At 37.9% G+C, this 60,948-nt stretch overlaps 6 protein-coding genes across 6 annotated transcripts in view; 1 reads left to right on the top strand and 5 right to left on the bottom strand.

Moving 5' to 3' along the window:
* Nucleotides 1-518: 518 nt before the first annotated feature.
* Nucleotides 519-1,151, bottom strand: LOC138880275 (uncharacterized). The gene has a single exon (XM_070159954.1). The coding sequence runs from the start codon at nt 1,149-1,151 to the stop codon at nt 519-521; it is 633 nt and encodes a 210-aa protein (XP_070016055.1).
* An 8,570-nt stretch (nt 1,152-9,721) lies between these two features.
* Nucleotides 9,722-10,480, bottom strand: LOC138880274 (uncharacterized). The gene has a single exon (XM_070159953.1). It carries the CDS (start codon nt 10,478-10,480, stop codon nt 9,722-9,724), a length of 759 nt encoding a protein of 252 aa, XP_070016054.1.
* A 12,555-nt stretch (nt 10,481-23,035) lies between these two features.
* On the top strand, nt 23,036-24,061 carry LOC104247889 (F-box protein SKIP23-like). The gene has a single exon (XM_009804038.1). The coding sequence runs from the start codon at nt 23,036-23,038 to the stop codon at nt 24,059-24,061; it is 1,026 nt and encodes a 341-aa protein (XP_009802340.1).
* Nucleotides 24,062-51,571: 27,510 nt separating this feature from the next.
* On the bottom strand, nt 51,572-52,147 carry LOC138880273 (uncharacterized). Its single transcript, XM_070159952.1, has one exon. The coding sequence runs from the start codon at nt 52,145-52,147 to the stop codon at nt 51,572-51,574; it is 576 nt and encodes a 191-aa protein (XP_070016053.1).
* A 13-nt stretch (nt 52,148-52,160) lies between these two features.
* Nucleotides 52,161-52,637, bottom strand: LOC104219740 (uncharacterized). Its single transcript, XM_009770462.2, has one exon. It carries the CDS (start codon nt 52,635-52,637, stop codon nt 52,161-52,163), a length of 477 nt encoding a protein of 158 aa, XP_009768764.2.
* An 8,224-nt stretch (nt 52,638-60,861) lies between these two features.
* The window catches only part of LOC104219739 (F-box/FBD/LRR-repeat protein At1g13570-like), a 3,360-nt gene continuing 3,273 nt past the window's right edge, over nt 60,862-60,948 (bottom strand). Inside the window, exon 4 of the mRNA XM_009770461.2 lies at nt 60,862-60,948. This exon is cut by the window's right edge and continues 530 nt beyond it. The gene's annotated coding sequence lies outside the window, so the exon portion shown is untranslated.

Raw genomic sequence — 60,948 nt, 5'->3', positions numbered from 1 at the left:
GCCTTTGTGAATCGTGTACTTGGTTCTCCTATCTCAACTGGAATTAAAGCCTCAGTTCCATAAACCAATGAAAACGGTGTTTCTCCCGTACTTGTTTTCGCCATTGTATGATATGCCCATAAAACACCACGTAGCACTTTTGGCCAATTCCCTTTTGACTCTTCTAATCGTTTCTTTAAATTGTTGATAATGACTTTATTTGTTGATTTTGCTTGTCCATTACGTACCGGATGATAAGGCGTAGACGTAATCCTTTTAATTTGCCAACTTTGAAGGAATTCCATGATTTGAGCTCCTATAAACTGAGGGCCATTATCACATACGATCTCCTTTGGTACACCGAATCGGCATATGATATTCCGCCAAATAAAATCTCTGACTTCTTTTTCTCGTACCTGTTTGAATGCTCCTGCCTCTATCCATTTAGTAAAATAATCAGTGAGAACGAGCAGAAACTTTACCTGTCCTTTTGCTTGTGGTAACGGGCCCACAATATCCATTCCCTATTTTATAAATGGTCATGTCGCAATGACCGGATGTAATAATTCCGCAGGTCTATGCATATTGTTACCGTACCTTTGACATTTATGATATTTGGCCACGAAACGTTCTGCTTCTTCTTCCATTTTAGGCCAGTAATAACCTGCCCTAATTAAGGTTCTTACCAGTGAACTTCCACTTGCATGATTCCCACAATGTCCCTCGTGTATTTCTCTCATTACATATTCCATTTGCGAGGGTCCAAGGCATATCGCTAACGGACCACCGAACATTTTACGATATAGATTGCCTTGTTTTAAGCAGTACCGAGCAACCTTTTTTCGAAGCGCATAAACTTTTTTCTTGTTATCAGGGACGATTCCATACTGCCAAAAAGCAACAATTTCGTTCCTCCAATCCCAGGTTAAATTGTTAAAATTTACCTCATTTACATCAGGATCAAGAACTGAATGAGATAAATGTATAACTGAGGCATTTGCATCACTCGCCACGTCAGTCGTAGATGCGAGATTAGCTAGGGCGTTTACTTCAAAATTTTCGTCCCTTGTTATTTGTCTAACTTTCCAATTTTGAAATTGTTTTATCAATTCCCGTACCTTTTCCAAGTACTGCTGCATCCTTGCTTCCTTGGCTGTATAAGTCCCCAGCATTTGATTAACTACGAGTTGTGAATCACTCTTTATTATAATCTAATTTATGCCGAGTTCTCGTGCCAGATCTAAACCTGCAATCATAGCCTCATATTCTGCCTCATTGTTAGTTATCGAATGACATTTGATAGCTTGCCGAATGGTTTCACCCGTAGATGGTACCAATACGATCCCTAAACCTACTCCTTTTATGTTAGATGAGCCATCAATGAATAAAGTCTAAGTTCCTGGGTTAGCTCCATTGAACACCTATAATTCTTTTTCTACTTCTAATTACACCCCTTGGCTAAAATCAGCTACAAAATCTGCTAACACTTGTGATTTTATAGCAGTTCTAGGTTGGTATGTGATTTCGTATTCACTTACCTCTATATCCCACTTAGCCAACCTACCTGATAACTCATGTTTATGTAATATATTACGTAAAGGGTAAGCAGTTACTACAACAATAGGATGACACTGAAAGTAAAGTCTTAACTTCCTAGATGCCATAATTAATGCGAGTGCAAGTTTTTCTAATTGAGGATATCGTGTCTCCGCATCTAATAAAGATTTACTAACATAATAATAGGGGATTGTTTACCTTGTTCTTCTCGGATCAAAACAGCGCTTACCACAACTTCCGAAATAGCAAGGTAAATGAGTAGTCTTTCCCCAACCTTTGGTTTTGCCAGCAAAGGTGGATTTGATAAGTACGTTTTCAAATTCCTGAGTGCCTGTTGATATTCCTCATTCCATTCAAAATGATCCTGCTTCTTAAGGGCTGAGAAGAATTTAAAACACTTCTCTGATGATTTAGAAATGAATCTTCCCAAGGCTGCAATTCTCCTTGTTAATCTTTTAACTTCTTTCTTGTTTGAAAGTATATCAGGGATTTCCTCAATGGCCTTAATCTGTGTAGGATTCACTTCAACCCACGGTTAGAAACAAGAAAACCCAAAAACTTACCTAATGCAACGCCAAATGCACATTTTTCGGGATTTAACTTCATATTAAATTTGCGCAAAATTGAAAATGTGACAGATAAGTGTGATATGTGATCTTTTGAATACTAAGTTTTAACAAGCATATCATCTATATATACCTCCATAGTCTTTCCTAAATGCTCCTGAAACATTTTGGTAACTAACCTCTGATATGTTGCACCTGCATTCTTTAGACCAAAGGGCATTACTTTATAATAGTAAGTTCCCTTGTCTGTTATGAATGAAGTTTTTTCTTCATCTCCCTAATCCATTTTAATCTGATTATAACCTGAATATGCGTCTAAAAGGCTTAATAGTTCGTGACCTGCAGTTGCATCAATCAATTGATCTATGTGTGGTAGTGGAAAAGAATCTTTAGGGCAAGCTTTATTAAGATCTGTGTAATCTACACAAACCCACCACTTACCGTTCTTCTTTGGAACTATAACGGTGTTAGCTAACCAGTTAGGATACTTTACCTCTTGAATGGAACCAATTTTTAGCAACTTTTGGACTTCTTATTGAATCACCTGATTCTTGAAAGTTCCCCGCTTTGTTTTCTTTTGCTTAACAAGAGGGTATGATGGATCTTTATTTAGTTTATGAGTCATCACCTCCGGTGGTATTCCTGTCATATCAGAGTGGGACCAAGTAAAGCAGTCCACGTTAGTTTTCAAAAATTCAATTAACTTACCTCTCGTACCTTAGCTAAGATTGGCCCCAACGTAGACTTTCTTATCAGGCCATTGAGCAAATAATACGGCAGGCTTTAATTCCTCTATCGTTGTTTTGATATTTTCATTCTCTTCTGGTTCTTGAATGGTATCATGCCTTGAATCTACATCTGTTTGACCTTGTTCAGTTGAGGTTTGTGTTGTGGTGTCCTCAACTGCCTTCTGTGATTGCTATTTACCTTCATTTCTTGTGCTTGTATCTGCAACAGAGTTGATAGCCCTGATTGTATGTTGATCTCCACGAATTTGATATATTCCCCATGGCGATGGAAATTTAATAACTTGATGCAAGGTTGAAGGAACAACATCCATTTCGTGGATCCATGGTCTCCCAAGAATCATGTTGTAAGCCATCTCCATATCTACCACCTGGAACTTTGTATCTGTAACGACTCCTTCAGCGAATGTGGTGAGTGTTACCTCTCCTTTCGTGAGGACACTAGAATTATCAAATCCAGATAGAGTATGCACCTTTGGTATCACTTTATCTTCAGCTTGCATCTCTCGCAATACTCTTAGCAAAATAATGTTCACGGAACTACCTGGATCAATCAAAACTCGTTTCACATTAGTATCATGTACAATTAAAGATATTACCAGTGCATCATTATGAGGGGTTAATATGTCATTTGTATCTGCATCACTGAATGTAATATTGTCTTTCTCTAAAACATGCCGCACCCGTTTTCCTTGGGTAATTATTACTTTGGAAATTTTGTTAGCTGCAGTATATGATATACCATTGACGTCTTCACCCCCACTTATAACGTTGACAGTTCTTTTGGGAGAAGGTGGTTTTGGAGGCTCCTGCCTGTTCTTCATGTAAGCTTGCTTGCCTTTCTCACCGAACAACTCAGTAAGATATCCTTATTTTAATAAATGATCAACTTCACTTTGTAAAAATCTGCAATCTGCTGTTTTATGCCCGTGGTCATTATGAAACTCACACCAATGGTCAGGGTTGCGCATGTTTGGATTCGATCTCATTTCCTTTGGCCATCAAACCTTATCTCTCATGCTTCTCAAAACAGCTACGAGCTCGGAGGTACTGACGTTGAAGTTGTAACCACCGAATCTCGCTTTTAAATTTCTATCATCATCTCGTGACTCATAGTTGTTTTGCTCATTCCTAAATCTTGATGAAGAACCAGATTCTCTGTTTCTTGATCTGGGATCATTCCTTTAATTATCCTGCTTTGACTGTGAGTCCTTTCCCGCAGGTCCCATGTAAGGCTCGTACCTGTTTTTACCGGATCTTTTTTCGGTCTCCGCACGTCTTGAACTTACCTTTTCTTCTTTTTGAAATCATGGAACAATATCTTCCTCAATCCTCAACTTCGTGCTATACCTGTTATAAACATCATTCCACGTTGTAGCTAGGAATTCTCGAAGGCTTTCCTTGAGTCTCCTTGTAGCTTCCGAGCTTTTTTCATTCAAATTACTTGTGAAAGCTATAGCTGCCCAGTTGTTAGGTATACGTGGCAATGTCATTCTTTCACGTTGAAATCTGTCCACGAATTCTCTAAGCAGTTCTAAGTCCCCTTGTTTGATTTTGAAAATATCCTCCATTTTTTTCTCTACTTTTTGAGCTCCCGACAAAAGCTAGTGTCATCTTGAGTCTAGTAACTATTGTCATCAAACCCATATATTACAAGATAGTAGTTAGTGCATTAATACTTCTCTAACTCTTAAAATCTTCCATAAGCTAAATCTTTAAATATCACAACATGTGACCTGGAAAGATAAAACAAAATAAATGTCAAATATAGTTCATTAATTGATTTGTGTAAGATGTATGAACATAATAAAATATCTAATTTCAAAGCATTTTTTCAGCTCCTCTACTAACAAGTTACTTCACATATTGCTAATAAATATTGTCTGGCATGTCCACAAACATTATCAAATGCAGAATCACCTATGAAGAACTAAATTTCCATAAAAGTAAATGGGATGACAAAAGAATATATTACTATTTGTTTGGATTGGAGGCCACCATATATCACTTGATCAGTAAAGACACTCATCAACTAAAAGAAGAAAAAAGAAACGAGCATTTCACTTGATAAATGCAAGTATAATGAAACAAGAGCTCCTACGATATGGAGGTTACTATTTCGTTAAAAATAATTAACTTTTTTAGTAGAGACAATAAAATATTAAGGCCTATAATATATTATATTAGAGATATAGTCCATAGACTTATAGTGAGGCATGAAGCACAATATTACAACAAAGTATTTCATTTTCAATAATAATTACTTAACTATAGAAACGAGAAGAACATTAGTAACAAGAAATACCTTCTCTTTGAACTGTCAAATATTAAATCTTTCGGGCATATGTTTTACCGCCTACAAAGTAATTAGAAGCAAATGGAGCATAACTTACATAACAAGGCACTCAAATCTTAACAGAAAAAAGAAAGCATATAGAAAAACATTAGCAAGTCAAAAGTATTTGTCACAAGAATCTGGCAACTTATAACTTCCATTTCAGATTTTCACTCAACACAATTCAAGTTATAAAGATTTATTATTATTGTCCTTCTCTACTCGTAGTTCTCAATTCCTTACACACATTGAAGCATAACTCTCTCTATAGGCTATTTCTAGTTGAGAGTTGAGACAAAGATTGTTATCCTAAGGAAACAAATGTTACTTTACCAACCAGGGGAGGAAGGAATAAAGGAAGTACCAAAATAAACTCAATCACTGTGTACTACAAGCTCGTATAACTTAGCCCCCGTTTGGCCATACATTTTGGCAAGTTTTTTTCAAATTTTTTTTGAAAACATTGTTTGTCCATAGATTAGTGATTTGTTTTTGAAAAATTTCTGAAAATATTTTTCAAGTTTCCAAAATCTAGTTTATGGTAGATTTTGGGTGAAAATCAAGTTCCTACTCACAAAACTTACAAATATTTTTCAAATAAAATGCATGTCCAAACATAATTTCAACTTCCAAAAATTATTTTTCAAAACTACTTTAAAAATTATTTTTTCAAGTTTCAACTCAATCTATGTCCAAACGCTAGCTTAGTGTACCAGTATCATCCCAAGAAGGCCTATTAACCATTGGAGACAACATTCACTTTTTATCACTGCACCAATTCTTCAAAGAAAGCAAAGTTTTAATCAGAATTATGAAGTATAGCATCTTTCTTTGGGTAAATAGCAGTGTTCCAACACTCAATTCACTAAATTAAATAGAGAAATTTGATAATACCTAATAATCCATCACAACCACACAACAAACAACTAAGTACACAATAGCTAGGTTGGTACATATATTATGAGAAATTAGTAACGAAATTGAGTATATCTAAGTTAACAACTAGGGAAAAAACTAAATACTAAAACAAAAAATTAGTCAAAATACAAAGAACAAAAATAGAAGGAAAAAAAGATAAAACCCAAACCTAGGGCTCGGTATTTGCGAAAATGCTGAAAATTGGCGGAGGCTGATGAGAGATGAGGTTCCTGAACCAGATACAAAAAAAAAAGCCAACCATGAGCCCGTTTGGCTTAGCTGATTTAAGTAGCTGATAAGCATTAAGTACTGAAAAGCACTTTTAAGTGCTGAAACTGATTTAAAAAATAAGCAGTTACATGTTTGGATAAAAGTGCTTTAAAAAATAATAAGCAGAAGAATTGGGTATACGAAGAGTTTTGTTTAAAAAAAATTATTTTAGGGATAGAATAGTAAATATTTTGGTCAAACCTAAAGTGCTTATAAGCTGAAATTAGGAAAAACATTAGACGGAATATAAAATACTAAAAGTTGTCTTTTCATCAAATTTTTAATGGCTATTTCTTTCAATTGCCACCAAAAGAGTATCTATTCCTGCCAATTAATTTATTGCCAGTAACATTTGAGTGTCGGAAATCAATTAGCGGCAAATCACTTGTTGCCACTAAATAATAGCCGCAATTAGTTATTTTTGTAGTAGTGGCAGTTATCAGGGGATCGAGGCGAACGACCGATCGGGTCGTTATATTCTCCCCCTCTTAAGAAAATCGTTCGTCCTCGAACGAGTATAGAAACGTAACTGAAGCTGTGAAAAGATGAGGGTACTGACTCCATATGTCTTGCTTGGTCTCCCAAGTCGCCTCCTCGACCGGATGACCCCTCCACTGCACTTTGACTGAGGCAATATTCTTCGACCTGAGCTTCCTAACCTGCCTGTCCAAAATGGCCACGGGCTCCTCAACATATGATAGATCCTTGTCCAACTGGACTGAACTAAAATCCAGAACATGAGTCAGATCATCGTGATACTTCGGAGCATGGAGACGTGGAATACCGGATGAACACCTGCTAGGCTGGGAGGCAAGGCCAACTCATAAGCAACCTCCCCAACCCACTGCAACACCTCAAAAGAGCCAATGAACCTCGGACTCAACTTACCCTTCTTCCCAAATCTCATAACACCCTTCATAGGCGATACCCGAAGCAAAACCCGGTTACCAACCATAAATGCCAAGTCACGAACCCTCCGGTCTGCAAAACTCTTTTGCCTGGACTGAACTGTGCGAAGTCTATCCTGAATCACATTCACCTTGTCCAAGGCATCCTGAACCAAGTCTATCCAACAATCGGGCCTCGCCGGCTCAAACCATCCTACTAGAGACCTGCACCGCCTACCATATAAAGCCTCAAACGGTGCCATCTAAATACTGCACTGGTAGCTGTTATTATAAGCAAACTCTGCAAGAGGCAAGTACTGATCCCATGATCCTCCAAAATTCATCACACAAGCACAAAACATATCCTCAAGAATCTAAATCGTGCGCTCGGACTGTCCGTCCGTCTGAGGGTGAAATGCCGTGCTGAGATCTATCTGAGTACCCAACTCACTATGCAAGGCTCTCCAGAAGTGCGAGGTGAACTGAGGACCTCGATCTGAAATAATAGATACTGGGGCATCGTGCAACCGGACTATCTCCCGAATGTAGATCTGGGCCAATCTCTCAGAAGAATATGTAGCCAATACCGGAATGAAATAGGCTGATTTGGTCAACCGGTCCACGATCACCCAAATAGCATCATATTTCCTCAAAGTACGAGGAAGTCCAACCACAAAGTCCATGGTGATCCTCTCCCACTTCCACTCTGGAAGCCTAATCTGCTGTAGTAATCCTCCTTGTCTCTGATGCTCACATTTGACTTGCTGACAATTGAGGCACCTGGCTACGAATGGTGGTGTCTCAGATCCTGGTACATCTTCGCGGTACCGAGATGGATGGAATACTACGAGCTATGGTCCTCCTCAAGAATCAACTCCCGAAGTTTATCTACATTGGGCACACAGATTACGGCCCTGCATCCTCATCACACCATCATCACCTATGGTCATATCCCTGACGCTGCTCTGTTGAACTCGAACCTGAAGAGCCCGAAGGTCAGGATCATCATACTGGCGCTCCCGAATGCGGTCATAAAGAGAAGATCGAGCAACAACACACGCCAACACCCGGTGAGGCTCAGAAAGATCCAGTCTCACAAACTGACTGGCTAAGGACTGAACATCCAAGGCTAAGGGCCTCTCAGTTGCACGTAGATATGCCAAATTACCCAAACTCTCCGCCCGGTGACTCAGGGCGTCGGCCACCTCATTGGCCTTCCCCGGGTGGTATAAAATAGTGATGTCATAATCCTTGAGTAACTCCAACCACCTACGCTGGCGCAAATTGAGATCTTTCTGCTTGAAAATGTGCTGCAAACTCCGATGATCCGTGAAGATCTTACAAGGAACTCCGTATAAATAATGACGCTATATCTTCAGGGCGTGAACAATCGCCGCCAACTCGAGATCATGCACAGGGTACTTTCTCTCATGTACCTTCAATTGTCTGGATGCGTAGGCAATCACCCAACCATCCTGCATCAACACCGCTCCAAATCCAATCCTCAAAGCATCATAATAGACCGTATAGGACCCTGATCCGGTGGGTAATACTAACACTGGAGCTGTAGTCAGGGCTATCTTGAGCTTCTTAAAGCTCTCCTCACACTCCTCAGTCCAAATAAAAGGTGCACCCTTCTGGGTCAATCTAGTCATGGGTGATGAAATGGATGAGAATCCCTCTACGAAACGGCGGTAATACCCAGCCAAATCGAGGAAACTGCGGATCTCAGTAGTTGAAGACGGTCTGGGCCAACTCTGCACTGCCTCCACCTTCTTTGGATCTACCTTGATCCCATCCGAAGACACTACATGTCCTAGGAATGCCACAGAATCAAGCCAAAATTCACACTTAGAGAATTTGGCATACAACTTCTCTCTCAAGGTTTGAAGCACAGTCCTCAAGTGCTGCTCATGGTCCTCCTAGAACCGAGAATATACCATAATGTCATCAATGAACACAATGACGAAAGTATCAAGATAAGGCCGAAATACTCTGTGCATCAAGTGCATAAACGTTGCTGGGGCATTGGTCAGCCCGAATGACATAACAAGAAACTCATAGTGGCCATATCTAGTCCTGAAGGCAGTCTTCGGGATATCCGACTCCCGAATCTTCAACTGATCGCTCGAACGAAGATTAATCTTGGAGAACACCCTGTAACCTTGTAACTGGTCAAACAAATCATCAATGCGGGGCAATGGGTACCTATTCTTCACTGTCACCCTATTCAACTGCTGGTAGTCAATACACATACGCATCGACCCATCCTTCTTCTTCACAAACAATACCAGAGCACCCCAAGGCGATACACTGGACCTGATGAAACCCTTGTCAAGCAACTCCTGCAACTGCTCCTTCAACTCCTTCAACTCAGGAGGAGCCATGCGATATGGAGGAATGGAAATGGGCTGAGTGTTTGGAAACAAGTCAATGTCTCTGTCGGGCGGCATACCCGGAAGATCAGCTGGAAAAAACATCAGGATAGTCCGTCACAACTGGGACTAACTCAACTATAAGGGTCTCAGCACTAACATCTCTCACATAAGCCAAATATGCATCACACCCCTTCTCAACCATCTGCTGAGCCTTAATGAAAGAAATGACTCGGCGAGGAGTATACTCTAATGAACCCCTCCACTCTAACCTCGGTAATCCTGGCATAGCCAGCGTCACGGTCTTGGCGTGACAATCAAGAATAGCATAGTTGGGCAACAACCAGTCCATACCCAAGATACCATCGAAATCTACCATACTGAGTAATAATAAATCAGCCCTGGTCTCAAAACCACTGATAACAATCAAACACGACTGATATACACGGTCCACAACAAGAGAATCTCCCACATGAGTAGAAACATATACGGAAGAACTCAAAGAATCCCGAGATATCCCCAAATGTGAGGCAAAATAAGAAAACACATATGAATATATAGAGCCTGGGTCAAATAATACTGATGCATCCCTATAACAAACGGGGACAATACCTGTGATGACTGAATCTGAATCAATGGCCTCGGATCTGGCCGGAAGGGCATAATATCTGGCCTGGCCTCCCTCTCTAGGGCGACCTCGACCTCCCCGGCCTCCACCTCGAGCTACTTGAGATGGTGGGGTAGCAGCTGAGGCTGGAAGTATAGCTGGGGGACCTGGTGGGAGACGTGGAACTTGATACGTCTCCGGTGGTGCACCCCTCCTAGCTCTGGGGCAATCTCTAATCATGTGATGAGGGTCACCACACCCAAACACAACCCCTCTGAGGACGTGGTTGCTGTTGCTGACTCTGAACTAGCATGCTGGACTATCCGGTGATAACACCTCGAGCAGGAGGCACCTAAGGTACTGGTGGTGCATAATAAGGCTCTCGAGGTCTAGGAGGAGCTGGAATACCACTAGCTGCTGGAAGAGCTAAATGAACAGGTCGACTCACAAAACCTTTACCATAGCGTGCCGCGGGTGCACGAGCTCCTGAAAAGTGACCAGTCTCTCAAGACCTCTTGGCCTCTCTCTCATCTCTATCCCGGGTCAACATACTCTCAATCCTCCGGGCAATACTCACGTCCTACTGGTAAGTGATATCTATCTCCAGCTCTCTGGCCATGCTGGTCCGAATGCTAGGGTGGAGCCCCTTAATAAAACGTCGAACTTTCTCTCTCTGACAGTAGAAACCAAAGCTAGTGCATGGAGTGCCAAGTCACTGAAATAGACTGCATACTCCAACACAGTCATAGTACCCTAGCGTAGCTGCTCAAACTCTGCACGCCAGGCATCTCTGAGACTCTGAGGGACAAACTCAAGTAGAAACATCTCTGAAAACTGAGCCCAAGTAAGTGCGGTTGCCTCGTCCGGAGTGCTAAGCTCAAAGGCACGCCACCACTGATAGGCTACTCCCCTCAGCTGGAAAGTAGTGAATGAGACTCCACTCGTATCCACAATACCCATGGTTCGAAGGATGCGATGATACTCCTCAAGAAATCCCAGAGCGTCATCTGAAGCTAATTCGCTGAAATCTGGGGTGGGTGGTACTTCTTGTACCTCTCAAGACAGAGCTGCTCTGACTTAGATACAGCTACCCTGGCCTCATGCTGAACCGGAGCTGCTGGAGGCATAGGGATATACTCTGGAACCTATCCCATGTGAACCCTCTGCTTAGGAGCATGGGCTGCGGGAGTCTTTGTCCCTCCCCCGGCCTGGGATGTAGCTGGGGCTAGCGGAAGTAGTCCCGCCTGAGACAGAGTACTGAAAGCACTCATGAACTGGGCCAAAGTCTCCTGGAGGGCTGGAGTAATAGTAGGAACCTCTGGTGCCTCTCCGACTGTGGCTGCTGGGGGATCCTCTACCTCCGCTCTAGCCGGTGCACGGGCTGCACCGCGTGCTCGTCCTCTGTCCCGGCCCCTGCCTCTTGTGGCTCTGGATGGGGGCTCGGGTGCCTGGTCATCAGTATGTCCTATACGAGTATGAGCCATCTATAAGCAAGAATAGAACAGAGTTTAAGAATTTTGATGACAATAATTAGCACGATAAGGATTCCAAGAAGTATGACTTTTCTTAACAGTTACATAACCTCTCGAAGATAGATACGGACGTCTCCGCATCGATCCGCGAGACTCTAATAAATCGGCTTGTGACATTGTGACTCCTATGAACCTAGATGCTCTGATACCAACTTGTCACGACCCAATTTTTCCTCCACGGGGTTTCGTGACGGCACCTAGTCTAGACGACTAGGTAAGCCTAAATTTTTGCGAAATTTAAATGTAAAAGCAAGTCAATAATAGAAAAATAAAGTAAAAGCAATACTATTAAACCATGCCGCTCGGCATTTACGGTTTTACCTTGCCCAAAACTCGAAATATCTACAATATCACAAGCTGTACACTATGGCTCAATATAACGAAACAGGAAAGTATTTTTGTCTAAGCACTAAGCCTATACTAGAATAAAGAAGGGGACTCAGAAGGCTCTGCGGACGCTGCAGAAATACCTCACAGTCTCCAAATGCTGATGTTGCTCTTAACCCCGGTACTGCGTACTGTTACCTGGATATACACATGGGGAAAACATGCGCAAAAGGGCGTGAGTACTCCACATTCGGTACTCAGCAAGTGTCAAGACTAACCCCTGTCAAGTAGTGACGAGGTCAGGTTGAGGCTCTAATGAGTTTGCAATTAAACAGTTATAGTTTTAACAGTTGAAATAAATAGCAATAATTAACAGAAATATAAAGTAAAACTAGAAGGATTGATGTAAAATAACTCTCAGCTCAGCACAACATATAACTCAACAGCTCAGTACAACATATAACTCAACAGATAATCGTGCAATGCAATACATGGGAAAGCTCCCGGGTCTTGACCCGTAGTCCCAATTTAAATATGCAATGCAGTACAGGGGGAAAACTACCGGATCTCGATCCATAGTCCCAATTTAAATATGCAATGCAAGATGTATACCAGATATAGCGTAATTCAATAGTTTAGGAAAAACCGTTGGCAAATATAGAGTAAAATACTTCAACAGGGTTCAAATAGTAATAATGAGTGGAAAATCAAGTAAAATCGATTGACATGTTTAAATCTTAAGTTATTACTCAGTCTAAACCAATAATAGTAATAATAGGATGGAAAATGAGGTATGCCATAGAAAGAACGAAGGAAATTCAGTAAAAATAACCCATGCACGCACTCATCACCTCATGTACACGGGGTCTTTATAGTAAAAATCAGTTAAAATGCCTAAGGGAAATTCCCCAACACAGAGTTAGGCAAGCCACTTACCTCGACTGCGCTACTCAACCAAATATCACGCTCTTGCCACGAGTATCTGACTCCGGGTGGCCCAAATTTATTCAATTCGATTACATAATGTAAATATCATTTCAAGAAATCAAAATAACTAATTAATTCGGAACTAATACGCAAAATTAGGAATTTTGACCTAAACGCCCCTCGGTCCCACGTTTCGGAATCAGGTAAAATTTATATTTTCCGAACCCTCATTCACTCCTGAGTCTAACCATATGAAAAACTTTCAAATCGGAAGTCAAATACCCAATCAAAACCCTACAATTCGGTCTATGAAGTTTCTTCCCATTTTCCCATTTTTTACTCAAGAATTTCGAAATTAGAGGTTGAAATTAAGATTAGATTCATGGAAATTGATCTATATAAGTTAGGAATCGCTTACCCAAATTACCTAGGTGCAAAAGTCTCCAAGAATCGTCCTTCCCAAGCTCCTAAATTCAAAAATGGTGAAAAATAACTCAAACCCTCGGAATTGGGTTTTAATAGTCTGCCCAAGTAATTGTTCTATGCGTTTGCGGAGGGGCCACCGCGAAGAGTAAAAATCTATGGCCCAAAAAATGGCCTACGCGAACGCAGAGTAAGGCCTGCGAACGTGAAGCCCAAACACCTAACCCTATGCGAACACGTTCCAGCCCTGCGAACGCGAAGGGCAAAAGCCCAAGCTCCTAGGACCCCAACTCAAAGCTATGCGAACGCGACGGGGTCCCTGCGTTCGCAAAGAAACACCTGACCAAGCTATGTGGACGCGATCCACTACCCGCGAACGCGAAGTACAAATTCCCTGGAGCCCAATTATATGCCTATGTGAACGCGGTCACCTCCACGTGAACACATAGGAGGAAACTAGTTGCAGAAAATCCGATGCCCCTTTTTGATCAAAATTAACCCGTTGAGCATTCGAAATACACCCGAGGCCCCCGGGACCTTAACCAAATCTACCCGTTGACCCAAATATATTATTCAAACTTGGTCCAGCCTTAAAAACACTTCTCATAACATCAAAATCATCAATTATGCATAGATTCAAGCCTATGAACTTATGAAATTTTCAAGAATTCACACTCGATGCCGAAACACGTCTAAACTCGTCCGAATGATCTCAAATTTTGCACACAGGTCATAAATGACATTCCGGACCTGTTGTCGCTTTCGGAATTTCATTCCGAGTCCGATATCAAAATCTCACCTATCGACCGAAATCGCCGAAATTCTAACTTTCGCCAATTCAAGCCTAAACCTACACCCGACCTCGATAACACATTCTGAGCACGCTCATAACCTCGAAATCGCTCAACGGAGCTAACGGAGTCGACGGAATTCCATTCCGAATCCGTCTTCACACAGCTCTAGCTACGGTCCAATTCCTAAAGTTAAAATTCACCTTAAAGGACTATGTGTCTAAAATCACTCCAAATTTCATCACTCAACGCTCTGACACGTTCATTTAACCTAATAAGACATGGGAGAAGCAGTTATCAGGGGATCGGGACGCTAGCTCTCAAAACGATCGATCGGGTCGTTGCAGGGCCTTTGTGCTTTTAATATAGTATATATATAGTTCACATCCAAGATAATATTAAATGAATTACAATTATATTCAATGATAACTTTAAGCAATTCTAGAAAATATTATTTGAAAAAGATCTTTAAAGCCTAAATCTAATGATAGCACAAATTAGGATAGTATTACTTATCGTTTCAATGTAACTCAATTACATAGAAAAATCTCTAAACAATTACGTCATATTTTGTTAACGCAATATATTTCTTGGATTTATGTATTAGGACTCTTATATATATATATATATATATATATATATATATATATATATATATATATATATATATATATATTTAGTTCACATCCAAGATAATATTAAAAGAATTACAATTATATTCAATGATAACTTTAAGCAATCCTAGAAAATATTATTTGAAAAAGATCTTTAAAGCCTAAATCTAATGACAGCACAAATTAGGATAGTGTTACTTATCGTTTCAATGTAACTCAATTACATAGAAAAATCTCTAAACAATTACGTCATATTTTGTTAACGCAATATATTTCTTGAATTTATGTATTAAGACTTCCCACATAGTACCTAGTTTAAAAAGGAAAAATTTAATCATCAAAATTTCAGTTGATTTCAAAGTCATAATATTTAGATTCCTACTTTTTGAAAAATGAATGTTTAGAAAAAGAACAAATGTAATACACAAAATATAATTGGTTTAAAACTCCTAAATATAAATATTAGAAAAGAAAGCATAAATGACTATTTTGTCTAACGTGAAAACATATTTTAAAGGGTAGAAAAAGCAAACGATATTTCACGAAGGGCCTTTGTGCTATTAATATAATACAGATAAATATAAATAGATAGATATAGATTAGTAAAAGTTTTAACTGAAATTTTATTATTTTAACCAATAAAATAGATATTTTAATGACCAAGTTTTTAAATGCATACTGATTGATTAAAAGTTTAAAAAATATCAAATAATTTCTTTTGAAAGGAAAATAAAGAGGCAAAATTAGTAAGAAGACAAAAATGACAAAACGTCTGTGGTAGGTTGTGGGAAAAGAAACTTACTTTCTATGTAAGTATTTTTTAAAAATATTTGGTTCTTGTTAGGAAAAGATATATTAGGAAAATAACTAAATTATAATTTTGTCCATTGTAAATTTATTTTTAAAAGGCAAAAAAGGCGAATAATATTTCACTAAAAGCCTTCATACTTTTAATATTTAATTGCCTTAGCTTCTATCCATAAGTTTTTTATCCATCAAATGGACGTCAAAACAGCTTTTTTAAATGGTGATTTAGAAGAAGAAATTTATATGGTTCAACCTGAAGGCTGTGTCATTCCTGGACAAGAAAACAAAGTTTGCAAATTAATTAAATCTCTTTATGGCCTTAAACAAGCTCCTAAGCAGTGGTATGAGAAATTTGAACAAGTCTTACTGAGACACGATTTTTCTTCAGTTGAGGTGAATAAATGTGTTTCTACTAAAGTGGTAGACAATGATTATGTGATAATATGACTGTATGTTGATGACATGCTTATATTTGGTACAAGTTTAAATATTGTGCAAAGTACTAAATCATTTCTGTCTGCTAATTTTGATATGAAAGATCTCGGTGAAGTAAATATGATATCGGGAGTTAAAGTTATAAGGAGTGAAGATGACATAATGTTGTCACAAGAACATTATGTTGAGAGACTTCATAAGAAGTTTGAATATTTTAATGTCACATCTGTGAGCACTCTTTTTGATGCTAACTCTAACTCGAAAAAGAATAATGGTGACCCAGTTGCTCAGTCTAAATATGCTTAGATTATCGGGAGTCTGATGCATCTAATGAATTTTACAAGGCCTGATATAGCTTATGTTGTGTGTAGACTGAGTAGATATACTCATAATTCCAATATAGAGCATTGGTCTGCATTAGATAGACTAATGAAATATTTGAGAGGAACCATGAAATATGGTATCCTATATAGTGGATTTCCTTATACTTTAGAAGGGTACAGTGATGCAAACTGGATCTCTGATTCAGATGAGACAAAATCCACTAGTGATTATGTATTCACCCTTGGTGGAGGTGCAATATCGTGGAAATCAGCTAAACAGACGATCATTGCTAGATCGACTATGGAATCAAAGTTTGTAGCTCTGGAGTTAGCTGGTTCTGAGGCTGAGTGGCTGAGAAACTTCTTAGCTAATATCCCTTTAATAAAGGACGTATTTGCCTCCTGTGTCTATACACTGTGATTGCCAAGCGACAATAGCTATATCAAAGAATAAATCTTATAATTGTAAAAGTAGACACATGAAATTGAGATATGATGTCATAAAACAGTTGTTGAGAGATGGAATAATTTCCATTGACTATGTGAAGTCAGAGATAAATTTGGCCGATCCTCTGACTAAACCCGTGGGGAGAAAATTAATTCTTCAAACCTCAAAAAAGATGGGGTTAAGGACGACATGTTGTCAATAGAGATGGTAACCCAACCTATGTGATTGGAGATCCCATAAAGTAGGTTCATATGGGTAATAACAAGTTGATATTGGCACTAAAGCACTAAAAGAGAGTGCTTGACTGCTAATAATTGAGAGGACAAGTTATAACTCTTAATGTAATACATATTCCTTAGGGATGGTGTATTTAAAAGGCAGTATATACTTGATGAATTCACCTATATGAGAGTGGAGTGGGGCCGCTCCTATGAGATTTTGGCCTAGTCTCTAGAGCTCTCATGAATAACCAGGCACACGCATGGCCTATTGGGCGCAAAACTGCGTTGAACATCAAAATTATCGGGGGTCAAAATGTGATTGATAAAATCTCTGACTTACAATAAGAATTATTGGTTCATATAAATATTACATTTCACCGGTAATTCTGTAAGTTAGATTTTATTGGTCTAAGTTTGGTTCATAGTCTAGAAGACACCAAACCTATTACATTTGGACAAGTGTATAGCCATTCTAGAAGGTTATGTCAAATGGCAAAAGACGTGCAAAAGGTGTCAAATTTGAGCTGCCACTTGTGAGCCATGCACAACAAAGTTACATGCAATTTCAACTATAAATAGCCATCTTTTGGCTGCACAATTATCAACCATCAAAAGTGCTTTTCTACTTAGTCTTCTTTTTCTTTCTCTTAGCTTCTTTTATTTCCAATTTCTCTTATAAACTTTTCTTGTCTTATTCTATTTTCAATCTTGTTGGATTATTGTAATATACATATTTTGCTAATTTCTGTATCCTTTAATAAAATAGAGGTAATCTTGTTTAATCCTGGAGAAATATTTCACTCTATTGAAATAGTTTCTTAGGACAGTGCCCAGCACGACTCAAGCTAATTTGTGTATCCGCTTACAAAAAATATTATTGCAGTGTTATTATTAAAATTCTAGCTCTCAATTACTACAAGTGGTAGAATTTATGTAATAAGATTTGTACATATTTTTATTTGAACTAATTTTTAAGGATGTTGTTCAAGCCATCTTTAACACATCTCTATCATTCACAAAAACTTATATATTGTTTTATGAAATTTCAAAAGCTACGTAATATTTCCTTAAATTACCATCATATAGTAATTTTAAATTTTACCACTAAACTGCCATAGTTCGGGCTGAATAAGTATTTTTGTGATTACTATTCATGTTGAATAAGTTTTTTTTTTTATGATTGCTCTTTGCAATAATTTGCAATGGAGATCAATAAGAGTAAGTAAAAGCATCGAAAGAAATACAAGAAATTAACTAGTTGGGACGTTTTAGAAATACTAAATAATTATAGGGCTACATCGTAGAAAGAAATATAGAAAAAGAATATAGTCTTCCTGCATGAAATACTTAAATATTAGGATTTCCTGTAACATTCAAATAAGTAAAAATTTAATATCAAAATTTTAATTTGAAAGAGTTCGATTTGAGTTCTAATGAATTTGGACCTCAGGACCGAGTTATTAAAATTACAAAATATAGTAGATTTTGATCCCACAATTTTAAAAATATAATGATTCCATTGAGTTTAATTATACATATGCCTTTGTCTCCAATGGTCGCACAACATTATGTCCGTAATTTGTATACTTCATTGTTACGCGTGTGTTTCTCAATTCTTTACACATATGAGGTTACTAGTTTTAGGATACGCGCGTACACCTATTTCAATGAATATAATTTTAAAAGATTATATAAATAATCTATTAATACTTGTGTTAGGATTATAAAATTAAAATTAACAAAAGTGTAAGTTTCTAAATATTATTGATCCTAATTAGCTACTAACTTTCAAAGAAAGAAGAAACTCTTAGGACAAAAATACAATTATTCTATTTCTATGACCAAAGAAATGTCATGAGAATTATTCCAACATATTAGAAATGACTAAATTATTATTGCAAAAGATATTATTCAATCGCTATATTTTGATTAATCTACCCTTTCTTCGTTTTGGGGTGAGTTTTCTTTCTTCGTTCAAGCACGTAGACATATGCATCTGAAGATTTTCATTTATAAAAGTAGAAGTAAAATTATAATGGAATTTCTTACTATTAAAGGATTCATATTAATCTATGAGCGAATTTAAAAAAATTCCTATGCTTCGCACGAAATTATTAGTTACGCCCCCTAAACAAATTATATCTTAATTACCGCTGAAGTTGGGTATTTGATAGTTGTTACTCCTGGACATTGACATTGTAAAGTACATGGATATATACACTCCTTTAGGCATGTGAAGAAAAATTTAAAAATCAATGATGTTATATTTTTCAATCTTTATTATGATTGTTTATCTATTAGAATATAATTGTGTTTTTCTTCTTTCTTCATCTTAATACACAATGCACACTTTATACTTAGTATCTTAATTTCTATTTTAAATACAATGGCTATTTGATCCAATTGCATATTTTATTTTTTGGGTGATAAATTTGCAAAAACTTAGCTGGACAACAACAACACACCAACATACCTAGTAAAATCTCATTAGTGGAGTCTGGGAAGAGTGGAGTGTACGCAGACCTTGCCCCTACCCTAAAAGGATAGAGAGATTGTTTCCAGGAGACTCCCAGCTCAACAAGAGAGACAATAATATCATAAAAGAAACAAGAGGAAATGCATGTAACAACAAAAGATGCCAGAAAGAGAATAACAATAAATGCCAGAAAGGAAATAATAATAACAAATGAGCGAAAGGACAATAGCCCAGAACTCTGCAAAACAACAATGTGAACACAATATAGACCTCTAACAAACCTAAACAAAACTCTATCAGACTAACCGGAACAAAGAGGGAAGAACACTCGACTATCCCCTAGTCTACCACCCTAATGCTCGACCTCTACCTGTTCCTTTTGTAGACATCGAAATTTTAAAGGATCAAGTTAAATCCTAAATTCAAGATACTATAGAACTCTTGAAATCCTAGGAGTCTATAAGAGTTCCTTGAAGGTTACTCTACCCTAAACCCCAACTCACACCTATATAAAGGGATATATATTCCCTTGAAGAAGCATCTCAAAAAATGGAGATCATCTCGAAAATCCCATAAACTCAAGGGGTATTCATAAAGAGATTAAGAAGTGGCCGGATATTTCTTAATAATCAAATAATTCAAGAAGATCGACAACATACTTCATGGATATCAAATAAATCCATGAAAGCCCACATCATCCTACATTCGAGAAATACATTGCTTCAACCCTCGAATCACGGAGATAACTAGGAGAGAAGAATCAAGGGAACAAACAGAATTGTACCCGCATCATTTTATCAATAAAATTATGTTTCTTCATATTTATATTGTGGTTGCAATTTATTTTTGTATCACATATAATTTGTTGCAAACAAATTGGCACGCCCAGTGGGACCAGTTCTGCCCTTCACCTCTTCCTCCTATACATCGAAACTCTAAGTTTCGAAATTGTTTGTTGCGATTGTCGAGTACTTCAAATCTCGTCTTTAAGTTTCGGCAAGCCTACACTCCGACAAACCTTGAGGTAGAGGGCATTTGTAGACATCGAAATTTTAAAGGATTAAGTTAAATCCTAAATTCAAGATACTATAGAACTCTTGAAATCCTAGGAGTCTATAAGAGTTTCTTGAAGGTTACTCTACCCTAAACCCTAACTCACACCTATATAAAGGGATACATATTCCCTTGAAGAAGCATCTAAAAAAATGGAGATCATCTCGAAAATCCCATAAACTCAAGGGATATTCACAAAGAGATCAAGAAGTGGCCGGATATTTCTTGATAATCAGATAATTCAAGAAGATCCACAACATACTTCATGGATATCAAATAAATCCATGAAAGCCCGCATCATCCTACATTCGAGAAATACGTTGCTTCAACCCTCGAATTACGGAGATAATCAGGATAGAAGAATCATGGGAACAAACAGAATTGTACCGACATCATTTTATCAATAAAATTATGTTTCTTCATATTTATATTGTGGTTGCAATTTATTTTTGTATCACATATAATTTGTTGCAAACACCTATAAAAATAGTTTTAGCTAAAATAATAAAGTACTAAAGGTGTATTATTTTTTGTTAGATGAAAATAATTATTTATTTTAATTGTATATTTTATTTTCGGATCAAATCCATAAAAGAAAAATTGGCTGGAGCTTTATTATTGTCTAGCTTAATTAAAAAGATATAGCCAAAATAACGAAGTTGCCGTTATTTTAAAAAATTCATAACATCTTTGAAATGCTTAAAGCCCCCTACTATATTGTTAAGTAAATAGAACAATTATTGTAGTATATTTTCTTTAACAGGCACACACATTTTTCCTTTTAAAAAAAAAAAATCAAAACATGGATGACAGTTCGTATTCTACGGACTACGGCGAAAGACTTCTAGAGTCATTGAATGACTATTGTTGTGGAAGTTTCGAAAAACTTAAGTAATATTACAAAAAAAAAAAGATAATTAAAACAAGAAAAGAATTTATATTTATTTGAAGTAAAATCTTACTCGATATTAGATTTCTAAGTATTAGGTGTTTTACCTAACTCAAATAAGAAAAATTTAATAGTCAAAATTAAATTAATTTAAAAGGCATAAATATTAGAAAAATAATCAAATGAAGATTTTGTCTAGTATGAACTCTATACTAAAAGGGTAAAAAGGGCGAGCAATATATATATATATGTGTGTGTGTGTGTGTGTGTGTGTGTGTGATTTAAGTGATTAGATATGATTTTAATTGTACATGAACTATTAATTTTGTACGATAAAAATAGAAGTCTTTAAAATGCATAGATAATTGTTCATTGTTGAGACAATTTTAAGTGCTTAGTGTTTTGAATGAATTTTATATCTTCTCTATAGTGCTTCGTGAAGAATTGAGGAGTTTATATAAATTACTATTTGTTAATCACGTTAAACATCCTACATGTTATATTTATGGATTTATTTTCAAATAGCACACTTTATATAAGGTAAGATATTAATAGATTTTAAACTCTTAAATAACAGGAGGACTTCGTATCTAGTTTAATAAGGAAAGATATTATAACGAAAATTTTAGGTGATTTCAAAGTCCTATATATTTGGAAAATTGGCTTAAATTTTAATTTTATCGTTAAAATAGCACGATATAGCCAGTTTTCGGACTGATCATTTAAAAATAGTCACTTTTTACGAAGTCAATGAAAATAGTCACTATTTTGCTGCAACAGAGACCGGTCCCGCATAATATACGGGAGTTCGGTGCATCTGTGTACGAACTCCAGCATATTATGTTGAACCAGTATACTTTGCTGACTCCTGTATAATATACGGGAGACTGGAGCACCGATGCTCCAAACTCCAGTATATTATACTGGACATTTATACTTGCTGGAACTCCAGTATATTATACTGAAGTTCTAGTGTACTTATGCTGGAACTCTAACATATTATGCAGGAGTTCCAGCATAGTTATCCTGGAACTCCCATATAATATGCTGGAGTTCCAGCATAATAATATACGAGCGTATTTTCCGGGTTTTGAATGTTTTCGCTCAGATTTATCTTTATATGAAAAATGGTTAAATTTTGATTACTTTTGAAACTGGGCTATTTTTGAATGACCAGTTGTAAATCTGGTTATTTTTAAATTTCTCCCAATAGAGGATATAAATATAGATAGATAAATTAGGATCCTTCTTTTCGATCAAATTTGGGATTCCTTTTTTTTTTTTTTTTTTTTCCGAAGCAAATTGGGATTTTTTTTTTCTTTTCTTTTTTTCCGAAGCAAATTTGGGATTCTTTTTTCTTTTCTTTTTTTCCGAAGCAAATTGGGATTTTTTTTTTTCTTTGTTAGGATCGAACTAGGATTCTCCACCTGAGGCCTATAAAAAGGGACCATAGGTGTACTTGCAAATTCATCACACACAGACACACTTGTAAATTTTGATTTTTGCGGTTTATATCGTCAAAAAGAATCATGGTGGCAGCGGCGGCGGCGGCGGCGGTGGCGGCGGTGGCAGTTCCATTGTTGATGCTAGCAGAGGAGGAAGAAAAGAAAGGAATTCGTGAGTTTTGGGACTTGTCAAAGGGTGTCACCTATAGCATGAATTTTCCAGAACTGGTGGGGAAGTGCTGCTTTGGTGTGGGATTTCCAGGTTGGCTTTTCACGGCGGACGAACAAGGTCACATGAATCTCTTCCATCTCTTCTCACGTTCCTTAATAAATCTCCCAGACATGGACATGTTGGAGGGTTTCGATTACGAGGTGGAAAAGGGTCATTGTACTCAGTACGTCGAAAAAGCGGTGATTTCGTCGGATCCTCTAATCTCAAAAGAAGACTATGTTTTGGCCCTAATTCAAGGTTCTCCTCGGACTTTTGCTTTCTGGAGGCCAGGAAGTAAGTCCTTTACTAGTGTGTCACAGATAGTACCCGAGCGTGCCTATTCTGACATCGCTTGGCATGACGGGCAATTCTATGGTGTTGATTTTGAGGGCAACGTTATCGTCTTCGATTTCAGATCAGGAGATTATCCAACATCTGTAAGAGTTATCAGATCTGAGATACCTCCGGAGGTAATTGACGGCAACCAAGTTTACATCGTCTATTCAATGGGTGAACTATTAGTGATTAATCGAGACGGAGCTTATGAAGACGATGATACAGGGATTTATGGGGCTAAACAATTCCATGTGTACAAGATTAATGATATTGATAGCAGTTATTCCGAGGTTAAAGACTTGGGAGATAGAGCATTGTTCGTTGGCAATAGTGCCACTGTGGTTGTTGAACAATTAGCTCATGGGATCAAGGGCAGCCATATTTATTACACAGATGATTGTAAAGACACATACTTCAGTCTTGAACAGGGCGGTGGCAAAGACATGGGCGTATACAACTTGCTTGATGGAACCATTGTGCCTCACTACACTGGTCAATCTTACCATAAACTCACTCCACCTCTTTGGATTTTCAGCAACTCTCCCTCTCTTGATTTAGACTAGTTTATTTTGCCTGCCATAGGGCTCTATAAGTTATTGAGTTTACTTTTACTATTGCTTTGTCTTTACTTTGATTCCTAGCTTTCTTTACTGAATGAAATTATTATTTTACTTCTAATTTTGTCAATCAATTCCTTCTTGATAATACTTGTCTAGTGTTTGTGTAAAGAGGGTGTGTGAAGAATGGGGCTTTTACACTTAGCTTGTTAATAGAAATTCTCATAACGGATTCTCTTGGTGAATTGAGCACAAAGCATCAACAAAGCGCTCTTGAATGAATGAAGAAAGGCACAATTGAAGGGAAAGATAAATGACTCTATATTTAGGTCAAGAAAAACAACTATAAACCAAAACAACAATTATATAAACAGAAAAATTTCATCTATGGGGAGGTGACATACTAATTAGCTACCAACCTATCAATCTTACTCTGGACATTTTTTGAATACGACCCTCCAGAAGGAATATCTTCATGGAACTGATCACACTAGCTTATGCATCCTAGGCAAATAGTTCACCTAATTCGTCCGTAGTTCTTGTTGGCTATGGATGAGCGTGACTATTTCTCTCTGATAAGACAACCATATCTATATGATCTTGGGAAATTTGTCCACGTCTTCTTTCCCTTCACCTGTGACATCATCTTCTTGTTCTAGCGCCTTTATGCTAGTTATCAAGCATTAAAAATAAATGGTTTTTTCATATAATGCAATTGGAATGGTTTATCAAGGAAATTCAATACATATAGATTTGGCTTTGCTTTGAGGAATTCAACTGCTTATTGCTTACAAAGTCAGCCCTATTTCTATTGCATGTATTTAGCTGCATTTTTACTTGCCACACAAACATGAAATTTGACATACATTTAGTAGGGTGATTTCTTTAAAGAGCAACTTCACCATCTTGAGGGGCACTCGATCTGGAGACAAAAAATGGACACTTCTCTGTAAATTCTTGCTACAAGTCAATCAACAGACAACAGGGAAGAGGGCAACACACAAGTTGGCCTTGGAAGCAGTTATGAAAGTCGAAGGCACCCTATGAAATCACTCGTTGTTGTGGCTAGCTTCACATCATGACAGCATGTCTCGCTCAGGACAACCTCCGGAGAAGAGGTTTATCTATATGCAAGAGGTGTTTCTTGTGTAACAGTGCAGAGGAAGAATCAGTCACCTTTTTCTGCAGTGCCCTGTCACAAGGTAGATTCGGGCTTTGTTTTTTAATCTATTCAAAGTCCCTTTTGTAATGCCATACGCTGCGATGGATCTATTGACCAGCTGTCGGTGTTGGAGGATTGAGAAATCAGTGAGAAAAATATGGAGACAGTGCCATCCCTATGCGTGTTGGGTTATGAAAGGAAAGAAATGCTAAATGTTTCTCAGGGAATATAGGATTAAACTTAAGTGGCTATGGCTTTTGGCTTTTTGGTATAACTTATAGGATGTTAAAGATGAATAGAGTATGTTAGATTTCATAGAATCACTGTTGAAAAAATGCAAGCAAAATTGAAGAGACGGGAATAGGAATATGCTCAGCAAATGCTCCCATGCACCCTTCCCAAGAATCTTCTCTTTCCTACTTCCTAGGATTGCAGAATACCTTTTCCGACGTACCTTTTCACCCGAATCTAACTCTTCTTTCTTCTAAATTAGTAATCACCCATTGTGATTACTACCAAACCTTCTCTTCTTACTTCTAAATCAGTAATCGCCCACTGGGATTACTACCAAACCTTCTCTTCTTACTTCTAAATCAGTAATCGCCCACTGGGATTACTACCAAACCTTCTCTTCTTACTTCTAAATCAGTAATCGCCCACTGGGATTACTACCAAACCTTTCCTCTTCCTTTTCACATAATTAAAGCTGTTGTTTAGAACTAATATGGGAGAAAACAGGATATACTTCAATGCCGACTTCATATCTTTTGATATCACTAAATGGAACTCCAACAAAGACACATGGTTCGAATGGGTAGAGAGAAGTTGTAACATGATGAGACACTCATCTATGGTAAAAAGACAATGGAATGGTTATGCTTCGTACTTAAAAGCTTCAAAAGATCAGAAGAATCTAGTGAGGAGATGGAAGAACAAGGAACATCTAACAGAATTTTTCTGTACTAGGAAATTTAATGCCCGCGGAAGGTACATGAGTATCTTGTCATTAAAGGGAGAGGAAATGTCAGTCATTATTATCCCAGAGCTGGCCTTGAATGCAGGTTGGAAAGACATTGCATTTAAGATAGAGAGATTCATTTATTATGACCCAAAGTTGAGTGAAAAAATACTCCCAGAAACACGGTAGAAAACTACCCTTATGCCAAGGCAGTTAGGGAGAGTAAATGGCAATCTAATTGTCACCACCCAAATTCCCAACCTTAGGGATCGTGATGACGCCTAACACCACACTTGCTAGACAATTCAATGTTAGAACGAACTTAATTTATTTCCATCAAGGTCTATTTAATTATAACAGAACAATTCAAAAATGTAGCGCTACTGAAGATCGTCTGAAGAACTAGACATGGATAAACAAAAGAAGACTCTATAGCGCTGCTGAAGATCGTCAAGTGAAGCAACTCACCGTGAAGTCAAGTCCAGAAATAACTCAGGATCGAGCTCCGGCCTGATAACCAAATGCACCCGCTTCAGAACCTGTACAATTAAGTACAAAAGCATAGCATGAGTACATAAACAGATATGTACCCAGTGAGTATCCCTCCTAACCTCGAAGAAGTATTGACGAGAGGTCGACGTGATACTTACTAGAGCCAAACAATATACTATAAATACAGGCTAAACAAAGATAGCAGTAATGAACAATAATAAGGACAGGAGCATCAAATAACATACTCTATTACCTTTACGTGTCAATTTCCATAGCATACAAGCTACTTAGTTTTCCTTTTCATAAAAATCAACAGATACAATTACAGGGTTTCCCATCAACTATCAAACACATAACAGGCCGTGAACGTATGGCCAATACGACGTGAAAAGTAAATGTGCACTGCCGAAGGTTCGAACGGCTCGAACCATAGATGCATCTATCTTCCCCGCTCGCGAATCGAACATGCGACGCGGTCAACATAATACTAGGGTTACCCCGCTCGCGAACCATACATGCGACGCAGGTTCCCGTATACATATACACATACTTAACAGGAAATTCCAGGAAGTTTAGCGGGGAACATACTAGCAGAAAAGGATTCAATAATGTAACTTCAAAATATAACCTCCTAGGCTTTCATGTGCGAAATTCAAGGATAATAGACTACCTAAACCACATGTAAGAACACAGATACGACACATAAGGCATGCTTGTGAATCCTAAACTACCCGACAAGGCATAATAGTAGCTACGCACGGACTCTTGTCATTTCGTGCGTGCGTAGCCCCGCAATCAAGTCATGTAATTATTTATAAGCACCTATGGGGACAATTCCCTCTTACAAGGTTAGAAATGAGACTCACCTCGTGTCGAGCCTATTTTCCGGGTCAAGAATGCGCCCGAAACTCCAAACTCGTCTCCCAGGGACTCGAAATTAGTCAAATGTTGCATAAATAAATTAATTTATACTCAAAAGCATGAAATTGCCCTATTTAATTATCTATCTTAACCTACTTTGAAATATCTCAAAATACACCCCCGGGCCCACATGCTCGGATTCCAGAAATTTTCGAAGAAAACACTTACCCATAACCTAAGGATCATTAATATATGGTTTTTGTATGATTTCATAACTAGTTAGTGGGAAATTCTCTAAATTTCATAAAGGCCTAGGTTTTTACTCTAACCCTTGATTTATACTAATTTAGGATGTTAATTTACCTAGGAATTCAAGTATTAAACTAACATTAGGGTAGAAATTACTTACCTTTCAGTAGCTAGGTCGTTTGGCTCTTTTTCAAGCTCCTAAGGTCGCCAATGGAGGAAAGAAATGGTGAAATATGGCTCATTCCTGTGTTTTTAAAAGAACCTTACTGCCTACAAGTTTTTCGCACCATGGCTCGAGGACCGCACCTGTAGTCTCGCATCTGCGAGATGAATCTCGCACCTGCGGATATGGGCAAAGAGGTCTGGGCTCGCACCTGCGGAGAGGAGTCCGCACCTGCGGCTCCGCTTCTGCGGAAAGCTAGCCGTACCTGCGAAAATGGGTGAACACACCTGGGGACGCATCTGCGAGGCTGGGACCACAGAAGCGGTCTCGCACCTGCGACTGGGCCACCGCAGGTGCGGCCGCACCAGATCTGGTGCACCAACAACTATTTTTGCTGGTTTTTAGCCTCGTTCGATGCCCGGGCGGCATCTGGGCCCACCCGAGCCCCCTTCCAAATATACCAACAAGTCCCAAATCATAATATGGACTTGTTCGAGCCTTCGGAACACCCAAAACAACGCTAAAACTCAAAATCACACCTCAAAACCCCTAGATTCAAACTTAAGAACTTTAAGTTCTTGAATTCGTTATCAATGCGCCGAACCTACCTATACGACTCAGAATGACACCAAATTTTGCAAGCAAGTCATAAATGACATGACGGAACTATTCCCGGTCTCGAAATTCTGTTCGGACCTTGATAGCACAAAAACACGTTCCAAACCTCAATTTGAACTTAAAGAAACTCATATTTCATTATTGGGCGGCGAAACGCTCCCGGGTCATCCAAAACCCGTTTCGAACATACACCCAAGTCCGAAATCATCATACGAAGCTACCAAAACCATCGAAACTCGATTCCGAGGTTGTTTACTCAAAATGTTGACCAAAGTCAAACTAACCTTAAGGAACCAAGTGTTCCTATATCATTCCAAACTCTTCCAAATCCCGAACCACCCATCCCTGCAAGTCATAAATTATTAAAAGCAACTACGAGAGGTCTCATTTAGGGGAACGGGGTCCTAAAGCGCAAAACGACCGGTTGGGTCGTTACAAAATTTTTATAAGAATAATTAAATTTTAGAAGAAAACAGAGTCATGAAAATTTTGGGTATTTGGAGGGAGCCGGGAGGGGAAAACACAGGAAACATAGGGACTTGGGGGAAAAGGGGTGAGGAGAGTAGCATAAAAAATTATTTTATACTCTCTAATCAAATACTAAAAAATATTTTCTGAAAAAAGGATTTCACTCACCACAAATAAGGGAAAATAAGTAATAAAACCACTCATTTTTCATGATTCTTCTTACCAAACACACCCATAATGTAGTGTTTTAGCTCCTATTAATTACTCCAAACAGAGTTTTCAAATGTTGAATCAAAAACAAAATGGTCAACTAAAATCCGCAAAAAGGTCTTAGCATTGAAAAACGTAGATGAAAAATGATAAAAAGGATAGAAAGAAAATGGTAGCAGCAAACAAACTAAAAATATGAGGTAGGTAGCGATGTCTAAGGTGGAGTTAAATAGAAAATTAAGGTAGAGAGAAAAATAGGATTAATATGAAATAATAGGGCATAATGAGAAAGAGAAATAACATTAAGATCCAAGCAAACCAAATTAGTCATTGCATAATATGTGTGCTTTCGTTGTTGCATAATAATAAAATGTTTAGCAGTACAATAAAATTTAATTAATAACTAAAATACACCATTATATATTTCAATTAACAAAACAATGAGATGGTTAACAAGCCGTTAATGATGATAGCTTTATTTCATTTGTTACGGGACTTGTTTTTGTTCTTCCATTTTTTTGCAGTCTATTACTCAAATGATCACTGAACTATCCAAAATTATGGATTAACTTTTTTTTTCTTTAATTATAACAGAAAACTCACTCAACTATTCTTATTTGTTGTTGCTTTATGATTGCTCCTTTTTGTTTCTTAATAGTATTTTCTCATTTCTGTCTAACTATGAATAAAGAGGGCAGCCCGGTGTGTTTAACCAAAAATTTAGGTCTTTAGTCAAAGCTAAAAATAAATTCGGGTTACTGATAATCAAGAGACGAAAATAAAATACTTTTGAGAATAAAGGTAAAATAGTAAATAATTTTGTATTTCAATGAGTTCCCAATAGTATTCCGTGTCCTTACAAATGATGATACTTCTTCCTTTTATAGGTAATTCTAGGTAAAGGAATGAAGCCTCAGCTTTAATGGTATAATTATGAGTAATAAATGATATTAAACAAGCCGTTATACAATCATTCCTATTAAATACCAATTTTCTAACGTATCAGGTATTTAATAATGAATTTGGACTCCTTTCTGTCATCAGATCTTTGTCTTTAATGCCTTCTAATCTGTTGGCTGTAAATGACTTGAATTGGTACGAGACTCGTATCTGCACTTCGTCTCGTGCCTATTTAAATTCCTCTTCCCGTGGCTGTCTCTATCCGTGCCTCTTAGTCAATTGTTGCGCTTTGACCATTTAACCAAACCATGTGTCATGCCACGTCATCTTTAATATAAACTCAATTTTTTCCCAATACAGATAGTCCCCCCACTTTCCATTTATTTATCAATTAAATAATTGGGAAGTGGATCTTCATAAAAAAGGAATTTTCGCCACAATTAATGCTTATGACATTATTAACGCCTCAATAATCTTTTCCATTTAATGTTTCATCCATGTGTCATTTTCTGATTGATTCTGCTATTTACACCCTTTTTCAAGACTTCTTCATTCTCACTATTCACGAAGTGATAATTGCCTTTATTATAGGCTTTCCATCATTACACTTCTAAGTTTGACGGTTCCCATTATATACATAACTTTTTCTTCCTTTTCCTTCTTCACAAATCTTCAGCAAACACTTTCTTCTTTATTTCTACTTTATTTCGACTTATCCTTCTTAACAATGTCTTCTTCAAACCCTAACCGTAAAAAAGTTCCAATTCTAGACCAATTTCCCAACACCCCTGTTAGACACAGAAGAGGCGGAGGAGGTAGGCTTCGAACAGGGTTAGAATCTACTCGAGGCGGCTCCTCTGGTTCTTCTTCAAGAAGTTCTATCCCAAAGGCCCCCTCTTCTAGAAGTAGAGAAATTATTGATTCTTCTCAAGAACCCTCAGTTGATGAGATAGTTCCCAACGATTTGTCTTTTGAAAGTGACAAAACGTCTCTTCAAAAGCAAATTGCAAATTTGGAAAAAGCTGATACTTACCCTACAATAGTAATCGAACTTACAATCCCCACCATAAGAAAAGATTGTAACTGGAAGGATAGTCTTCGAATGTCAATTCCTTCCCCAAATCAGAGAATTTCCTCCTTTAGAAGTGGGTATTCTTTTGTTTATACTTACCCCTTCACTTTAGGTTTTAATCCTCCGATTGACCCAGTTATTCTTGATTTTTGCCGTTTCTTTACAATTTGTTTGGCCCAAATCGGTCCACTAGTGTGGAGAACAGTGGCTTGTTTGAGATACTTATCCTTCAAAGCCAATGTTAATTTCACCTTCTCTCACCTCATTCATTTATACCACCCTAACTTAATACGCCATGGGGTTTTTACCTTAACTGCAAGGAGCAAAAAAGTTCTGGTAAATCCTGAAGATGACAAAGATCGTGGATGGTATATCCATTACGTTGCTGTTCGTATGGTGGACTTGATTGGCGAAACTAATACTCCCTTCCCTGAGAAGTGGAATTTTGAACGTAGGTTTCCTTTTATTTACCGTACCTACTTTTGAGAATTTCAAAAGAAATTTGTTTTTAACCTCGTCTCTTCTTGTTTTTTTGTAGCAACCATGGAAGATGTGGAACCTATTCCCAACTTCCGTGGTTGGGTAGATTCACTTTTGAAGATTGCTTCTAGGGAGCAAAGAACTTGGAAATCGATTTCTTCCTTACATGGCTGGAAGGTCAAAACACATGGTATGCCCCTTTATATATATATATATATATATATATATTTTTACATGTTAAGCATTTTTTCCTCAATTTTGATCATGTATATCCATCCTTTAATCAGGATTTGGCATTAGAGGAATGACGGCTGAAGTAGCTATGGCCATTCGCATGTTTGCGAATGCTGCTCTTGATTTGGATAAGGCTCGAGCCTTGCTGCCAAAAAGGAAAGCTATAAAAGAAAGTTCTGAAGAAGAAGAGGGTACCTCCCTAATTACCAGGCCAAGGGTCAGGAGGCGAATAATCATTGATGATGAAACTGAAGACACTCCTGCTCGAACCTCCACCACCGAGCCTGTTTTAATCCATTCTGACGAGGACACCGAACCAAAAGATAATAATGAGTCAATTCAGCATCTTTTTGATAGTGGTTTCGGGAGTGGCGAGCTCGGCCCTGTTTTTGATGAAGCTCCTCTTTCCTCATTCATTCCTATTTCCTTCATTCCTCTGCCAACCGTAAGTATTTCTTTACCAGTTTTGACGACTTCCGTTCTTTTGCCAGTTTCTACCGCTCCTATGTTTGTTCCTGCGTTGGTTTCTACATCTTCTCCTTCCATTCCTCTTTCTACATCTTCTCCTTCCATTCCTTCCATTGCTCCTCTTCCCTCTGTTCATCATACAGAGACGGGTTCTAGCTGTGGGAGTATGACTATGAGAAGTGTTACTCTGGAAGTTCCTGCCAACCATAGCCTCTTGAGAAAGACTGGTAGAGCCGATGTTTGGCTTGAACCCCTAATTGGAGATATTGAGAAGAAGAAGATGGAGAGCCATAGCTGCTTGACTTTGATGAATGACATAGTTCATTCTACTTTGAAGGTATTTTTCCTCTTCTTACCAACAAGTTTTTTTTATCTTCAATCCCTCATTTCTATGAGTTTTCTCTGTAGGCTAATCTCATTGGTATGGAATTAATGGGAAGAATTTTCCTTTTGGAAAGAAAAGCCCGTGAGTCTGAAAAAACTGTCCACGAGGCCGAAGAAATTGCCAGGGGAGCCCAGCTTGAAGCAGCCAATTGGAAAGAACAGTTTGAGAATGCTCAAGGGACCATAGAGGAGTTGCAAGAAAATAAAAACCTCCTGGAGCAGCAAAACCGTGGTTTGACTTCTGAACTGGCAACTGCCAAGGCTTCTTCAAGCCAATTTAAAAGAGACAAAGAGCTTTTGGAATGCTCTTTGTCAGAACAATTATCAAAGGCTAGTGAAGAAGTTAGGGAGCTTAAGGCACTTTTGGCTAAGAAAGAAGAGTATGCAGGAAAGTTAGTGCAAAGCTTGACTCAAGCTCAATCTGACTTACAGACCTCCTCTGATGAAATTCATGCCTTGAAGAGTTCTCATGCCTCTCTAGAAGCTTCCCTTGATTCCCATTTAGCTGAGCACCAAATCTTAAAAAACGATCTTGCTATGTGGGAAAAGGAATATGGGCTTCTGGAAGAGAACTTCAACATAGAAGTGAGTTGGGCTTTCCTAAAATCTCGTCGTGATGCTTTAATGGAAGCTGCTCAGGAAGGCTTTGACTTGCAGTCTGAACTGGCCAAAGTCGTAGATACCATCGAGAAAAGTCAACAATCTACTGATACTCCTTCTCCTGTACTTGAAGCTCCTGGAACGGAAGAACTTTTAAATGAAGAAGTGGCTACTACAGCAATTGGGGTTGCAATTCCTACTCCCGAGGGTGAAACTTCTGATGTTCCAAACCCTTCAGTGACTAGCTGAAAATGAAATTGTTGTAAGGGATCTTTTGATGAAGTCCCCAGTTATCATAATGGGGCATTTGTATAAAACAAATATTTTGTTGACTAAGTTTGTACTTAGTTTTTTTTTATATTAAGAAGTTTTATCGGTACTTCTGTATATTCTATTCTTGCCTATTTATTTAGGACTTATGGAATAGCTTAGCATTTTTATCCTTATAAAATGCTTTATGATTCTTCTCATGGATTATCAACATGAGACTTATAAAAGAGGGCCCTTTTATTTTATCGACACTTAATGAAGAAGACGTCTCAACTTCATAATGGTGTTATAATACGATGAAAGAAATAGGAATACACACGTTTTGTATGAAACAACTTTGGCAAGTTTTTATTCATAAACTTTAACAAGTGTTTGACTATTACATGTATTACAATACATCTACAACTTTCTCGTAACTGTTTTTCTTGTAACAGATTTGTACATAACATAGAATAAACAAGGTTTTTCTTCATAACCTGTTTCAGTACATAGTCATGACCCTATCTTTATATATTAAGAAGGGTTTAAGAGGTGACTTTGTTTATGAGTTTTGAGAGATGACTCTGTTATTCTCATGAATGCTGAAGACTTCGTAACTTTTACTCAACACTTGTCTCTTTGTGGACGACTTTTGTTCGATATTCGTATCTGCATTTCTACACGTATCTGTGTACAATATTGTAGTCCCCCAAGTGTTTGAGCGGTGAAGTATGAAACCTCGAGCACTTGTTTATTTCTTTTACTTTGGCCCTTTTCCTGAAACAGAAAGATATACGGGACTCGACGGTGCGATTATAGATGAAGACTGCCTAACTCGTGTGTATTTCCATCAGATTAATTGTAACCCTGGGCTAGGAATTTAAGAATACTCCATTTTGCCTTGCAGGTTGTGACTCATCATTTGGCACGAGTTAGGGTATTTTGCCTAGCATCTAAAATCGTTAGTAAAATATTAATAATCCAAGAGAGAAATTTTAACACGGTGATACCTGACCGTAAGTACTTTCTCAAAAGTAATATCTTTTTAAGTGGACGACATTCAATGTGAAGGTAAAATTTTACCGTCCATTGTCTCCAACTGGTATGCTCCTTTTCCCGCAATGTCACAGACTTTGTACGGTCCTTCCCATGTTGGACTTAACTTTCCTGAGTTGGCAGCCTTTGCAGATTGGAACACCTTTTTAAGCACGAAGTCCCCAATTTTGAAAAATTTGAGGCGTGCTTTCCTATTGTAATATCGTTCAATTACTTGCTTTTATGCTGCCATCCTTATCAATGCAGCTTCTCTTCTTCCTTCAAGTAAATCAAGGTTGATCCGCATCTCTTCATCATTAGATTCCTCCATTGCATGATCGTACCGTGTGCTTGGCTCACCTATTTCAACTGGAATTAAGGCTTCCGCACCATAAACCATTAAAAATGGCGTTTCTCCAGTGCCTGTTTTAGTCGTTGTACGATAAGCCCATAATACTCCAGGTAACACCTCAGGACAATTACCTTTTGAATTCTATAACCTCTTCTTCAAGTTGTTGATAATGACTTTGTTTGTGGATTCTGCTTGTCCATTACCTACTGGATGGTATGGCGTAGATGTTATCCTTTTAATCTGCCAACTTTGAAGAAATTCTGTGATTTGAGCTCCAATGAATTGTGGTCCATTGTCACACACGATCTCCTTGGGTGCTCCAAAGCGGCATATTATATTTCGCCATATGAAGTCTTTAACTTCTTTCTCTCGTACCTGTTTAAATGCCCCTGCTTCTACCCATTTAGTGAAGTAATCTGTAAGTACAAGTAGAAACTTTACCTAGCCTTTTGCTTGTGGAAGTGGACCTACGATATCCATTCCCCATTTCATAAAGGGCCACGGGGCTATAACATGATGTAGTAACTCAGCTGGTCTGTGCATATTATTGCCGTATCTTTGACATTTATCACATTTGGACACGAAACTGGTTGCTTCTTCTTCCATCTTAGGCCAATAATACCCTGCGCGAATTAATGTTCTTACCAGTGACTGTCCCCCTGCGTGATTCCCACAATGTCCTTCGTGCACTTCTCTCATCACATATTCTGTTTGAGAGGGTCCGAGACACCTTGCTAGTGGTCCACCGAACATCTTTCGATAAAGATTTCCTTGATATAAACAATATCGAGCAGCTTTTTTGCGAAGCGCGTGAGCCTTTCCTTTGTCATTAGGCACGGTACCGTGCTGTAAAAAAGCAACAATTTCGTTTCTCCAATCCCATGTTAAATGATTAAAATTTACCTCGTTTTTGTCAGGTTCGAGAACGGAATGAAATAGATGTATGACTGAAGCATTTGTATTATTTGCTACGTCTGCTGCAGATACGAGATTTGCTAAAGCATCTGCCTCTACATTCTCATCTCTTGGGATCTGCACTACTTTCCAAGTTTGTAATTGTTTTATTAACTCCCGTACTTTTGCGAGGTACTCTTGCATTCGCATCTCTCTGGCTTTATAAGTCCCCAGCATTTGATTGACCACAAGTTGAGAATCACTCTTGATTATAATCTGTGTTATGCCGAGTTCTCGTGCCAATTCTAAACCTGCAATTACAGCCTCATACTCTGCTTCATTGTTAGTTATAGAATAACATTTTATAGTATATCTTATAGTCTCACCCACAGGTGGTACAAGGACTATTCCTAGACCTGCCCCTTTTACATTAGATGAACCGTCAGTGAATAAAACCCAAGTCCCCGGGTTTGCACCATTAAAAACTAGTAATTCTTTTTCTGCTTCTAAATGCATCCCCTGGCTAAAATCAGCCACGAAATTAGCTAGTACTTGAGACTTTATAGCGGTCCTGGGTTGATAAATAACTTCATATTCACTTAGTTCTATAGCCCATTTTGCTAATCTTCCTGAAAGTTCGTGTTTATGCAAAATATTTCGAAGCGGAAAAGCAGTAACTACAACAATGGGATGACATTGAAAATAAGGTCTTAACTTTCTAGATGCCATGATCAAAGCTAATGCTAATTTTTCTAGCTGTGGGTATCGTGTCTCAGCTTCCAATAAGGACTTACTTACATAATAAATAGGAGATTGTTTACCTTGGTCCTCGCGGACTAAAACAGCACTTACTGCGACTTCAGATACGGCCAGATAAATGAGAAGTTTTTCCCCCACCTTCGGTTTTGCCAACAACGGTGGTTTTGACAAATAAGCTTTCAAATTTCTAAGGGCTTGTTGACAATCTTCATTCCATTCAAAATGATCTTGCTTTTTAAGTGCAGAGAAAAACTTAAAACACCTTTCTGAGGATTTGGAAATAAATCTCCCCAAAGCTGCAATTCTTCCCGTTAATCTTTGTACTTCCTTTTTATTAGTAAGGATATCAGGGATTTCTTCTATTGCTTTGATCTGAGAAGGATTCACTTCAATACCACGGTTAGAAACAAGAAAACCCAAAAACTTACCTGATGCAACTCCAAATGCACATTTTTCTGGGTTGAGTTTCATATTAAATTTTCGCAAAATTTCAAATGTAACAGACAGATGTGAAATATGATCATGAGATCGCTGGGTTTTGACGAGCATATCGTCTATATATACCTCCATTGTTTTTCCTAAATGTTCTTGGAACATTTTGGTGACCAACCTTTGATAGGTTGCCCCAGCATTTTTGAGACCAAAGGGCATTACTTTATAACAGTAAGTCCCCTGTCTGTGATAAAAGAAGTTTTTTCTTCATCACCAGGATCCATTTTAATTTGGTTATATCCCGAGTATGCATCTAAAAAACTTAAAAGTTCATGACCTGCGGTTGCATCAATTAGTTGGTCTATATGTGGTAAGGGAAAAGAATCTTTTGGACAGGCTTTATTTAAATCGGTATAATCCACACAAACACGCCACTTACCATTTTTCTTGGGTAAGACCACCGTGTTAGCCAACCAATTAGGATACTTTACCTCACGGATCGATCCAATTTTTAGTAATTTTTGGACCTCATCCTGAATCACCTGGTTCTTGAAAGCACCTTGCTTTCTTTTCTTTTGCTTTATTGGCGTGAAAGAAGGGTCCTCATTGAGTTTGTGAGTCATCACATCCGGTGGTATCCTTGTCATATCAGCATGGGACCAAGCAAGCAGTCTAAGTTAGCTTTTAAAAATTCGATTATCATACCTCGCATGTTTAAGCTTAAATTGGCCCCGACATAAACCTTCCGTTCAGGCCATTGCTCAAATAACATCACTGCCTCAAGCTCTTCAATTGTCGTTTTGATGCTTTCATTTTCTTCAGGTTCCTGAATTGTGTCAGGCCTTGAGTCCAAATCTGTCTTTTCTTGTTCAGCTGAAGTTTGATCTTTTTTACCTTCAACTGTTTCCTGTAATTGCTATTTTTCTTTACTTACGGTGCTCGTACTTGTTACAGCGTTGACACTTCTAGCCATCAGCTGATCCCCACGAATTTGGCAAATTCCCCATGGTGATGGGAATTTAATAACCTGATGCAGAGTTGATGGGACAACATCCATATCGTGTATCCATGGTCTCCCCATGATCATATTGTAGGCCATTTCCATATCAACTACCTGAAATTTAGTTTCTTTAACAACAACCGTAGTAAAAGTTGTTAGAATTACCTCTCCTTTTGTTACTACACTTGAATTGTCGAAGCCTGACAAGGTGTGCACCTTGGGTATCATTTTGTCTTCAGCTTGCATTTCCCGTAGTACCCTTAGTAATATAATATTTACAGAACTCCCTGGATCAATCAAAACTCGTTTTACATTAGTATCATGTACAAGTAAAGATATTACCAGTGCGTCATTATGTGGAGTTGTCACTCCTTCGGTATCTGCGTCATCGAACGAGATCCTTTCATTTTCTAGGAACTGTCGCACCCGTTTCCCGTGTGTAATTGTTACCTTAGAAACCTTGTTGGAGGCTGTGTAGGTTATGCCATGAATATCTTCTCCCCCGCTTATGACATTCACTGTCCTCTTGGGTGAAGGAGGTTGCGGTGGCTCTTGCTTGTTCTTCATATAAGCTTGTTTTCCTTTCTCGCTAAATAACTCAGTGAGGTGTCCTTGCTTCAATAGATGATCTACTTCACTCTGCAAGAATCTACATTCAGAAGTTTTGTGCTCCTGATCATTGTGGAATTCACACCAATGATCTGGATTGCGTCTACTTGGATTTGATCGCATCTCTTTTGGCCACCGTACCTTATCTCCCATGCTTCTTAAAACAGCTACGAGCTCGGAGGTAGAGACATTAAAATTATATCCGCCAAATCGTGCCTTTAAACTTCTGTCATCATCTCATGATTCTTGTCTGTTCCGATCATTCCTGAACTTTGAAGAAGAGCCAGAGTCCCTGTTCCTCAATTTTTGATCATATTGCTGGCTATCTTGTTTCGTCCGTGGGTCTTTTCCTGCAGGTCCCATATATGGATCATACCTATTTTTACCTGATCTTTTTTCGGTTTCTGATCTTCGGGGACCACCCCTTTCTTTATGATGAAACTTAGGTACGGTATCTTCTTCAATTTGCAGCTTCGTACTATACCTGTTGTAAACATCATTCCACGTGGTTGCAGGAAATTCTCGAAGGCTTTCTTTGAGTCGTCTCGTGGCTTCAGAACTTTTGTCATTTAAATTACTTGCAAAGGCTATTGCAGCCCAATTGTCAGGCACACGAGGTAGAGTCATTCTTTCACGCTAGAATCTATCAACAAAATTTCTAAGCAACTCCGAATCCCCTTGTTTGATTTTGAAAATATCTTCCATTCTTTTCTCAACCTTTTGTGCTCCCGAATGTGCTTTAATAAAAGAATCTACAAGCTCAGCAAAAGAATTAATAGAATTTTCAGATAAAAAAGAATACCAGGTTAATGCACCCTTGGTGAGTGTTTCTCCAAATTTCTTGACCAGTACTGATTCAATTTCTTGTTTGGTCAAATCGCTGCCTTTCATGCCTGTTGTAAATGCAGTCACGTGGTCACGTGGGTTTGTAGTACCATCATATTTTGGGATGTCAGGCATTTTTAATTTTTTCGGAATCGGAAGGGGAGCAGCACTTGGCTTCCATGGTTGTTGTGAGTATTTGTCCACGTCTACTCCTTTTATTACAGGCGGAACTCCAGGGATTTGTTCAATATGCTCATTTTGTTCCTTAATCTATTTCTGCAAGGTTAGTACTAAATTTTGCAAATATGAATTATTTGAATTACCTGGTCCCCCTTCCTGTGGTCCACTGGGGGTTGCTCCGTTTCCAGAATTATCAAGGCCATAACGGGGATTCTCCAATGTATTATTATTAGGAGTTGGTGTGGGTGGTGCAGCAGGCAATCGACTAACAAGCGCCTGAAGAGCTTTGCCGACCTGTGCATCAATTAGCTTTTGTAAAGCTTCAGTTGCAACTCCTTCAAAGTGTTCAGAATGTTCTTGTTGATCAGCACGGGATTCAGTAACAGGAGTGCCTTCACGAGATTGACGTGGTGAATCTGGAGGGGAGGGAACCATGTCATCTTGATTTTGATGAAATTGATTTTCATGGTTTCCCAATGTGTTATTACTGTTATTGTCGGTGTTGTTGTTTGACATGGTGACGACAATCGACAAGATATAGCTTAAAAGAAAAGATTATCAGATTCCCGGTAACGGAACCAATTTGTTTAACCAAAAATTTGGGTCTTTGGTCAAAGCTAAAATAAATTCGGGTTACTGATAATCAAGAGACGAAAATAAAATACTTTTGAGAATGAAGGTAAAATAGTAAATAATTTTGTATTTCAATGAGTTCCCAATAGTATTCCGTGTCCTTACAAATGATGATACTTCTTCCTTTATAGGTAATTATAGGTAAAGAAATGAAGCCTCAACTTTAATGGTATAATTATGAGTAATAAATGATATTAAATAAGTCGTTATACAATCATTCCTATTAAATACCAATTTTCTAACGTATCAGGTATTTAATAATGAATTTGGACTCATTTCTGTCATCAGATCTTTGTCTTTAATGCCTTCTAATCCGTTGGATGTAAATGACTTGAATTGGTACGAGACTCGTATCTGCACTTCGTCTCGTGCCTATTTAAATTCCTCTTCCCGTGGTTGTCTCTATCCGTGCCTCTTAGTCAATTGTTGCACTTTGACCATTTAACCAAACCACGTGTCATGCCACGTCATCTTTAATATAAACTCAGTTTTTTCCCAATACACGGTGCACTAACCTTCCGGCTCTCGCTATGCGCGAGGTTCGGGGAAGGACCGGACCACAAGGGCCTATCATACGCAGCTTTACCTTGCATTTTTGCAAAAGGCTATTTTCATGGCTCGAACCCGTGACCTCCTAGTCATATGGTAGCAACTTTACCAGATATGCTAAGGCTCCCCTTCTCTGTCTAACTATGAGTGGTTGTATCAATTTCCATCATTAAGCTACTGTCCTTAGTCCCATGACTACCTTATAACTCTGAAGCAGAAGCTGATTTACTTGAGTCAATATTGTCTAGAGCGGTCCATAAGGTTTGCATCTGATTCTGTATCGTTGATGATTGTTAAATCCTCTTCCTATCCTTTTTCTGACACTTAAAGAGGAGTATTGCCCGCATTTCTTGAGCACCTTCCCAAAAATCAATAATATTGGAAGATAATGTTTGATTGAGATTTTTGATACTTTTCAAAATTTGTAGTGATGATGGGGAGGGAAAAGATTTTAACACCTTATTTATTTATTACATTGTATGCGTGTTTCTTAGATTTTGCCTGTATGTTTAAAAAAAAAGGTTCTGATAGTGTCTTTTGATTTCTCAGGCAATGCCTTCCAAGGAATTCTTTACCGAATATGGTGAAGCACATCAATATGAAATTCAAGAGGTTGTTGGCAAGGGGAGCTATGGTGTTGTTGCAGCAACAGTTGATTCTCATACAAGAGAGAGAGTAGCGATAAAGAAGATCGATAATGTTTTGGAGGATGTCTCTGTTGAAGTTTGGCAAAATGTCAAAGTCCCACATCAGTTGGGAGTTGAGTTTGGGGGGATTTTCCCCTATAAAAGAAGGCCTAATGTTTAGGATTTAAACACACCTCTCATTTGCCTTCTCATCTGTTTAAGACATTTGTATCTTCTCTCTTTAGTATTATTTCACTTGTATTTTTGAAGTGAAATAAAATATTGGTTGTGTCCGAGGAGTAGGCAAAATTAGTCGAACCTCGTAAATTCTGGTGTTCCCTTTATTGTTGCTTTATTGTCTTATTTATTATTTGGTGGCTGTCATAATTTTTGGTATAGTAGTTGTGACTTATTCACACTATATACATTTGGCTTCCGCAACAATTGGTATCAGAGCCAAGGTACTGTCTAAGTATGCTCTGTGGTTGCAGCATAGTCTGATCTTCCACATCAGAAAAGATTTATCTTGGTAACTGAGTCAAGGTTCTGTCTGAGTATGCTCTGTGGTTGCAGCTTAGTCTGATCTTCTACATCAGAAAGGAAATAATCTTGATTTGTGTCGTCAGCTATTAAATAATATTTGTGTCAAATATGGGAGACAATAAACAAGAAGAATCTACATCAAGTGTCAACAATACGTCATCATTGGCATCTTCGCTTATGACAAGAATTGTGTCAAATGCGAAATTTGCGGTAGAAATTTTTGACGGGTCCGGACATTTTGGGATGTGGCAAGGCGAGGTTCTAGATGTCCTTTTTCAACAAGGGCTAGATCTGGCCATTGAAGAAAAGAAACCAGATGTTATTGGAGAAGAAGATTGGAGAATTATCAACCGTGTTGCTTGCGGTACCATTCGATCCTACCTTGCTAGAGAGCAGAAATATCCATACACAAAGGAAACTTCTGCAAGTAAATTATGGAAAGCACTGGAGGATAAATTTTTGAAGAAAAACAGTCAAAATAAATTGTACATGAAGAAGAGACTGTTTCACTTCACCTATGTTCCTGGTACCACGATGAATGAACATATCACCAGTTTCAATAAGTTGGTCACAGATTTGCAAAATATGGATACAACTTATGATGATGGTGACTTGGCCTTGATGTTGTTGGCGTCACTTCCTGATGAGTACGAGCACCTTGAAACTACTCTACTCCATGGAAATGACGAAGTTTCTCTCAGAGAAGTTTGTTCGGCTTTGTACAGCTATGAACAAAGAAAGCGAGAAAAACAGAAGGGCGGAGAAGGAGAAGCACTATTTGTGAGGGGTCGTCCTCAAAATCAAACGAGGACAAAGAAGGGAAGATCCAAGTCAAGATCCAGACCCAGCAAAGATGAATGTGCCTTTTGTCGAGAAAAAGGGCACTGGAAGAAAGACTGTCCGAAGTTGAAGAATAAGGCCAAATATAATAATGGAAAGGCCATTATGGATTCAAATGTAGCTGATTGTGATGATTCAGACTTCTCATTAGTTACAACAGAGTCATCAACATCATCAGACATATGGTTGATGGACTCGGCTTGTAGCTATCATATGTGTCCCAACAGGGACTGGTTCGTGGAATTTCAAGAAGGAGAATATGGAGTCATCCACACAGCGGATAACAGCCCTCTTACCTCATATGGCATTGGTTCAATACGATTAAGGAACCATGATGGAATGATCAGAACATTAACAGATGTTCGATATGTACCGGATTTGAAGAAGAATCTCATCTCTGTGGGAGCCCTAGAATCAAAAGGGTTCAAAATCATTGCAGAAAATGGAGTGATGAGAGTATGCTCCGGTGCACTAGTGGTAATGAAGGCTAATCGGAAGAATAATAATATGTACCGCTATCGTGGCAGTACAGTTATTGGGACAACGACAGTGACATCCAGTGACGACAAAGAGGCAGAAGCAACCAAGCTATGGCACATGCGCTTGGGACATGCTGGAGGAAAATCCTTGAAAACTCTATCAGATCAAGGATTGTTAAAAGGAGTCAAGGCTTGCAACTTGGAGTTTTGTGAGCATTGTGTTAAAGGGAAACAGACAAGGGTTAAATTTGGTACAGCGATCCATAATACTAAAGGCATTTTGGATTATGTACACTCTGATGTTTGGGGTCCTTCCAAAACACCTTCATTGGGTGGGAAGCACTATTTTGTAACCTTTGTTGATGATTTTTCCCGAAGAGTATGGGTGTATACAATGAAGAGCAAAGATGAAGTGTTGGGAATTTTTCTCAAATGGAAGACGATGGTGGAGAATCAAACAGGCAAGAGGATCAAGTGTATTCGCACAGACAATGGAGGTGAATACAAAAATGATCATTTCAATAAGGTCTGTGAAAATGATGGCATCGTCCGACACTTCACTGTTAGACATACACCACAACAGAATGGAGTGGCAGAACGTATGAACCGGACCTTGCTGGAGAAGGTACGGTGTATGTTGTCCAATGCTGGCTTGGGCAAAGAATTTTGGGCTGAGGCAATTACATATGCATGTCACCTCATTAATCGTCTACCATCTGCTGCTATTGATGGCAAGACACCATTTGAAAAATGGTATGGAAAGCCTGCTGTAGATTATGACTCTTTGCACGTGTTTGGCTCAACTGCATATTATCATGTGACAGAGTCAAAATTGGATCCAAGGGCAAAGAAGGCTATTTTTATGGGAATTACTTCTGGAGTCAAAGGATATCGCTTATGGTGTCCTATGACAAAGAAAGTAATATTCAGCAGGGATGTTACCTTTGATGAATCTGCTATGGTAAATAAGGTAACAGAAGATACCAAACAAAATAAAGGTGCTTCTAAGCAGGTGGAGTTTGAGGGAAAATTTATTTTTCCTACACAAGAAGCAGAGGAGGAAACAAATGAAGATTACCCTCTGGAAGGAGAGCCAGTAGAGGAGATTCCAACTCAGGAACCTCAACAACAACTTGAATCAATAGCAACCAGCAGGCCAAAAAGAACAATAACGAAACCTGTTCGTCTCATAGAGACAGTTGCTTGTGCAACCTCAATTGTAGCTGATGATGTTCCTACCACTTATAAAGACGTTGTCCAAAGTTCAGAAGAAGATAAGTGGAGGATTGCCATGAATGATGAAATACAGTCCCTTCATCAGAATCATACATGGAGATTGGCCAATCTCCCGAAGGGAAAGAAAGCAATTGGGTGCAAATGAGTATTTGCAAAGAAGGAAGGATTTCCTAACCAAGTAGATGTTCGCTACAAAGCAAGATTGGTGGCCAAAGAATATGCTCAAAAGGAGGGAATTGATTACAATGAAGTATTTTCTCCAGTTGTAAAACATTCCTCCATTAGAATTATGTTGGTTTTGGTAGCACAATTGAATTTGGAACTAGTTCGGATGGATTTTTACATGAAAACTTGGAGGAGGAAATCTACATGACTCAACCAGAAGGATTCAAAGTTGCTGGAAAAGAAAATATGGTATGCAAACTTGAAAAATCGTTGTACGGATTGAAACAATCTTCTAAACAATGGTACAAGCGATTTGATGAGTTTATGTTGCGACAAGGGTACACGAGAAGCAAATACGATCATTGTGTGTATTTGCACAAGCTTAAAGATGGTTCCTCTGTATATCTTCTCCTATATGTTGATGATATGTTGATAGCTTCCAATAATTCAGAAGAAATTGATAAGTTGAAGATTCAACTGAAGAAGGAGTTCGAGATGAAGGATCTGGGTGAGGCAAAGAAAATTCTTGGCATGGAGATAATTAGAGATAGACGTTCAAAGAAACTCTGTTTATCTCAGAAAGAATATTTGAAGAGAGTACTACAACGTTTTGGCATAGATGACAAGACTAAGCCAGTTAGTACTCCACTTGCTCCCCATTTTAAGCTAAGTACTACTATGTCGCCAATGGATGAAGCTGAACGAGAGTATATGTCAAAGGTACCATACGCAAATGTTGTTGGTAGCTTGATGTATGCAATGGTTTGCACAAGGCCTGACATTTCACAAGCTGTTGGAGTTATTAGCAGATATATGCACAATCCAGGGAAGGAGCATTGGCAAGCTGTGAAGTGGATTCTACGGTATATTCATAATACTGTAGATGTCGGGTTAGTTTTTGAGCAGGAAGACAATCAGTCTGTAGTTGGATATTGTGACTCAGATTTTGCGGGTGATCTGGACAAACGAAGATCAACTACTGGTTATGTGTTTACTTTTGCAAAGGCACCAGTTAGTTGGAAGTCTACTTTGCAGTTGCTTTGTCTACAACAGAGGCAGAGTATATGGCTATTACAAAGGCTGTGAAAGAGGCAATTTGGCTTCAGGGATTGCTAAAGGAGCTTGGTGTTGAACAAAAAGGTATCACAATTTTTTGTGATAGTCAAAGTGCTAATTCAATTAGCGAAGAACCAAGTTTATCATGCAAGGACGAAACACATTGATGTTCGGTATCATTTTGTACGAAAAATCATAGAAGAAGGTGGAGTCACGATAAAGAAAATCCATACTACAGAGAATCCTGCTGATATGTTGACAAAAGTGGTGACTACGATCAAGTTTCAACATTGTTTGGATTTGATCAACATTATTGAACACCGAAGATTGAAGATGAAGACACAACCAAAATTTGTTATTGAGAGAGAATTGAAGGTGTGGAATTTTGCCAAGGTGGAGATTTGTTGAAGTTTGGCAAAATGCCAAAGTCCCACGTCGGTTGGGAGAAGAGTTGGAGGGGATTTTTCCCCCTATAAAAGAAGGCTTAATGTTTAGGATTTAAACACACCTCTCATTTGCCTTTTCATCTGTTTAAGGCATTTGTATCTTCTCTCTTTAGTATTATTTCACTTGTATTTTTGGAGTGGAATAAAATATTGGTTGTGTTCGAGGAGTAGGCAAAATTAGCCGAACCTCGTAAATTCTGGTGTTCCCTTCATTGTTGCTTTATTGTCTTATTTATTATTTGGTGGCTGTCATAATTTTTGGTATAATAATTGTGACTTATTCACACTATATACATTTGACTTCCGCAATACGGGCATCATTTGGAGATACCCCATCAGCTATTTTCTGGACGGTATGAAGCATTTCTCTACTTTAAAGTTTCTCGATCTATCTTAACCATAACAGCGCAGTCAAAATCTCTCAATGCTTAGTTTGTTTCTTATCCAGTACACTTCTCAAATGACTTTTTCATGTTAATAGTAGATATCTGTCTTCATGTGGACTTTTGTACTTAGCATGCGGAGTTTGACCGGGTCAATATTCTATTATGTGATTCAGCGGTGGCACTTTAATTTCTTCAAAACCCGATTACCCATTTACCCCCGAGCTTGGGTATATAATTGATTTTGGTATCTGACCTCAGTTTGAGGTCTAAATGCCCAAATTTTAATATTCCTAAGTTCTACCCAAAATTTCCAATTCCACCATGAAAATATTAGAATCTAGGATGAAATCTTGTAAAAAGAAGTTAAAGAGTGAAAGAAATAAGTTAAAAATCACTTACTTGTGTTTTGGGGAAGAAGGAGTGTCTTGAAAAATCGCCTCTTATGTTTTATGTTTGAACAATGGGAAATGGCTAAAAAAGTCTCGTTTAAATATACCCCTCTCAGACCCTCACCGTTGAGCGCATAAAAAGGACCGCGGCCACGGAGCTCCACCGCGGACCGCAAAATGTCGAGCGCGGCCGCAAAGACATAGCCTTGCTCATCGTGGACCGCATTAATCCCACCGCGCTCGCGAAGGCTCCACCGCGGAGCCTAGTTTCAGAGACCTGCAATTTTTTCTGAACCTGCAAGTGTTATGTTCTAAGTCTAAGCTCACTCTGAGGCCTATCCAAAACTCACCTAAGCCCTCGGGGCTCCAAACTAATCATGCATGCAAGTCTAAAAACATCATACGAACTTGCTCGTGCAATCAAATCATCAAAACAACATCAACAACTACGGATTCAACCTCAATTTCATAAAAATCACTCAAGAAAAATGAAATTACTATTTCCTCAAATAAAGGTCAGATTTGTACCAAACAACCTTTGATTTTTACCAAACTTCACAGATTCAACTTAATTATTATATAAAGCCTGTACCAGACTCCGGAACCAAAATACAGGCCCGATACCATCAATTTCAAGCATCTTTATATTTTCCAAAACTCTTAATATTTTCGTTAAACAACTTTTTTCAAAAATTTATTTCTCGGGCTTGGGACATCGGAATTTTATTCCGGGCACACGGCCAAGTCTCATATTTTACTACGGACCATACGAGACCGTCGGATTACGGGTCCAGGTCCATTTACAAAGAATGTTGACCAAAGTCAACTTTAATTAATTTTTAAAGGCCAATTTCCTAATTGTTTCTTATATTTCACACAAAGGCTTTTCGAAAACGCGTCCGGGTTGCGCACACAATACGAGGTGTGATAAAAAGAGGTTTTCAAGATCTCGGAACAAAAAATTTACTTTAAAGGGTCATCACAGTGAGAACTAGATTACAAGTATGCATGTTTGAAATATACTTCTGTTGAGATAAATGAAGACCACCAGGTGAGCGAACAACTTGAACACCAAGAAAATAATGAAGATCGCCTAAGTCTTTCATAGCAAACTGAAGTGAAAGAAGACTAATGAACTGATCAAGGAGAGATGAATGACTATCAGTTAGAATGATATCATCAACATAAAGCAGTAGAATAAGAATACCTGATGATGAACGACAAACAAACATAGAGGTATCACATTTGCTACAAATAAAACCTAAAAGAATTAGGACAACCATCCCAATGACTATCTTGACCACCACACATATTATAATTATTCCACTTAAAGGATTGAGATTGTGCGCACAACTCGCTCCCAGAAATATTCTTACAATTTTTTCACTAGTGGGGTCCTCCACAATATGGACAGGGATCCACAATACGGCGCCAAAAACTTATTGCGGCCAAACACACATGCAAGTATACGTGATCGTCAAGTAATAAAGTGACTAAAAGTCGGATATCGAACCCACGAGAACTTGTAATTAACTATTAACTAAACTAGACTATCCTAATTATCTAAACAAGAATTAATCTTAGAAGTATTTGATTCTAATATAATTAAAAATAAAAAGAAAACAAATAATGAACTGTGAACAAAGGAAGAACAGATTTTTATGTTATCAATGTAATGAAAACGATTCAGGGTTACGGGCTATATAACATTCCTATTGTATTCTGACTAATTAATTTACCTAGTTTATTGGTTGATAGGGTTAATATTGCTCATAAGAATCTATCGAGTTCTTACTCGCCTATTCAAGCTAACCTAACGCCTATATGTTTATGAAATTAGAACTAACAAGAACGCATTTATAATTCCTGTACATCAACCAAGCAAGACAATTAGGTATATGTCTATCCTAACCGCGAATCCGTTTTCTGATGCCCAGGTTCAAGAACTTGCTCTACTCAATCCTATATGCAATCTAGAATTCCCACTTTCGAGTTCAATTCTAGAATCGTAGCTAGTATTTAATTGGTGATCAAGCAATCAAATAATTAAGCGCAAGATTGATTAAATAAATCAATATGATAAACTAAGAAATCAAAATCAATAATCGAATAACAATAGTCATGAAAGAACCACAACCCTAGAACGTGAAGTTTAGCTCCACATAGACATAGTAGTCAAATAACAAATCATACAAAGAAACATAAAAATTACAAAGTTTGGTGGAAGAAAAGATGAAACCCGGCCTCCACGGCGGCTCTGTGCTCTCCCTTCGTCAAAAGTTCCTCTCAAAAGTTGTGTTTAAGAACTATTTATAGGTGTAAAATAAAAACTTAGGCGAAATAACTTCAAAACTAGGCCCCGGCGTCACAGCGAGAAACGCCTGAACTTTCTGGCGCTGGACCTCGCGTCGCTGCCTTTAACGCGAGGAAATTGGCTCGCGTCTCCTGCTTTGTTTCTGCTTCGTTTAAAAGGTTGATTTGCTTTGCTTCAGTTTTCCTTCTGTTTCCTTATCTCTCAGTTTCACGTTTTTTTGTTTCTTTTTTCAATTGTTCTTTTCATCTTCTTTTGATTTTTCTCTTCAATCATTGCTCCATAATATCATTATAATATATTGCCAATCAATAAATGATCATGAATAAAGCACCTAAAATGTAAGGTAAATAATGCACTAAAAATAAATAGTTATAGCCAAACATCAATATTCCATTGATTTTTACCGCTAGGATTGTTAGGAATATGACTTGTATAAATAGAAAAAGGTATAAGGGGAAAAGGCATGTAATATTCATTTGATGAGAATACTTTTTGAGAAGAAACGGTGGAATCAATACTAAGTAACTCACAATTAGTCACAGTTACGAATTGTCTCTATATATGCCATGTTAAGAAAAATATCCAAAAGTTCCATCCTAATTGCACCACGAACTGAAGAGTACCAATTTAATTGCGAAGTCGTGGTTGAAACCAAATAGTTGGATGTGGGAAAGGTCGTCTGATCCTTCCCTCTTGCATACAATAAATACCTGATTGACGATTATTAAGGTTTCTAGATTTTTTGTCTAGAGTATAGAGCGCATCCAGGGTAATTTTTTTTTTTTTTTTATCTTATATGTTTTTCATTTTCTACTTAGTCACAGATTGTTAAATCATTTAAAAAATTTAATTTCATTCATGTCCTCCACCGATGCCCCTCCTATCTTGTCCCTAATAACTTCATTCCTGATCCTGTCTTTCCTGGTATGACCACACATCCATCTCAACATCCGCATCTCAGCTACTTTCATCTTCTGGACATAGGACTTCTTGACGGGCCACTCAGCCCAATACAACATAGCCGTTCTAACCACCACTCTGTAGAACTTGCCCTTAAGTCTAGGTGTCACACTCTTATCACATAAAACCCCCGAGGCGAGCCTCCACCTTCCAGCCTCCACCTTCCACCCCGCTCCAATACGATAGGTAACATCCTCGTCGATCTCCCTTTTCCTTGAATAATAGACCTAAGATACTTGACACTATTTCTTTTGGGGACTATTTGAGTACCAATCTTCACTTCCACTCCTTCTTCGTGCATCCCATCACTGAACTTGCACTCCAAGTACTCAATTTTCGACCTACTCAACTTAAAACCCTTAGACTCCAGCGTCTCTCTCCAAGCTTCCAACCTACCGTTTACTCCATCATGCTTCTCATCAATCAAGACTATGTCGTTAGCGAATAGCATACACCATAGCACCTCCCTTTGTATGTGTCGCGTCAACACCTCTAACGCTAAGGCAAACAAAAACGGGCTAAGAACCGATCCCTGATGCAACCCCATCTCCACTAAAAAATGATCTGAGTCTCCTCCCGCAGTCCTCATTCGAGTCTTCGCTCCCTCGTACATATCCTTAATCACCCTAATATACGCCACTGGGACACCGCTAGCCTACATACATCTCTATAGGACCTCTCTCAGGAATTTATCATAAGCCTTCTCCAGGTCTATGAATACCATATGCAAATTCTTCTTCCTTTCCCTATACTGCTCCACTAGTCTCCTCACAAGGTGAATGGCTTCAGTAGTAGACTTTCATGGCATAAACCCGAACTGGTTCTCGGAAATAGTAACACTATGTCGCACCCTCCTCTCCACCCCTCTCTCCCAAATTTTTGTAGTATGACTCAGTAGCTTGATACCCCTATAATTGTTACAGTCCTGAATATCGCCTTTATTTTTGTACAACGGGCTCATCAAACTCCACCGCCACGCCTCGATCATCTTCTCCCCCCTGAAAATGACATCAAACAACCTAGTAAGCCATTCTAAGCCTGCCCACCTCACTTCATTCTAAAATTCTACTGGGATCTCGTTAGGCTCAGATGCCTTACCCCTGCTCATCTTCCGTATTGCACCCTCAACCTCCTCGCTCCTAATACACCTGCAAAACCTAAATCTCTCTGACTCCCTGTCTCTCCTAGCTTGTACGATGTTCCTGTCCCCTTCCTCATTTAGGAGTCTATGGAAGTACTCCTACCATCTACGCTTAATACCCGCCTCTTCCACCAGAAACCTACCGTCTTCATATTTGATGCACCATACTTGTTCCAGGTCCCGAGCATTCCTCTCCCTCATCTTGGCTAACTTGTACAACTTTCTGTCGCCTCTTTTGACCCCAAGATCCTCATACAATCGCTCAAAAGCTACAATCTTAGCCACTATGACTGCCAATTTTGCCTCTTTCCTTGCCAACTTATAACGCTCCCTACGCGTCCTCTGCTCCTCCTCATCAGTGCTCCCCACTAGCTTCAGATATGCGACTTTCTTAGCTTCCACTTTTTCTTGGACCTCCTCATTCCACAACCAGTCCCCTTTGTGGCCTCCCAAATAACTCGTTGATACGCCTAACACCTCTCTAGCAGCTTCCTTAATGTAGGTCGTTGTCGTGGTCCACATACTACTTGTGTTCACATTACTCCTCCAGGCCCCCATGGCCAACAGCTTTTCCCTCAACCCTTGCGCCTTTGCCTTAGACAAGGCTCCCCACTTAATCTTCGGTTGGTCGTACAGTGCTCTCTTCTTCCTTACTCTCTTGACCTCCAAGTCCATTACCAGGAGTCTGTTACGTCAACAGACACTCACTCGAGATAACCTTGCAATCAGTACACAGGCCCCTATCACCCCTCATAAGGAGAAGGTAATCAATTTGAGTCCTGGAAACCTTACTCCGGAAAGTGACCAAGTGTTCCTCCTTCTTCTGGAAACACGAATTAGCTAAGATCGGGTCAAATGCTTTAGCAAAATCCAACAAAGATGTACCGCCCTCATTCCTAACTCCGAAACCAAACCCGTCATGCACCTCATCATAACCTTTAGCTATCACCCCAATATGGCCATTAAAATCACCCCCAATGACGAACTTCTTGGAGGGCAGAATACTATGCACAACCTCATCCAAATCATCCCAAAAGAGCCTTTTGACCTCCTTGCCTAGGCACACCTGAGGCGCGTAAGCGCTAATCATGCTAAAAGTGATCCCACCAACCACCAGCTTAATAGTCATTAGCCTATCATTCACCCTCCTAACATCCACCACCATCTCCCTAAGGTCTCTATCAACTACAATACCTATCCCGTTCTTGCCCGTTGCTCCTCCTGAATACCATAGATCAAACCTCTTAACATTTTGTGCCCTCGTACCCTTCCATCTAGTCTCCTGAACACATGCTATATTAACCTCCTATGAAGAATCTTCCCTAACTCTATAGACTTACCCATCAGTGTCCCTATGTTCTACGACTCCACTCTCACCCTACCAGATCCCTTACCCCCCTTGCCACCCTTTACCCCCCGCCCCCTTGGCCCATTCGAGGACGTGAAATTACTCTACTATCATTCCAACTAGGCACCTCACCCACAAAGAAACTAAGGGCAACAAATTAAGATTAAAACTAACGCAAATGCAAACAAGTTGAAAAGTTTCAATGTAGACTAAAAAATTTTCTTAATCACACAAGAGGTACACTGACTCAGCTAATGGCCAAGAAAGGTAAACACGCAACAAAGACAAGAAACTAATGCAACATTCAAGGGTAAAAGGCAGGAAACAAAGCTATGAACACGCAAGATACAAATACGAAGCAGGAACAATAGAACTTGGAATGTCTATGGATGCCAAAATGGTTTTTACGAACATCAGCTACAGTCCGAAAATGCCTACCCGCCGCCCACCTCCAGCTGCTTGCGTCGGGGCCTTACCTTCCTCTCAAGGCTCGCCGGAAAATTTCCCTTGTGCAAAATCCTCTGCCGCCGCTGCTACACCAAAAAATTTGACAAGCAGCACACCAGGAAAGGACAGAAGACAACCAAGAAGGCCTAGCCACCCAAGAAGAACGTCGCTTCCTGCCGGAGATGCCCATTGACAAAGAAAAAATGAAAGACAAAAAAAACACCAAAAAAAAAAAAAAAAAACAAAAGCCGGAGAAAATAAGACGAAGGTAGAGGAGAAGAGGGATAGTGGATGAGGAAAAAATAGGAGGCAGAAACAGGGGGGAGATAAAGAGAAGGTAAAAAAAAAGAGTGGGGGGAGGCAGATCGCCGGATCTGGGATGGGAAAAGAGGAATGAAGGGGAGGAGAAGAATGGAAGGGGACTTACCTGACTCTAGTGGAGGTCGCCGGAATTATGTCGGCGTTAGCCGAGGTTAGAGAGAGAGATACGTTAGAGGGATATTAGGTTAGAGAAATAAAGATAGAGACGTTAGGTTTTGAGCCAAATATATATAATAATAATAATAAATAAATAAAAATTTGCACGAATTTCTTTTTTGAGCCATATGGTAGCACGTCGTTCTCACGGCCTCCGTCATTTGAGATTAATTAGGGGGTTGAGACTGTCAGATAACAAAATTAGCTATTCATAATAGTATGCAAAACTACAATACTAGAATTCATAACCAATAATGAAAATAGGAAGAGGGAAGTGAAAAACTCGTAGAAGAATTCTCCTCCTTGCTCCTAGCGTGTTCTTGCTTCCTTGGGTCGAATCCCCTCTCTAAAAACGTCCTCTTCCTCTCTAATAATGTCTCCCCTATTTTTTTCTCACCTTCAAAAAACTAACTTTAAGGAGTATTTATAAGGTAGGGGTCGAATTCTACATGTCCAAAACTAATGAGGAATTAAAATCTGCTCGTATGGCATCGTCGACAGGAGGCACTATCTGTGGCACCATTATTTCTACACAAAGCAATGTTTGGGGCGCCAATGACAGCGCCTTGCACTGTCTGTGGCGCCTATCTGCGCAAGGCACTGTTTGAGGCGCCATTGACAGTGCCCTGGACAATGTCTTGCACTCTCTATGGCTATGACTTTTTATTGCCTTGCGCTTCTTCTTTTATTGCTCCATTTTGTAGCTCTGAGGTACCATTTCGTGCAACTTTTCTCCAATTCATGTCCAAGCATTCCTACATGTGAAATAAGCTTTATTAAGCGCAATTGTCGCACAAATTAGCATCCAAACCAACAAGCAAGTAGGATAAATAACATCAAAATATATGGAATTATAGCACGACATCAAGCACAGAAAGAGCTTTCACATGGGCAACATATATCCATCAAATTTAAGCTAATACTTGAATTTTAGAGAGTGAAAACTTTAGAAAACTGAATAAAAGCAGCGAAATTACCACAGAAAGGACATAATTCAAGCAGTTTTTTCTTGGAGATGCAACAATTCCATGCATCCATCGTTTTTAGATGAAAAAAAACTAGAGAACTAGAAATTGAAATATAATTCAAAAGAAAAATTTTGTTGCAAACAAGAAAACTAGTATAAGAATGAGAGAAAAAAAAAACAATAGGCAACTAGAAGTGTCGAAGTCGAAATTGGTTGAAGAGCACCATTACGATTTTGCATGTTCTTTTGAGAGAGTTTCCTGGAGGAGTTTCGCCATTTTAATTTTTGAAATAAAAAATTGGGTTGTTTATGGAAAGGTTGTAGTGGTCATCTCCGCTTGAAGGCAGAAGCTCATTGCCGAATTTGTTACTTTCAACTGAAAGGCGGTTATGGGTTTGGATGAGAAAAGCTTTCTTAATTATTTATATTACTTTTTTATTCAGAGATTTGACGTAAATAATGTATGTAAATAAACTTTTAAGTAATTAATGTAGCTTTTAGTTTAATTTTATTTTATCTTATATGCTTTCATTTCTTAATCTTCTTTTCTTTTTCTACTTACGAATGAAATAGTTAAATCAATTAAAAGAAATTTGCTTTATTTTTTATTTTTTGGGGGATCAATTTTTGTTCTTTCTTAGAATTCCTTAGAAATAAGTACTTATTGTTTATAGTATATATATTCTTAAATAACATAAAGTCTTTAACTTCACATGGTCACACTATAATTTATATTAGAGAAGGGTAATAATGAGATGTTAGACATATATTTGCAATTTGTTACCTTTGATATTGTTGTAAAAAATGTATTTACTAATATGAAAATTTAAGTAGTTTCATTCAAAGTTTTAAAAATATTTTTATTGTTAAAGAGTAGACATCTTTCTTTCCTTTTTTACAAAAATTTTGTATTTTTTAATTTTTTTCTACAAACGCTAATATTGTCTAATTTGATATAAAATTAAAAAATCCATTATTAAAAATTTTGGGGATCTAAATCAAGGCTTTACTAGTCTCCTACTAGAGTCACTTGCTTACCCTGACATTCTCAATCAAATTTATAGAGTCTCAATTAAGATAAGACAACAATGTCAATAATATTAAAGGTAGTGAATGTGTCATTCAGTTACCAAATGTGAATGAAGCTAGTTGAACAATACGTTCATGGTATAGCAGTAGTATGTAAATAATTGTTGATCATCAATGAGGGTGGCTCAACAGGACTGTTGGCCTAAAACTAAAATATATTTAAAAGACCGGAAACTTCTTTTGTAAATTCCATATAATATTGAGACACAAAAAATCTTACATGACTTCGATCTAGTGGTGAGAGCTCAACTCGTGATGTATGGGTCAATGGTAAAGGGATGAGCCCATTATCCATCATGTTTTGAACCTTGCTATATTTGTCTCCCGAATTTCTTAGTTAAAAAAGATGAGATACAAAAGAACTTGCTTTCTGGTGTGTGGATCAATCAAATGTGACAAAAAAATAGTTAATCTAGAGAATTTAAGTTGAAATTGAAAATTAAAATCATGAGAAACATGAAAAAAGAATATACATAAAGGGAAAAAATAGAATTGATGAGAAGGTAAATATATTATTTAATTTAGTGAGAGAAAAAAATTATCCTATTAACTCATCACTCAATCCTACCTCTATCAAATTTTATAATTTTTAAAATTTTTGAAATCTTTTATTTGAGTATTATACAAATAAATATGGAGTATATATTATATAATAATATAGTAATGCTTCATATTTTTGGGGCGTTAAATATTTGGAGGCCTACGGCAAGGCTTCACTTGCCTTACCCTAGTAGAGCCGCTCGTGCAGGCCACAAGTTGAGCCAAGACTAGACCTGTCAAATGGGCTGGGTCAGGTCGACCTGAAAACCGGCCCATATAACCCAATAAATTGACCATTTAACCGGCACATGACCCACAAAACTCTAACCAGACCAACCCATTATTTAAGGGGTCTTGACCGGGCTATATTATTTTGACCCACTGAACCGGACCGGACCCGAACGGTAGCTGACCTACGGATCAACCGACCCAAACCAACTCACATATACATATTCAAACAAGTGGTAAAAAATTGAATCCAAACATTGAAGAAAGAATATAGCACCAGACACTATGAGGCGTCTTGTCGAAATAGTCAAATTCTATATGTTTTAGACTATTAGTTATAGAATTAATGTTAATAAAAGTATGAGTTTTCTTTCATTTTTATTCTACAAGGATACGTAGTAATTTCAAGTTTGTGTATATGTATAAAGTTTGAAATTTTTATCATTTATTAGTTTTTAACTTTTTTTTAAATTAAATTGAATTCGGCCCTTTAGGGCCCGGGGTTACGGGTCCGGGTCGGGTCAACATGTTTTGATTAAGGAATTTTTTTATTCCTATACACTATTTAAAACTTTATTACCCTTAATGTCCATGTTTAGCTAATTACTTGGCATAAACAAGTTTTATTTACAAAATATATACAATCCACCTCAAAAGGCTCCCAAATTCATTATTTGTGCCTTCAATCAAGGGATTTAATTATACCCTTTTTCTTTTCTTTTTTTCTCTTCTTCTCTTTCCTTATTTTTCTCTAATCATCGACAGTGCTCGTCAATTGTTTACCACAGCATGTTCCTTTGCAAATTCAGCTCTTGCAATTCTGTACAAATTCTGGGAAGAACCAAAATTCCAGATTCAATATGGGACGATTTAATATTTTTTCATTCATTCCCATCCAATCAAAAAAGGCTTTTTTCGAATTTTTTTGATTGTTTTCTGGATTTTGATGAATCGTAAGATAAAAAAAGCCTTTTTTATCAATTTTATCAATTATTTGATAATTATTAATACCAATTTTAGTATTTGGATTACTGTTGGTATCGATCTTAACCCAGGCCTCAATATCTTCTTTTTGTCTAAGAGAAAAATGGATAATTTTCCAATCAAAATATTTTCTATCGAGATTTCTTTCTATATATAGAATATTGCCTTTTCTTAGATAATTATTGATATGAAGATTGCCGAGCATATCAAAAAGGTTGTGTTTGGACGTGTTGGAATTAGAAGAAATTTCGAGGTTCTTATTTACTTGAAAGGGTAATCTAGAAATAAAAGAGTCATTTTTTTTTTCATAATTAATCGATTTATATGCTAAAAGATCATATCTATAACATTTTTGAAAATTATCTTTTTGGTTTGCTAATGAATAGAGCTCAGAATCATTTTCTTTTTTGTAATGAATTAATTGGTCTTTTTCATATGAATTCCATTTGTTTAAATTTCGATTTTGAGCCATACAACCTTGATTAACCCTATTTCGCCATTTTTGTGGCATTAATCTAGACCATCTAATCTGAGATAAATCGTATTGATAATGCCGTCTTAACCAGTTTTTCCATTGATTGATTCTATAACTCTGAAGTTTCTTATGTTTTAATTCAGAATGAAATATTCCTAGTGTTCGAAAATAGTCCTTTATTTTAGTCTTAAGGAAAAAAGACGTTCTGTTATATTGAAGAACAGATCTTAATTTAGACAAATTAATAACTTGGGGTTGTGATAATTTGTAAAACTTATCTACAATTTTCATATATTATTTCTACTCAGTTATATACAACTACAATATCATACAACTTAAATATAATTTTTAAACAATGTTATTCAACTTTCATACAATAGTTAAATAAATAAAAGAAAAATCTATAAACAACAGAATAGAGTTTTGTTATAATTTTTCTACAATTTTACTACAATTTCATAAATATAATGTATATCATGTCTTCTTCTTCTTCTTCGAGTTTCAATCTGAAATTCAGCCAAAACCAAGTCTAATCTTCACCAAAACCCCTCAAAATTGAGATATAAACTCCAAATCATATTCCCAATTGTTTGCAACAACACCCAATCCAAACAAATAATGATTTTTGAAAACTCAAATTTGAATTCAAAGCTTCAAAGCTTTTTAATAGTGGAATTGCTGCTCTCTTTTCCTTTGATTTACATGACTGAAATTAGGGATTGAGAGATAGAGAGACGTAGAGGGAATTCTCAATTCTTTGCAACAATATCCAATTCAAACAAATAATGTTTTTTGAAAATCTAAATTCGAATTCAAAGCTTCAAAGCTTTTTAATGGTTATCAATGGTGGAATTGCTGCTCACTTGTGCAAGATACGTGGGGAGGGGGGTGGGATGTGGAGAGAGAAACATGGTGGGAGTAAGATAAAGAGAGAGAAACGTGGGGGGGGGGTGATTGTAGGAATTGATTAAATATTTTTAAATCCTAAAAATGTACATAATTCGTAATTTTGTATATAGGAGGTAAAAATTCCTTTGATTAATGGGTTAAACTCGAATCGGCCCCTATAAGAAAGTGAACCGGACCGGCCTAGTTAAGGACCCACGGGTCAAGAGTCAACGGGTTCGAGTCTGGGTTGAGTCGATCCATTTAGCTGGTCTAACCAAGACTGACGTGCGAACCGCATGATGAGGTGACAAAGCTTTTCCGTTTACAAGAATATGCTTCACAATATCTAATGAAAGCTTCATCCTTCAATCCTCTGAAAGTGTTTCCTCTGTTTTTGAATATCAACAGAGATGGGCAGATGCACGTTTGATACGACACCGCTTCGTCAATTTTTTTTACTATATATATCTATTTATACTGTGTGAAAACGAACAAGTAGCAAAAAAATGATACAACCCAGCACAAATTGTCTCCTGACATGTTGGTTATATGCATTGTTTTGCTCTAAGAGGTCAAAGGTTCAAACCTTACTTTGAGATTACGAGTAATTATTAAGATGAAAGGATTTTAGCTTATATTGGTGAAATACTTAATGATCTTACTCTTTTCTAACTATTGAGTGCTCACCGTGCAGCCATTAATTCAAAATCGAGTGTGTTTAATTGTGAATGCTTTGATAGACAGAGGCGAATGTAGTGTAATAACTACGGATTCAACTGAACTCATAACTTTCAACACGGGGTAATTTATATATGTAAAAGTTTATCAAAATTGCAAAAAGAATAGATATGAACCTATAATTTAAAAAATATAATGAGTTTAATGTTAAAAACATTAATATTGAACCCATAAGATTTATATCCTGGATTCGCCTATGTAATGATAGGTACTGCCAAGTGGAAGTAGCAAAGCAAAAATTAATAAAAGTGTAAATAAAAACAGTAACAGAAAAGGCTTGAAGCTTGCCATAGGAATATGATGGAGAAGAGAATTAACACCACTGTAACCAACAACCTAACCTTGAAGTCTAAAAGAAACAACCATAGGATCAAGCATAGGCATATAATGTAAAAACACTTAGCATTGTAATGACAAAGTTGAAGAAACCATCCACATTCGCTTATATCCCCAAACCTTAATTTCACCATCCGAAACATTTCATGGTCTGATTGAAGAGTCGAAAGGATAAAAACTGAAGGTATTATGGAAACTTATCGAAGTGTATAGACAACTTCAGCTTTGGGTGATGCACGCAGAAATTTTGTTAGCTCTGCCGGTGTTTTGATTGTTGCAGATTCTTCAACAAAGATGGATGGCTCGATTAGCATTCTCGCCAGCATCGGGGACTTGGCTAACAGAAGCTTGTGGTGCTTGGATGGTTGCCTGTCGAAGAAGTCATATATATGCCAGCAGCCCGGCCGCATTTTTTAAGCTGCATCTCAGGCTTTGACTGGATAATACCTATTAGCTTAATTTTCCTAAGGTGACTAAATGTGACATCTGAGAAAGCTTTCACTTCAAGAGATTTTTGAGCTGGAGTAGAATAATCTACATCTTGAACCTAAGAAAGATTATCAAAGTACCAACTCTCTAAACAAAGAAGAACAATGACAGCTGCCAGCCAAATTTGCATTTGTGCATCAGTTAACTGGAAGAACACAATAAAAGAAAAATGGGGCAGCTCGATGCACTAAGCTCCCGCTATGCACAGGGTTCGGAAAGGACTGGACCACAAGGGTCTATTGTAGGTAGTCTTACCCTGCATTTCCGCAAGAGCCTGACAGTTCGAACTCGTGACCTTCTGATCACATGAAGGCAACTTTACCAGTTACGCCAAAGCTCCTCTTCTTTTTACTGGAAAACACATTATGGCATGAAAAACAGAATAGACTCACTAAGAAAAATGAGATTAAATAGATAATATAATACATATCACAGTAAATAATAACAATAAAGGGTCCATATCAGTGCTA

Source organism: Nicotiana sylvestris, chromosome 10 (assembly GCF_000393655.2).
Source record: "Nicotiana sylvestris chromosome 10, ASM39365v2, whole genome shotgun sequence".
Taxonomy (NCBI): domain Eukaryota; kingdom Viridiplantae; phylum Streptophyta; class Magnoliopsida; order Solanales; family Solanaceae; genus Nicotiana; species Nicotiana sylvestris.
This window is presented reverse-complemented; position numbering and strand designations above follow the sequence as displayed.

What these genes read in the sequence shown, in the direction of transcription:
- LOC138880275 (XM_070159954.1), bottom strand. Translation starts at nt 1,151, where the DNA reads ATGCTGGGGACTTATACAGCCAAGGAAGCAAGGATGCAGCAGTACTTG.
- LOC138880274 (XM_070159953.1), bottom strand. Translation starts at nt 10,480, where the DNA reads ATGATTAGAGATTGCCCCAGAGCTAGGAGGGGTGCACCACCGGAGACG.
- LOC104247889 (XM_009804038.1), top strand. Translation starts at nt 23,036, where the DNA reads ATGGTGGCAGCGGCGGCGGCGGCGGCGGTGGCGGCGGTGGCAGTTCCA.
- LOC138880273 (XM_070159952.1), bottom strand. Translation starts at nt 52,147, where the DNA reads ATGGACTTGGAGGTCAAGAGAGTAAGGAAGAAGAGAGCACTGTACGAC.
- LOC104219740 (XM_009770462.2), bottom strand. Translation starts at nt 52,637, where the DNA reads ATGGTGGTGGATGTTAGGAGGGTGAATGATAGGCTAATGACTATTAAG.